General features: G+C 47.5%; 1 protein-coding gene and 1 long non-coding RNA gene across 5 annotated transcripts; one reads left to right on the top strand and one right to left on the bottom strand.

The window, feature by feature from the left end:
* Nucleotides 1–14,806: 14,806 nt before the first annotated feature.
* On the bottom strand, nt 14,807–64,787 carry LOC142578704 (uncharacterized). Of its 4 annotated transcripts, none has more exons than XR_012827289.1 (5): nt 64,756–64,787; nt 41,204–41,282; nt 36,175–36,797; nt 35,929–36,059; nt 14,807–15,349 (listed from the first exon to the last, which is right to left on the bottom strand). It is a non-coding gene; the product is annotated as an uncharacterized LOC142578704 (long non-coding RNA). The 4 variants fall into 4 exon arrangements; XR_012827288.1 differs by having other exon boundaries at nt 36,533–36,797; XR_012827290.1 differs by having other exon boundaries at nt 35,929–36,797; nt 41,188–41,282.
* On the top strand, nt 35,642–38,337 carry LOC142578703 (receptor expression-enhancing protein 4-like). The gene is made up of 2 exons (XM_075688200.1): nt 35,642–36,021; nt 37,543–38,337. The coding sequence occupies exons 1-2, from the start codon at nt 35,785–35,787 to the stop codon at nt 37,654–37,656; spliced, it is 351 nt and encodes a 116-aa protein (XP_075544315.1). The 5' UTR covers nt 35,642–35,784; the 3' UTR covers nt 37,657–38,337.
* Nucleotides 64,788–72,089: the final 7,302 nt, after the last annotated feature.

Genomic DNA, 72,089 nt, shown 5'->3' with positions numbered 1-72,089 from the left:
GCGTACGTGTAGTAAGTAGTTGGGCCTTAAGAGTACTTACAAAGGCTCTGCAGAGACGACAAAGGTGTGTGATGCGTACTGAAGCGGCGAGGCAAAAAGGCTAAACGAGAGGCCAACGAGATCGCATGTGGTGGTCCTCGAGCGAGCATTTCCCCGGAAGGACGTGGGTTCGTTCGGGCTTTGCGTCACGTGCAGGGGAGATATGCTTCGCATTGATTTAGATAACAATCGAGAATGGTTTCCACCGTATCTTCCGTTTCTTTCTTACCATGCGGGGAATTGTTAACGCCACAAGCGCTGCAGTGACGTAGCGTCTGCTCTAACCATGGGCGATGGTAGGCAGGCCGTCTGCCGATGCCGTGACGTTGCGCCTGGTCAAACAGACGGGACGGTCAGATAGCAGACGGCCTGAGGATATGCTGCGTCATTGGTGCGTGCACGTGGATCACACGAGCATTCGCGAAAACCACGACTCATGTTCTTCACTGCACAGACTAGCGCAACCCGACAATTTTCCTCTGGTTCTCGCGTCGCATGCTGGCCGATCGCTCCGATGCTTGCCAGCAGCAGGCGACGCAGACGGCACCCGGCGACAGGTTTGCGTCGAGCTGTTTATTGATCTCGACGCCCTGTAGAGCGGGATGGGAACGTGAACCAACTCGATTGTCGCAGTTTATTTCATTTGTAGTCTTCATATATAAGGTAAATAATTTGTTTGAAGTGTCTCAATAAGCACTAGTGCACATGCGAAAAGCCCTAGGTCGCCGCCGTGGTTGATCTTTTTCATGTGATGGCCGGCCCTTGTAGGGGATGGCCCGATCGAATAGTCATTGATGAGTCCGGCGAGGTTAGGATACAAAAGATAGATGTCTTCCTGTTTGCTGTGTAGAGCGCCGATTTACTCGTTTACATGTCTTTCTATACATTATAATCTGTAACTGCATAATTGAAGCCGCGACGCATGCTCTGGGGTTGAATAGTTAGCTCAAGGCTTTCCTCGAGGCTGAGCAGGCTACGTTATTGTGTGGAGGGACATGCAACCAGGGCAACATCCATTCGCATAATCCATTTGCGCCAGGTAATTTACTCGCTTGGAATTATCTGGCAGGCACTATATCTGGCAGAATATAGTGCCAGATAGGGGGTGCCTCCTCCCGGAGGATAAAAGCTTTTAAATAATTCCGGTACTTTACGAGCCAAAACCACAATCTCATTGTGAGGTACGCCGAGAAGTGAAGAACATCAGCATTTATTTTGACCACCTGATGTTCTCTAACGCACACCCAATTGACGGTGCACGGGCGTTTGTGCGTTCCGCGCCCCACATAAACGCAGTCGTCGTGGCCGGGATCGAACCCAAGACCTGGTGCTCTGCAGCGCAACGCCATAATCACTGAGTTATACCGCAGTGGGTAGCTGTGCTGCGTCAAGCTTTGCACGGTTTGGTGCGACAATAAAAAGGCCCAGACTTTTCCGTGTGACGAAAAATAAACCTGAAATAGTCGTACGTGAATGAGCACTCTCTTTACATCGTAATATCACATCACGATCGATTTGCGAGCTCTCTCTCTCTTTTTTTTCTCCAATACTGTTAGCGCTGCCGGGCTGTCACATGGTGGGAATACAGAGCACAAAGTTTATGCAAAGAACGCTTTCAAGTTTTCTTCAAAAGAGTCAACCATGTTATTGCTCGGAAATATACACGAATTCAAGTTGTTCCACTCAACAATTGTCTTGACAATGAAAGAGTGCTTAAAGACACCAACTCTTGGCACATAAGGCATTATAGCGTGATTGGGATTAGTTCGCGGTGAAACCCTTCCAGGAGGCTTCAAATACAAATTGTAATTCAGGTTCAGCTTATTGTGATAGAGTTGATATAAAAACTCAAGGCGTGCGATTTTTCTGCGCACAGCCAACGTAGTGAGACCAGCCCTGACGAGCATGGAGGTTACCGAGTGCGTTTTATAGTAATCAGAAAAATCAACCTAACCGCCATTCGCTGAATGCGCTCTAATTTATCTACTATGTATTGTTGATGAGGGTCCCAAATTATACAAGCATACTCTAAATGTGGTCTAAGAATAGTAGTGTATGCCTTAAGCTTAATGTATGGAGCAGCATCTCTTAATTTACGCCGTAACAAGCCAAGCTTGCGCTGCAGGCTGATCCACATATGTTTTCGACGTGTTCATTCCAGTTGAGGTTACTAGTGATTGTTACGCCAAGATATTTCAGCTTTGTAGAACGCTTAATCACGTTAATATTTACAGCGTACGAAAACATCAATGAAGTTTTCTTATTCGCAACTGTCATATACACAGATTTATGAAAATTGATTTGCATGTGCCATTTATCACACCAGTTATGAATTCGGCATAAAGCATCATTTAGTTGTTCTTCATCAGAAGCACTCCTAACTCGGCAAAACAAGAGGCAGTCATCGGAAAACAACCGCACTTCAACCGTTAGATGTACATCAGTTGCAAAATTTCTAATATACAGCAGGAACAAAATTGGACCCAAAATCGACCCCTGAGGTACACCTGATGATACAGGAAGGAAGGAAGAACACTCGCCATCTATTTCAACAAACTGTTCTCTGTTGTGTAAGTAAGCCTGAATCCATTTAATAATATTTTAATCTACTTTATGCCCATAAAGCTTTTCAATTAGCTTGGTATGGCTAACCCTTTCAAATGTCTTTGATAGATCCATAGCGATGACATCAACTTGTTCGCGAGAATTAAGGGCCTCTACAAAACTGCGTATGGTTTCAAACAATTGCGTGACTTCCCCTCTTAAGCTTTAATATCTCTTTCTCGGAGTTGCCGATATCATTTCGCAGGTACTTGCGTCACGTTGAATATGCAAATTTCACTATGACTTGAGAACACTGGTTTCAGTTGGTTGGTGGGTTGAGAAACTTTATTGAGGTCCTACAAGGCGCGTGTGAGCGCACAGCGGGCTTCAGCTGGTTTCAGTGCCTCGAGGAAATCCAGGCACGTGGTCTATACAGCAGTTGGAGAAACTCTTCCGTGATTTCCTCATTTCCGACTTTCCTTCGTCTCACCGACTGTAAGGGAAAAGCGTTTTCGCGTTGCCACGGTTACCTATGTCGCAATAGCGCATTAATGCCCCTCGGCGTGCACGGGGCATAACGTAATCGCTTGGCTCCGATCGTGTATGTGTTGTTGGTAAGGAGGGGGAGTGATAATAGAGGGGATGGGCGATCGCTAATTATTTGATGCCGCGAAGGTCGTCTGGGAAAGGAACGTGTCTCTGAACTCAGCTGCAACCGACTCCATAGGGAAGGGTGAAGTTGAACTCAGCGCTGTCTCTGGTATATGCAACAAAGCTTCGCAAAATGAGAGTTGCGAACTTGATGCTTGAATGCGTTCCTTTGTAGGGCAATATATTGATTGCCTAAACGATTTATGAAGTCTAACGACTCAAAGCAAAACGTGTCTTGTGACAGACGACCTATAGTGGAGGGCTTCGGTTCAGCTTTGACTACCCCTGGCCTTCTAACGTGCGCGTAACTCACAAGGCGCACGCGCTCTTGCATTCCACGTTCATCAAAATGCGGCTGGCGCGGCCAGGAATGGAGCCTGTGTCAAACAGCACTCAAATGTATTTTGTCGCCCCTGGCAAAGACGAAGTTATTGCGCCCCTCTTTACTCTGGTACGAAATTAAGGTGCATCGTATTGGCAAACTTAAGCGTCACCTTACGAGGCATTACGAAATGTAGAAGAAAAAATAAGCACGTGATTTCCAGACGTCGGTTTAATGCTTCGTGGACAATCAGCGAATGAATAAAGGGGAATGAATAAAAAAAGCGAAATGAATGCAATTTGCATCCAACGCACTCTAACGTTGTCTTTGGCCCGCTAGTGAAACGCGCTGGGGAAGCACTGCGAGGGGGCGACGGGGTGCGCCGCGCCCTTCCGCAAGTTCCTCCCTCTCGCGGCCTCAGCCTGTAGAAAGCAGACACTGTGTTGCTCCTTAAAAGTACTCTTTTGTCCCATGGCCAACAGCTTTACCCTTAAAGGTGTAAAATGAATTGCTGCACACGACAGCGAGCTCCAATTACACCGACGATGAGAGAAGCCGTAACCAAAACGGTGTACTATAATGTACTAACTGTGCGCCGAAATTTCTGACACAAAGGTATGGCAGTGAATGCCCATGAAAGGCCATTTCGTGCGGTTATCGTTCGTCTGTTTACTGTTTCATGCAGTATTCGTGTCGTATTGTATACTTGTCACAAGAAGTCGTCAAAAAAGAAGACGTAAATGAAACCTTTATGGCATATGCGCGATTTCCACAGCTGTTCTCGTTCCACAGGTGCGCTCGAGCTAGGCGGCAGCTGCCTGCAGGGCGTCGCTCATTTGTCCCATGCGTCGCCGTGAGGACCGAGTCCGATGGGGTCGTCTCGCGAAGCGCTCTCGCTGTTCTCGTTGATATTCGGGGGCCCGTGGCGTATATAGCAAGCGTGGCCGTGTGTTCTTGGCCAGGCTTGCGCTGTTCACGTTAAGCATCGCCCTTGGAGATTCATGTTTTAGACTACTCCTGCTGGACCGGCGTGACTGGAGCGAGGCCTGGGGCTCTGGTTCTGCGCGTGAATACGCTGGCGACGCGATCGCTTCCTCCGCTTGCGAACTGACGCTGGCGCCTCCTTGTGCATCAAACTATGCGTGCTCATCTGTTGCAGAATTGTGGCCTCCATTTTTATCTTGGAACAATATTTGGAGTTAGCCTCATAGGTGCCATCTAAATTCGAGCATATTGTTGCCTCGACTGTACATAAAGATTGGTGATGGCTTTCGGCACCGCGGAGGCATGTCGTCTGGCCAGTGCAGACAGCGCTGAGATGACTAAAACTTTAAATACTTGCGGCACAGAGGTGGTCGGGGCACAAAAGGGCGCGCGGGATGTCTGACATAGTCCGATCGGCGTGGGCGGGTAGGATGCCTCCCTCGAAAAGCAGCTTAATGCTTGTCGAGCGTCCAAGCCAATGGAGACGAATGATCTTGACTGTTTAAAACTACGTCTCTCACAACTCTCTGTCACTGATGTCACTCACGACGTCAAAGATAGCTCCGGCCCTAGTGACTAACAATAAAAAAAAGTGCTGTTTCAAATATGACAATAATCTATGTAGAGTGTTAATCTACACATCACCATCTGTGGCTGTGCCCAGGTACTCAGCATATACATCGCAAGATGCTCAGGGAGGCCAAACTCAAGCCTAGTGTTCCATGGGGATATACAAATTGAATGACGGATAACAAATGCGCCAATTCATTTCTGTAGTGCCTGCATCGAACAGGACTGAATGCGTTTACTTTATGTCCGTATTGTTCTCTTTTTCTTTTTTTTTTTGCTTCCTTGCGGTGAATCATCCCAATTGAAAAATACTTACTCGGATAAAATCGGTTCGCAAGGTGCGCGCTATTAACGGTCATCGAGAGAACCTTTGTCCTCACGGTTCAATAGCAGATGTTTATTTTGATAACATCCACTATGGAAACTCTCCTATATATTGGTTCGGAGGTATTACGCTCTACTCATGCAAGTGGACCAAAAAATAAGTAAACTCGGATGAGTCAGTTGCATCTGCACATAATTACATGACTCGGAGAGGACGGTTGACACATATATGACTTCAAAGTAAAGGAACGAGCGTTTTCCGTGAGCTCGTATGGTTTTTCTTTCTCTCTTTTTCGTCACGGTATGAGACGGCAATAACATTTTCGCGTAGTCTACAAAGAATAGGCTATCCCGAAACATCGCAAGCGCAGGTGCTATTGCTTTCATCCTCCTCCCCTTCGCTTTGTCTGCGCGTTCCCCTTCCCCCTGGCGCGTAGCAGCAGGACAGAGTCAACGAGCGCCTGCCGTCTTTGTTGTTCCGGAAATTGAAAAAAAAAAAATGTCTAGTTTTGTATACAAAAATCTAGCTCGGCGAAACGGGTCATATATAGCAAGATAGAATAGAAAACCTTGCGAAATTTCTTGACAGCTTTGAGGGTCAGAATCTCCTAGATTGGAAAATTGATGATGACGATGATGATGATTACTATTACGATGACGACGACGACGATGATGATGACAATAATAATAATAATAATAATAATAATAATAATAATAATAATAATAATAATAATAATAATAATCACCTCTAAGGTAGAAGAAGGAGAAGCTTGTGATTGATGCCGTCACCGAGCTCCAAGGCTCTACATCTACCAAACCATGCTAACGCGGGTACACTCGGGCACAGGCAAGCCGCTGGCTCACCCAGTGATATCTTTCCTCCCGACCTACCGCTGAGGACAGATGACGTGACGCTCGGCTCGGAGGCCAGCGAGCAGGCCGCCGTCTCCGACTACGCCGTCGGACTGGCCCACAAGAGGGCGCCGAGATGCGCCTCGGCGCCGCCATGGTTCTCTACGAGAACCGCGTGGTCCATGCTATCTACACGTTCCGTGAGATCCATACGCACGGTGACGCACTTGTCCAGCATGTGCTCGTCGTTACTGGAGCTGATACCTCGGCCGGCTCGCAATGTCGCCGACAGCCCGTGTCACTCGTACGATCGAGAGGACAGCTGGTCAGCCCAGTGCGGGGCCTCCAAGGCCTCGCGCGCGAGCAGCTCCAGGTGTGTTGGAGGCGCTAGAACCGCCGCGGCCTCTGCACGTCTTCGCTGACAGCTTTCACTCACACCTTTCTCATTTTTCGTCCGCACGGTTCGTGCTGTTAAAGCGCACGAAGTATTTGTCCTGCTTCGTCTCTTCCAGTACCACTTCGAGCGATACGAAAGGGAATGCCTCAATGGCTTTTGAGAGGTCGCATTTGTGAAGCATGCACGCCCTGAACGATAGCGTTTGATAAGGCAAAATGTTCAAATAATCGCTACTCGAATACGAATTCGGCGTTCTCTGTGATGCTACTCACGACTGTTTTCTGACGCTGCGCTGCCATCACGTCCCTCTGCGTAGTCGAGTCATGGATGACCTATTTACTAGAAGGTACACACACCGAGAAACACCGGCGTAAATTGGGAGCAGATCGTCGACGACAAGCGCACCAGGCCCCGTTCTTGGTATACCATAGGGATGTGGCAATTGCCACGTAATGCCATGCAACATATATATAGTGGTTCGCTCGAATTTTGAACGCTAGAGAATTGCATTAACGGGACTAATGTGTGCTCACGTAATTCGTCTGTTAAGCAGAGGCAGGTGAAGTGTACTGCGTAAGTGTACTGCTAGCAGATGAAATTAACGATTACTTCATTAATGCAGCCGTACCCCAGCCGTCTATTCAACAAAGTGGGCTCTACTGGCCTTCTCGTCTAGTAAATTCATTTGTTTTGGATGCCGTTACCGAAAGAGAAATCAATGGTCTTATAATATGCTTAAAAAATAATGTCGCAAGTGGGTACGATGAAATTAAAGTTGAACCTGTAAAGCGAGTATCATTAATTATCAGCCCTGTCCTAGCCTATCTCATTAGTCTCGCATTTTCTACTGGAGTCTTCCCAGATAAATTAAAGCTGGCCAAAGTAATTCCAATACACAAAGGAGGTAGAATTGACGATATTAGTAATTACCGGCCAATCTCAGTGCTACCGGTGTTTTCAAAGATTTACGAATTGTCAATCAATAACAGACTGTCAAAATATATAACCAAGTATCATATAATATCACCCTCACAGTATGGTTTTCAGAAAAACAAGACAACTCAGGACGCTCTTCTTGCCGTCAAGCAGCAAATAATCAGAAATATTGAAGATCAGCTCTTCACCCTAGGCATATTTCTCGATCTGCGCAAAGCTTTTGATTCCGTTGACCACGAAATCTTAGCTATAAAATTAGATTGCTATGGAATTCGAGGTATCACATTGGACCTTATCAAGAGCTACTTATCGTTTCGGCGTCAGTTTGTTAAAATAGACTGCAGTTCTTCAAAACAGCTTGACATTAAACTAGGTGTCCCGCAAGGTTCGATATTAGGCCCGTTACTTTTCCTCTTATATGTTAATGACATTACGGAACTACAAAGAACACCCACAATAACCATGTTTGCAGATGACACTAGTTTATTCTTTACAGGTAGAATACTGCATGACATTGAGCATTCGGCCAATCTGTATTTAAATGATTTATCCGCATGGTTGCAACAAAACAAACTTCAGTTAAATGCAGTAAAAACAAAGTACATGATATTTAAGCCAATCAATAAGCATACAAAAATGATTAACTTACACTACAGAGGACATAACTTAGAACAAGTAAGTGTACAAAAGTTCCTTGGGGTATGGTTTAGTGAAGAGTTGTCTTGGACCCCCCATGTCAATTATCTGCTCTCCGAACTCGCGAAGTCTGTTGGATGTATTAGAAAAATAGCTCCTCTTCTACCCCTTTGGCTAAAGCAATCACTATATTACTCCCTGTTCTATTCTAAACTTTTGTATGGCATTCTGGTCTGGGGGACAACGACAAAAGGGAACTACGATAGGCTACAGCTGCTGCAAAAACGTGTCCTCCGGATTTTTGTGAACCACACCGGCCCTATTAGTTTGTTGCCGACACAACCACTTTTTCCTAGATTTGGTGTTTTACCTGCAAATAAAGTATATTTGTGGACACTGGCACAGCGAATATATAAACAGAAACTCCACAGTATTTACACACCTGTCTTGGCGCAATATGACATCCGTAACCCCAACCGCAGAAATAAGAAAGTCAGAACAAATTATGGAAAACAGGATCTGGAATATCAGGTAATAGACATGTTAAATAACTGTGCTTCTATTCTGGATTTCTGCCTACCCAGAAAAACGTTCAAACGTGAACTGCGGCTCATTTTGTTTTCTGTCGACTCTGTTTTTGGTTGAAATTGTTAAGTTACAATGGCAAATGTAAATTTCCGTTTCAATTGTTTACTTCCTTTTAAGTATTTTTGTGATATGAGCGAATCTTCAATGTAATTTTTAAAAAATAAACTGTCCGTAGTGTTTAAGTACACCCATATTGTATAGAATGTATGATGTAGGTTGTGTGCGTGTACTATTTGTAACGCCGCCTCTCTTTTGTCACCAGCTCTCTGCTGTACTGCTGTAGACTGCTCCTTTTGTTACGGGGGCAGAGACCTCGTCAGGCAATCATGCCTTTAGTCTCTGCCACCCGCAGGATGATGTGATATTTTCCTGCAAATAAAAACTGACTGACTGACTGACTGACTGACTAAATAATTTCGACAACCTGAGGTTCTTTAACGTACGTCGCATGTATGTTGAAATTTTACGTTGCAAGGCTGCACTGTGGACCACGGTGTCCTGACCATCGCACAACTCGTGGCCACGAATTAGGCAGGAAAAGCACACATTTCGGTCGGCCGTGCTGATCTCCGCTCTGCTCTTGCCTGCGCTCATCGCGCGGCTGGTGCACTGGTGGACCGGCACCATCCGCGCAGTCTTCACGCTGCCGCCGTCTTCCAGCCTGGACCGCCTCGAGGCCCGTGTACAGGCAACGAGTACAGTCCATGATGCGCTACCGTGGCACCCCGTATGCGTTGCCGCAGATCGGCCAACTCCGCTTCAGGCCGTCAGTGCCCGCCAATGGGCTCGGTGAGCAATAAACAAATTTTGAGGTTTGGCGTCCCCAGTAGCAACGCTCGATCTCCTGATCTCCTGGGACACTGGCTGGAGTTAAACGAGTACCTCATCCGAGAATCGAACCGGCGACTTCGTTTTCAGTCGCAGAACGCCACGGTCGCTCACTCATTGCCGCGGGTGAGCAGTCGTCCTTCAGACACCAATGAAGGAATGTCGCGACCTTCGATCGGCTGTCACGCAAGGTTGACATACAATGATGAAGCCAAGGAAAGCATAGTTCGTGGTTTCGGCTTCCAGCGGCACAAAGTTGTTATTTCTTCCGATTTCGCTTTCTTCTTCGTCTAGAATACGAATTTTGTCGCCCAATGTGCTCCTCATTCTCCATAATTTCTACAATTCAAGAAAGAAAAATTCCGGCAGAACTCATCTCGTGACTAATATCGACGTTAATGTGATTAGCATTGAAGGAATGTAGCGGCCCGCGGTACTGTCGCCGCAGAGACGTACGTATACGAGTCGTGTACGCAGCTGGATTAATCTCCCGCACTTTCCACTGAACACGCTGCGTCATTCCGCGACACCGCCGCGAAGACCGCGCGTGGCGCTCGTGGGTTCCATTGCACCCAAGCAGCGGATAAATTATTATTATTATTTTTTGTCATTCAAGTGCGGCCCATACTAAGTGTCAATATACGAGTAGTTACCCAGGTTGGCGTCAAAGAGTTTCACTAAAGAATGGCGCACATGTCAAGTGGTGCATTCCCATTCACCCAAGTTGGCCTCAACGAATGTCATTGGAGAGCGGCACACACCGAGCGGTGCGTATCCAGTGACCCAAACATGGACGTCAAATGGGTTCACTGAAGAGCTGCACACGTGACCCAAGTTGGCATCGAAGAGGGGAAACGAAAAACGGCGCATATGCAACGGAATGTACCGAGTGCTCCAAGTTGGTGTCAACGAAATTCATTGAAGAGCGGTACCGTCAGCCGCAAAAGTTTACGGGACGCAGGGTCTGCCAAGAAGCTGAATTCAGGCGAAGCACAGTCACACAGCCTCGAATTAAATTTTCGAACATGTAGTAGCCTTCGCCACATAAACAGTGATTCACAAACAGCACTTTGCTTTTCGTTTGAGAGCTTTGACTGTCGACAGCTTTCGCTGCAATTCCATCTTCACAAAGTGGAATGGTTGTCATTTCTTTTTACTTGCGTGTAGTTCAAACAAATGAATGTCCCCCAAGTGAATAGCAGTCGCACAGAAAAGGAAAAAAAGTAAAATTTTTACTGCGCACATATTGCGTTCTTTCCCACAGTGCTATGCGACATCATTTCTCTTTTGTTACTTTAGATAAAACATAATTCAAACTGAAACATAACGGGGCTTACTTCGAGTGAAACTACAGTAAACAACTGCGATGAACATGTTAAACGGTATCGAACCTTCTGGAGCAGCCAGGGTTACGGCATGGTTACGGCATCGTGCAGCGTTCTTAATGTCATATTTTATAAGCAAAAAAATTAGTGCTTTCAACATTCAGGTACTGGGCGCAAACTAATCATTATTTCTGGGGACGTCTGGACGGTCCCCTTCAGTGTAAGGCCTAAGGACCTTACTTCGTCGCAGCCTGTGTCTCCCTCGAGCGGCCAAGTGAGCGGACACTCAGCTGTACGCGCTAAAATCGAATTCGAGCCATGCGCGCCAAAATCGGATTCAGAGACACTGCTGTTGAGTCCTAGTATCCACCCTCGTGGACGTTGACTTTGTAGTAAACAATGGCTTAGTTGTGCCATCTATCAAACAAAATGTTCGCGCTTGCCTCTGTTCCTTTACCGTTCCATTGCAATGTGTTCAGTTGATTTACGACTGATGTGAAGAATTAGGTAATGAAACTCACGTGGTCACTTGCCGTAAAAACCATCCACGCTCCAATCTAGCGTTTCGTAATGACGCGTGGCCGTTCAGTAACGGCCTATTTGGTCCAAACTCAGCCCCATGAGAGCAAATTCTTCCGAACATCAATGGAAGACCGTTGGGGACGCTTGGCAGCCACCATTTGCTTTATACAAATCTTTAACAAGTGTCTCCACAGGGAGACGTCAGGTAACACGAGGTTATGCGTCCCTTGACTATGAATGCAGTGTTCTCGGTCATGTTGTTCACGGCCGCCTGTTTCGTGACGAGGTACTGCCATCATATTTCTTGCTACACGGCTTCACGTGGTAGTTACCAAGAATCGAACCCTTCGGTTTCCCTGACTCGTCTCGCTCATTCGATGTACCGTGTCGAGGAACGCCGTCCATTAACTTTCATCGAACACTGCGTCTAACTGCTCTTTTCTTTTTTTTAACGAATAGAAGTTCGTTCTCATAAAAAAGAAACTTGGTCTGAGTTCGCATACCTTCTCTTTCGAAAGTGCTGCTCGGCATTGACTGGCCGCCTTCGCTAATAATATGCCTGCCCATAACAATATGTCAAACATCAGGAGCGGCTGGAATTTGCTCTTACGAACAACTGCTGCGTGAGACGTTTGTTTTAATATCGGCTTGAATATTTATTGAAAATGAAATGAGAGAAACTAACAATGTCGAAAGAAAACAAGGGAAAGAATAAGATTATTTGAACTAACGAGCATTGAGTTCTACACATGTAGCCACTTCACTGGAATGAGAGAGAGGGATAACAAAGCTCAAATCATTCCCTGAATACCAAGTGGAACAGTGATAAACAGGGCCTGTATTCACAAAAATGATCGTACGCTTAGAATGTTCGCAAGACCAGATACCAGCCATTTCTGACGTTGGGCATAGGATTAGTGAAAACAACTGGCCAATAACGAGGAGCAGTGACGAACGAAAAGCTTTGCAAGTTGTGCCCTAGTTTCTTCGTTTCTTTTCTTCTTCTTTATTTATGGTTTTCTTGAGACATCAACAATATGACTTCGGCACACTCAGAGTGCTCTTGGTAATCATTATTTTATTTCGTCATCATGTCCAACTTTTTGACATTGAGGTTCTTCTAAGTCTGTTGTCTAGCTTTGGCAATACAACGCTCTTACCATAGGCGTCCGGAAAAAGCTGCATAGTTGCTATCGTTTTTAAGTAGGAACATTCAGCCACGGCACAGATAACTGCGGGGCAAAGAGAAACAGCTATGAAATGGTAGTTATCTTTGATAACAGCTATGCTTCAGGGTTAAAAATGGTCGGACAATGAATACTTAAAGGAACATTAAAGGTTACCAGAAACTCAAGTTAAAGTGGTAGAGCAATGTTCTAGAACGTCTAAGGCGTCAATATAATCGCGAACAGAACTTTAGTAACCGAGAAATTGAGGTAAATGCTTGACACGATTTGAGACCCCCCAGCGACATTCCGGTACTAGCCCGATGACGAAAGGACTCCTCATAATTTGTGTTACTAATACTCAACTACTCGTATTAAAAATATCATTTCATTCGATTATAAGACGGAAGAAAATGCTACTTGTCTACGTCTATTCGATTCTAAGAAAAAAATAACATTTTGACGTTACCCTTCAGTAATATGAGTGTTCGAAAGGTTTCGTTTTCGCTCGACTCTGCGCCGCGCACGCTTTGGAGTTTCAGTAGTTTCGTTATCGCGTCGTGCTGTGAGGGTTCTGCTGGCTCGCGAAACTTTCATTTGGAACAAGCAGCGAAAATGCCACGTCCATGTGATGTCGCGGGAAGCCCTCGTTGCTTTCCCGCTCCGGAGGGCCGGTGTCGAGGCCGCCGTCGTAGTACGCAACGACGCCGGCAGTGCGAGCCCTCAGCAGCAGGTCGCGCTCGTCGGTGCTCAAATCGCTGAAGTTGAGCCCACCATCGCGAGCCAATCTGTAGGTGTCAGGGTCCATTGCGACGAGCATAGAGTTTCTCACTATAACACCTAGAGGGTAATCTGGCGCCACCGTCTATGGGAGTTTCTTAAGGGGGCACCGTGCCGTCATGGGAATGACGGTATATGTGTCTGCGAGGCTCGTGTTGGCTGGTGTTGTAAGAGGCTTCGTCTAAAACGTGAATATGGCTACGCAAATAACGCGTTCTCAAAGTAAAATCTTCATAAGATGTTTCCATTCACGCATATTACATCTTTACTCACCCACGATGCATGACCAAGCGATGAAAAGCAAGAACAGACGACCAACTGTTTCAAAGCGAGCGCGAACCTTGTCGTCTGTCCTCCAACTTTAGCGGCCCGCTGATACTTTTTACGTAACATGTAGTCGTACACACAACAAAAAGTTCTCATAGTTACACAAAAGATGTTTTCGCGTAATAATAAAGCTAAAACAGCTTTTCACGTGCTGTTCTAGTAGAAAATGAATCATTGTGACAGACGGAACGGTACTTGCCAAGCGCGTCTTCAAGGTGTCCTGTCTCTACGAGAACGATGCCAATCCGAATCCACAATATACCGGCATTCCCATGCATACCACAGCGCAGCAGCGCCAGATTTCCCTCTAGGTAATGTAGTGAGAAACTCTATGGCGACGAGCGTCGAAGTTAGCGTCATGGAATGAAGTGCCAGCTTATGGGCGTCTTGCGCTGGAGTTTGAGGTATAGTAGCGGCGCCTGGTGGCGGTGCGGGAAACGACGTCTGGGTCGTGCCAGCTTGGGTCGTATTGAGCCCTGGCTGTGGCGAAGCACGTTTCTAGGCCGAGTTTTGCGTCGATTCGCACATTTTTATGCCCTGTTGCGAGTGCGAAAAGGCTCGTCGCTTCTCACAGACCACGCCGACCACACTGCGAGCTCGCCGCAGCCTATAGTTTGACGAAAACGGACTCTCCGTGTGCCGTGGGACGTAATGTGGGACGTAATTCGTTTCTCCTTCCGCTAGCCACCATACTCCCGCTTTCGCTCTGCTGTCGGCTCTGTCTTGGCTCTGTTTCTGGCCGTGCGTTCGCGTTTTGCGCAGAAAAGCCGTAGCGCCGTCTGCGGACGCCGTTCTACTCACCGATGGCGCAACGTCACTATGAGACCATGATGTCAGTACTCCTCGATCGGAGGGCGGGCGATTTGAACTGCGCTAGAGGTACGCGGACGCTTCAGAACGCATTTTCTCTTAAAATAAGTGTCTCCTTGGCACGAAGCAAGCGTTTCGAGGTTTCTGTGATGGTATTTCAACAGTTTACGTTGACTTAATAGTAACCTTTAGTGTCCCTTTAAGGACAACTTATCGTAAAAAAATGAAAATCGTATAATCGAAAGTACATACTTAGACCCAAGTACGTGTGAAAAAGCTTAATCAGTATTTCTTATAGGCTCGATTGCGGATGATGTGCGTCAGTAATTCATATGCAGTAATTTACTATTACTATAAGATCCTCTAATCGATAGTAACGTTCTAAGTTACACGAACGCGCTAGTACTTCAATATAACGCCTGAAGAACGATTTTTTGGAAGTTGTCTTCTGCCCAAATGTTCTCTATCTGCGGAGAAGCCAGCTTTTAAGGTGCTTTTGTACGCACGAGCAGACACCCCCCGAAACAATCACGTTCGTAAATACGGGCCACGAGAAGCTGCTTCAGTGCAAGAATCAAATAGTAGCACTTTCGTTCTGGACGATGCTTCATAGCTAGGTTATTGGGGCCAAAGGCTGTAGGACCCCCTTTCTCCGACTCAAAATATCAATCAGCTGTGGTGTTTCAGCCTTGTGGTTTTAAGGCAACATATTCGAGGTCCGTTCAAGAAATGTCCAGAGATTGCAGGCCTGCAAAAAAAAAAAGAAAAAAAAAAGAAAATCACGCAACCAACGAATAAACGAACAAATGAACGAACGAACGAGTATAGTAGAGGTAAAGGGAGCTCAGAAGAGCCTCGTAAAATGATTCGTCTTATTACAGTTGCCCGCGTGAGTTTCTGTTTACTGCCCACTGAACTAAAACTTCGAGCAAAACCCATCTGTAGACGTCACTATTACGATTAAGGATGCATAAAAGAGTCTCAACAACAGCAAGGAAGCACACAGTATAGGTGTGCCCTTTCAAGCGTGGAAGTTAAGGTATCTAGATATTGCATTGCATGGGACAGAGAAGGAAGAACGGGATATGATTGACAGGTCGAACCAACGATCTCTGAATCGCCCCAGTTCTAAAAACCAGGTGCGCACTCTGCACAACTATTATCGTCTGCTTACTGCTATTCTTCGCTAGTTATGTGATGACGTTACAGAGCCGACATTTTAAAAAGAAGCCAGCGCATCAGGTTTTTTTGTTCTTTCGTGTTGTTCGTTTTTATGGGCATTTAACAGAAAACCTACTTCCAACGACTTGTTTATTCCTTGCTCTTCAGTAGATAAGGCTCAATGAGGGGAACAGCGGTTATTTTTTTAGCAACAAAATAATAACAAGAAAGAACGTCATCTTGACGTCGGACGAAACATGATGACGTTCACATGTACAGACAAGTCTTTTTTCTTTTTTTTCAATAGGCGTTAAAGTAGAGAGCCTTAGTAGCTGTTGTGAATTACAACACTCCTTCGCATTGCTTCTTCGAAATTAAATGGGCCTCTACAAAAAAAAAGGAAAAGAAAAACACAGCTAACCAGGCGGGTAGATGAAAAACCTGCTTGCACCGATGCTGCGCCTCGAATCAGACCGATGAGACTAAAGAAATTACACATGACCCAACGTATTGTTTGGATTGGATGGCCAACGTACGCCTGCAATACTATGCAGGCTCCACAAATCAGGCGGACGGGTGTCGCCACCTCTCGGTAAATAATAGAAAGGGCTGCAGCGCCGCACGGCTTTCGAGATGAAAAAACAGCGACCGCTACTCAATCTCTGAGGCCACGCCAGTCGTCGCCAGGTCCAGAGCAGCCTTTCACCTTTTTTCCTCCGCTGCATTTACTAAAACGAAGCTTTATTTACCTACTTTCCCGCGCTTCACATGGCTGCCTGGCTGCTGGGTTATGTTGGGTCACTAGCTTGTATTTGTGGAAATATATGCGCGAATGTCATGTGAAACTACCAGCGAAGTGGTTTATACAAAGTTTGTATGCGGACAAAGTATGCGTAGAATAATTATATCAATTATTATATCACATTTCCTGCGCAGAATTTGAACACATAATGTTGGCTCCCACGCACACCGATGTGCTAATGGAATTGGGAATTATATTTAACGTATTCTTGCATTCCCGTTATTTTCTTCGATTTAGCCACTGTGTATATATGTCGGCTCACAGATAACTCTAAAGCACACCAATTTTTAATAGAAAGTGGCGAATGGGCGTTTGACCCACGACCTACTGTATAAAGGGTCGTGGTTAAACCACGACCCCTTATACAGTAGGTCGTGGTTTGACCATTGGTTCAATACGTTGCTTGCAGTCTGGGCGGCTGTGATCGTGGCTTCTTTGTAGACATTCGGGTGACTTGATTGTGGCCGTTGGAGTGACTGTGACACTGTCTCCTTCCGGCCGATGTCTCACTAGGCACGCCACATTTCTAGCACGTCTAGCGAAGGCTAATCCTTACTCAAGCTGAAAAGGAGAACTTGTCCAGCGCGGTATCCTTAATGGATGGGGATTCGTATGCAGTCAGCTGAAATAGGACCATGAAAAATCGCTATATACAAACTATTATACAATGTGAACTGGTGCATCCTACTTTGGTTTCCATTGACTTTCTGTCGCATTCAGTAAAATGTATGTTGACATGCAACTGAATATCGTGTACTATTTCTGTGAGGAGAATTCGCTCAGCGTTATGCAGCGCCATTTTGTGTCACCTTAGTCTCGCGCCCCGTCTCCTAGCGCTGACATAGCATAGTATACAAAACAAGTCCAACGCAGTGCGACAGCGCGCTCCACATATTATCGGGGATTTCATTAAGTCCAAAGCGCCGCCATCAACGTACGTGGGGCGACTAAAGACGCAATAGACAACGCACGATTGTGAAGCCAGCCCATTCCTCATCTCATTAGCCTGCGGTTAACGCCTATTGCACCACTTTCCAGAGCTGCTCTCTGATAATAAGACATAGTTATTTTAATTTCATCTACGTCATTTCGTTCACGTCAGTGTATAGGTGCGCGAGCATATCCGTGCGCGACTGAACCAGCTTCTCGGCAGGTAATCGCCTCCCTCTGATATTGCACCACACCAAGACTGCGGAAACCAAGTGTCGCCCTCTCAAGAGCGCATAACTATTCACCCATTGAAGACTTATTAAGGTTCCGGACATCTGAGACAACTAGTTATAACAACCAGATTTCCCAGTTTCGTGAACATCGTTATGATTAGACATGTGCCTTGTCAGAGTTCAACGCAACCGAATCTAGTGGCCCGGTTTAGTGCACAAATGACATGACGTGTACTCGCGTGTCTTAAGATAGCGTTAGCTAGGCATTGAACGTAAATAAAATAAGGCAACCAGGTTTGCACAAGGTTGCACTGGCATCACGAGGTCCGCGTAGATTAGTGAAAAAAGTCATCATAGATTTACTACATGATGCCTGAGGCTATGGCATAATAGTCTCATACAATGGTCTCATACTGAGAACTCGCACATGGCAGCGGCCCTTTTCTTTTCTGCACACTTGTGATGCGGGCCCTGCGTCCAACGATTTGGCGGTGTATATCGGGTGTTGCGATTCGCCTGCGACACGTGGTTTTGCCGGCGCGACTGCGGCGGGGCGGCAGACATTTTTGGCCCGATCGTCGTCGCCGCAACGCTCATCGCCAGGTGTTTCCAAGCGCGACTGCGGCGATGCGACCGCATAGGGACCATCCTCTCATTCCAGTCATTGTGCCCGAAACAGGCGATGCCAAAGCAGGGACCATCCTCTCATTCCAGTCATTGTGCCCGAAACAGGCGATGCCAAAGCAGGGACCATCCTCTCATTACAGTCATTGTGCCCGACCGGCAGCGCTACAACAGGGTGCTACGAGATCGTGCTCGACAGGGTGCTACGAGATCGTGCTCGTCATGGTGCTACGGCATCGCTACGACAGTGTGCGTCACCATTAGCCCATTGTACATTCACGTGCTCGTCTTTTGAGGGGTTCCTTCTTGCCCTCAACTGCGAGAGTATAAAAACAGCTGCCCCCGGACGCAAAAGGGAGGGCTCCGATTTCTTCTGTTGAGTGAAGTGCTCTCCCGTCTCTCTACTTCGGTCAAACCTGACCGCCAACTCTTTGCGATGTTAAAATAAACAAGTTGTTTTGTTGTTACCAGTCGACTCATGCTTTGCCGGGACCTTCGGATGCTTCCAGTTGTACCCCAGGCCGCCAGGCCAACGCTACCCTTGGGGCTTGCGACCCAGGTACAACCACGGGCGTCAGCGCCGAGTTCCCAACAGATCGTACCAGCGGTCCGATTCCAAACAACTGGTTGCCAGCGGTGAGATCGCCTCCGACTTCAAACAACTGTCTGCCAGCGGTGGGATCGCGACAACGGAGGCCAGCAGCGAAGATATGCAGTTGACTGTATGCTGAGCAGCTCAACGACGATCCGGGAGCAGTGCAACGAGCCCTGTGTGATGACTGGTTGCCTGCAGCGGAACGACTGCGCTGGACTCTTGGCTGCGAGGTTTGGTGAGTGCGGGACTTTCTTCTTCTGAGCTTTGCCAGGCTTTTGTTAGTGTCAGAAACAGAGCTGGTAATTGTGGTTGTCGTTGCTGCCGGGTTAGTTTGCGGCAAGACAATAGTAAGCAGTAGAGAAAGCAGCATTCAGAGCAGCCATGGATTTGAAGTCGTTGCGCAAACCGAAATTGTTGGAGCTTGCAAGAGAGTTGGGTCTGGATGTCTCAGACAAACTAAGAAAACCTGAACTGCTAAAGGCTATTCTTGAGTTAGAGGCTGAGGATGACGAGCTGTCGGAATGCCTTGAGACTATTGAGGAGAGGTCAAAAAGACAGGAGCGCGAACTTAAAGAGCAAAAAGAGAAACAGGAGCGCGAACTTAAAGAGCAAAAAGAGAAACAGGAGCGCGAACTTAAAGAGCAGAAAGAAAAAGAAGAGCGTGACCGTCAACACGCTTTGGAAATAAAGCGTCTTGAGGTAGAGATGGAACGCGCTCGTAATGGAAGTCAGGCACACGGTGCAGGAGAACGCGTATTGTTCAAAATGACTGACCTGATGCGGCCGTTTAAGCTTGGAGAGGACATTGGTTTGTTCCTGGTTAACTTTGAGCGAACGTGCGAGAAGCAGGGGTTCTCTCGGGAAACGTGGCCACAGCGCTTGCTCACTTTGTTACCCGGCGAGGCGGCCGACGTAGTCGCTCGCTTGGATAGAGAGGAGGCAGAGGATTTCGACACAGTGAAATCGAGTCTTCTAAAAAAGTACCGGCTGTCTGCGGAGGCGTTCCGTCGGAAGTTTCGGGAAAATGAGAAAGGCAGAAGTGAGTCATATACAGAGTTTGCGTATAGGCTTATGTCGAACATGCAGGAGTGGCTCAAAGAAGAGAAAGCGTTTGGTGACCACGATAAAGTTCTGCAGTGTTTCGGGCTAGAACAGTTTTATAGTCGGTTACCGGAGAACGTGCGGTACTGGGTCTTGGATAGGCCAGACGTTTGTACGGTGGCTAGAGCCGCTGAGCTAGCCGAGGAGTTTGTGACGCGTCGAGCTCGCGGAGCTAAGGACGGTCAAAAGGGTGAATTTGGCTCGAAGTTTGAGAGGCCGAAGTTCACACCCATGAGAGCAAAGGGGAACACGCGTAGTGAGGATGCAAGTGAAAGCAGTCCGACCAAACGTAAAGAGACGGCGGCAGCCGAAGCCGAACGCAGAAAGCGGTTCGAGATGAGGCGAGCGGGCGTTTGTTATACGTGCCAGAAGCCGGGTCACTTTTCGGCGCAGTGTCCGGAAACAACACCAAAAGTTGTGTTTTTTTTCAATAGGCAGCACTGACGAGAACATGAAGCTTCTCGAGCCTTACATGCGAGACCTCCTCGTGAACGGGAAAGAGTGCCGAGTGCTTCGCGATTCCGCAGCTACGATGGATGTAGTTCACCCGTCTTACGTAGAACCCCATATGTTCACGGGCGAGTGCGCATGGATCAAGCAAGCCGTGGAAGCTCATAGCGTGTGTCTGCCGGTAGCAAAAGTGCTTATTGAAGGACCTTTCGGAGCGCTTGAGACAGAGGCGGCAGTGTCATCTATGCTGCCACCCCAGTACCCGTACCTATTTTCAAACAGGTCCGATCACCTCCTGCGCGAGAAGGGGCTTTTGTTTGGTGAAGCTAGTGTTCAGGCCTTAACCAGATCGAAGGTTCGGGAGCTCGCTGCAAAGGCGGTAGTTGCGGGGCCGACGTTATCAAACAACGAAAAAGGGTCAGAGGCGCAGCAAGCTGATATTCAGAGCACGCCCGAACTGAATAAAACTGAGTCTGTAGCGTTGAAGGCGCCAGATACTGGAGAGGAAAATCCCGATTCGGGAAAGTTAGAAGAGCTATCTACTGATTTGCTCATCGCGCCTACGTCAGACGGACTTGATAGGTTGCTAAAAGTCAGCCGGTCGGCTTTGATAGCCGAGCAAAAAAAGGATGGCAGCCTAGAAAACGTGCGCTGCAATGTCAAAGAAGGTATCGCCAGGAAAACTGCGCGTTTTGTGGAAAGAGGTGGAGTCCTGTACCGGAAGTATCTAGACCGAAGAGGAGTGGAGTTCGATCAGCTGATCGTGCCTCAATGCTATCGTCAGGATCTGTTGCGCTTGTCGCATGGGGGTTCGTGGTCCGGACACCTAGGAGTTAAGAAAACTAAGGACCGTCTCTTGCAAGAGTACTATTGGCCAGGGTGTTTTCGGGACGCAGACCATTTCGTGAGGACATGTGACACTTGTCAGCGGGTGGGCAAACCAGGGGACAAATCGAGGGCGCCGTTGAAATTGGTACCTATCATTACGGAGCCTTTTAGACGGCTCGTTATTGATACTGTGGGACCTCTGCCGGTAACAGCCACGGGGTACAGACACATTTTGACTGTGATCTGCCCAGCGACAAAGTTCCCTGAAGCAGTGCCGCTTAAAGAACTCAGCTCAGTTGAGATAGTTAATGCACTACTGTCCATATTTGCGCGAGTTGGTTTCCCTGCGGAAATCCAATCAGATCAGGGCACAGTGTTTACTAGCGCTTTGACGACAACTTTTCTCGAAAGGTGTGGGGTAAAGCTGTTACACAGCTCAGTGTACCACCCACAGTCGAATTCCGTTGAGAAGCTCCACTCCGTCATGAAGCGCGTGTTGAGAGCGTTGTGTTTTGAACATCGAACTGACTGGGAGCTGTGTCTGCCTGGGGTGATGTTTGCTTTAAGGACCGCGCCGCATGCGGCTACGGGGTTTTCGCCAGCTGAACTGGTGTACGGTCGCTCGCTTCGATCTCCGCTTCGCATGCTTCGAGAATCATGGGAAGGTAGGGGCGACGACCCAGTCGTGGTGGAGTACGTGCTTAAGCTCCTCGAACGCTTAAGAAGGGCACAGGAGTTGTCAGGTGAAGCAATGACAAAGGCCCAGCAGAGGGCCAAGGTTTATTATGATCGGACAGCCAGGGCCCGTCGTTTTGAGGTTGGCGATGAGGTCATGATATTGCGCACATCGCTAAACAACAAACTAGACGTGCAGTGGGAGGGCCCAGCACGAATTGTTCAGAAACTGTCGGACGTTAACTACGTGGTAAGTCTGCCAGGAAAGCGGAAAGCACAGCAAGTTTACCACTGTAATCTGCTCAAACCTTATAGACAAAGGGAAGCAGTGGTGTGCATGATGGTAAACGTTCCTGAAGAGCTTCCGGTCGAGCTTCCGGGACTAGGCTCAGTGACGAACAGGGAAGACACCGGTCAAGTCATTAGTGACCTTATCAGTAAAGCACCGCTGTCGCCCGAGCAGAAAACCGAACTACACCAGCTATTACAAGAGTTTCAAGGTCTGTTCTCTGAGAGGCCTGGTAGGACTTCTGTACTTACTCATGATATAGAACTTACCTCCACAGAGCCAGTACGATCCAAGGCGTATCGGGTGTCACCCCGCCAGAGCGATATTATGAAGGCTGAGGTAAAGAAAATGCTACAGCTCGGTGTTATTGAGGCAGGTGAGAGTGATTATACCTCCCCTTTGATTTTAGTTGAGGTACCGGGCAAGGAACCTCGTCCTTGCGTCGACTACCGCAGGCTTAATTCCATCACTAAGGATCAAATTTATCCGATCCCTAACATCGAGGAGCGCCTTGAGAAAGTTAGTAGCGCTCAGTTTATTTCCACCCTAGATCTTGTCAGGGGTTATTGGCAGGTTCCACTTACAGAAGAGGCTAGTAGGTATGCGGCGTTCATTTCACCAATGGGAACATTCCGTCCTAAAGTGTTGAGTTTTGGTTTGAAGAACGCGCCATACTGTTTTTCAAGCCTCATGGATAAAGTGTTGCGGGGACAGCAAGAATTCGCTTTACCGTATCTAGACGACGTAGCGATATTCTCCGCATCCTGGTCTGAGCATATGACACACTTGCGGGCAGTGCTAACCCGCCTGCGCGAAGCAGGCTTGACAGTAAAGGCTCCTAAGTGCCAGTTAGCACAGGCCGAGGTTGTCTACCTCGGTCACGTGATTGGTCAGGGTCGTCGCCGCCCCTCTGAAATAAAAGTGGCCGCTGTGCGGGACTTTCCGCAACCGCGCACCAAGACCGATATTCGGTCGTTCTTGGGTGTCGCCGGCTACTATCAGAGGTACATCCCTAGGTACTCTGATATCGCGGCTCCCCTGACGGATGCTCTAAGAAAAACAGAGCCTCAAACAGTCGTCTGGGACGAGACAAAGGAAAGAGCTTTTAGCGCCCTAAAGAGTGCCCTAACAAGCCAGCCTGTGCTACGATCGCCAGACTATACAAAAGGGTTCATTGTTCAGTGCGATGCTAGTGAGCGAGGCATGGGCGTTGTACTGTGCCAACGGGAAAATGGAGAAGTAGAACACCCCGTCCTGTATGCTAGTCGTAAGCTGACCAGTCGTGAGCAGGCGTATAGCGCCACCGAGAAAGAGTGTGCATGTCTCGTGTGGGCCGTTCAGAAATTGTCATGCTATCTAGCCGGCTCGAGGTTTATCATTGAGACGGATCACTGCCCTCTCCAATGGCTGCAGACCATCTCTCCCAAAAATGGCCGCCTCCTGCGCTGGAGCCTCGCTTTACAACAATATTCCTTTGAGGTGCGTTACAAAAAGGGGAGTCTCAACGGTAACGCCGATGGCTTAAGTCGAAGCCCCTAACGTAGGAATCAGCCTCAAAATTGTTTGTTACTGATGTTTTTCTTCCTGAGGCAGGATTTTTTTTTTACATATTGCTTTTGTTTAGTGTTTCAAAGTGATGATATGCTTTCTAGTGCAATTTTTCAATTTGTGGACGCGTTCTGAGTGATGCTAGACTACTGTAAGGAACTAGGCAGTGGTATAAAAAGGGGAAAGAGCCTGGCAGGGCTTAGTGAGGGTTGTGCCGTGCTTGCTGACTGAGCGGTTGAGTTTCAGCGTAGTTCTAACGCTTGCCGGGAACGAGAACAAAAATGTGAACTCTCCCGAAGTCACTTTGCAGTGTCCCGTGCGAACCTGAACGAGAGAACGAGGCCTTCTCTGTGCGCTGCGCTCAAGAAACGTCGAGGGACGCCCGACTTCGGTTATGTGCATCATCGAGCGACATCCCTCCGGACAGCGGATGCAGTCCCCTGTCCATCGGGATCTCCTTCCCCCGGCGGGGCGGTCTGTTGCGATTCGCCTGCGACACGTGGTTTTGCCGGCGCGACTGCGGCGGGGCGGCAGACATTTTTGGCCCGATCGTCGTCGCCGCAACGCTCATCGCCAGGTGTTTCCAAGCGCGACTGCGGCGATGCGACCGCATAGGGACCATCCTCTCATTCCAGTCATTGTGCCCGAAACAGGCGATGCCAAAGCAGGGACCATCCTCTCATTCCAGTCATTGTGCCCGAAACAGGCGATGCCAAAGCAGGGACCATCCTCTCATTACAGTCATTGTGCCCGACCGGCAGCGCTACAACAGGGTGCTACGAGATCGTGCTCGACAGGGTGCTACGAGATCGTGCTCGTCATGGTGCTACGGCATCGCTACGACAGTGTGCGTCACCATTAGCCCATTGTACATTCACGTGCTCGTCTTTTGAGGGGTTCCTTCTTGCCCTCAACTGCGAGAGTATAAAAACAGCTGCCCCCGGACGCAAAAGGGAGGGCTCCGATTTCTTCTGTTGAGTGAAGTGCTCTCCCGTCTCTCTACTTCGGTCAAACCTGACCGCCAACTCTTTGCGATGTTAAAATAAACAAGTTGTTTTGTTGTTACCAGTCGACTCATGCTTTGCCGGGACCTTCGGATGCTTCCAGTTGTACCCCAGGCCGCCAGGCCAACGCTACCCTTGGGGCTTGCGACCCAGGTACAACCACGGGCGTCAGCGCCGAGTTCCCAACAGATCGTACCAGCGGTCCGGATCCAAACACGGGATGCCACGGTAGTTACGAGAGTTTCGTAGTGGAAACTCCAGAGTTGGAATGATTCCGGAATCATTCCACATTTCAAACAACCGGAATGGAATGGGAATGAAATGATGGCACCAGTCGGTGGGTAGATGGAATGTGAATGGAATGTTAGCCTGAGATTCCGTAATGTAGTTGGAATGGAATGAGCACATAGTCCTGAAGAGCTAAATGTTGATTTTAAGTGAAACTACAAATCCGGCAAGTTTGCGAATTAGACTTAACTAAACTTGGCCAATTTATTCAATTTCTAAATGTTCCTCAATACTGGCTCTTTGCAAGATATGTCACAAGCTCGGCCATTGGGCTGATTACTGTCCTACGCCACACGTGGTCATTTGCGCGACGTGCGGGACTGACAACCCCACCCCGTCACATCCGTGCACCCCACACTGCAGATCCGGTGACGGGACCCACCCTACAGCGGATCCAAACTGCCCGCGGCGTGCTAGGCATACACTGAACAAAGCTTGGGTTCGGAAAGCTCTCGAGAAAGAGCAGCGTGAACTCCAACCCTCCAGCGACCCGACCACTACCACAGATACGGCGGAGACCCGAACGTCGCGCGCCCCAACGAAGGAGACCAGAAAAGTCCGGTCGGAGACCCGTTCGAGATCCCGTCGCAAGTTCCGGACCCGCTCCAAGTCTCGGTCCCGATCCCGCGAGGCATCGGTGCGCCTCCCAGAGAAGCGCCCTCATTCCCCATCTTCCCAACAACCCTACAAGAAGGCCCTGCAGACCAACGCCCCAGCCAAGGTGACCCTAGTCCCTTCAGGGGTGCAGCGGACCCCGGAGAAGAAAACAGCAATGGAGGCGCCTCGGGAGGTCGGTCGGGCGGAGGGTCCCCCACAGCTCGCTCCGCCCCGTAAATCTCTCCCTACCCCTTCCCCTATTACCAATTCGTTACCAAAGCCCGATCCTCTAATAGAAATAGCCCGCCTACGTCGTGACATGGAAGCGCGCTGTGAACGCCTGCAAAAACAAATGGACGCGCTGGTGACAGACATGAGCACTAGTATGCAGGCAGCTTTGGACAGGATAGAACCCCAAATGGAGGCCCTTCAAATAGGTATTACGGAACAAGTGAAATCATGTATAGAGTGCACTTTCGCACGCATGCAAGTTCCTCAGCTTAGCGGTAACAACGAAATCGCGCTTTCCGACCAAGACTCTCGGCCGCAACCTTCAAATGTGGGCACCCGGCGCCCGCATCCCTATGCACGACCGCCTGCTTCCTCTCGCGATGATGAAGGCGCCGCGTAACGGGGAGCAACTAGTGGCGTGGCAGTGGAATTGTAGGGGATTCCACCGAAAACGAGGTTCCCTACAGCAGTATATCGCCACATCCACGAACCCTCCCGATGTCATCCTCTTACAGGAAGTCAATTGCACCCCTTCTTTATCCGGCTACAGCACGCTCTCGGGTGTCTCTCCTCTTGTTGGAGCCTTAGTTTCGAAACATGTTACATGTCGCATGCATACCACTAACATTGACATTCCTCACCAAATATTGGAAATAATTACGCAAGGTAAACGCAGCGAGAGTCTGTTTATACTCAATGCATACAGTTCCCCCCGTTCGCGAACGCACTGTTTTCAGCACCTACTAACAGAATTTGGTAGGTTTGAACGGGTTTGTGTGGTGGCCGGCGACTTTTACGCTCCGCATACTGCATGGGGTTACGTTAAATCGCAGGCTAAAGGGACCCGCTTATGGAATGCCATCTGTAACATGAGATACACAGTGCTTACCGACCCAGAGCACCCCACTCGGATGGGCAACAGCGTATCTCGTGACACCTGCCCTGACCTTACCTTCGTGCGCAATACTGGCCCAGTCGTTGCGCACGGGACTTTAGAGGAGCACCTTGGTAGTGACCACTACATTGTAGCGACCACCTTGTCATTACGGGGTGCGCGCAGGCCCGAGCGAAATGTGCATATAACGGATTGGGCGAAATTCAGGGAACGTCGCCAGGACCCACGTGAGCGCCAAAGGTATGAACGCTGGCTTGACTCTCTCGCACAAGATCTAGAGGCCACCACGAGCACACTGCGCACCAGAACCGAGACACCAGACATAGACCCGCATTTACTTCATCTTTGGAACGGCCGCAGAGGGTTGACACGACGATGGAAACGACAACGCCTCAACCGCAAACTTAGGAAACGTATAGATCAAATTACACGGGAATCTCAGGAGTATGCAGAGATCCTTACGAGGAATAACTGGCGAGGATTTTGCGATCGCCTCTCAGGCACATTGAGCACAGCAAAAACGTGGTCGATTCTTCGCTCACTCACAGATCCCACCACAACAAAGGGAAAAACATTTCAACAGCTGCACATCCTAATGCACGAGTACAGGGACGATGTCTCGACACTCCTCAGAGAGCTAGAGAAGCATTTCATACCCACAGGCCCGCCGCCGCAGTACCCTGACTATCCTTATGTAGGCGAGGCGAACGAATTGCTCGATGCAGACATCACATCTGACGAGGTGCGGGTGGTCCTACAAGACCTACGCCGCAACACGGCACCGGGAGCCGACCACATCCGATTCGCCACCCGTCGTAACCTCAGTGACGCGGATATTAACGACCTCACCCATATCTTCAATGATTGCCACCGCAAGGGCATGCTTCCCCAAGCATGGCGACACGCCGACATCACACTGATCCCCAAACCGGGCAAGCCTGTTAAGGTTGAAAACTTACGACCCATCTCCCTAGCATCCTGCATTGGTAAGCTCATGGAGCATGTACTCTTGCGGCGTCTGCAGCCCTTCCTCGAAGAAAAATCATTCTTTTCTAACTCTCAATTCGGATATCGGGCTCATCTGTCTGCCAAAGATGCGCTTTTACAATTGCGGGAGGAAGTCATAGGACCTCCGTCGTCCGCCCAAACGAGAGCACTCATCGCCTTAGACCTAAAAGGGTCATTCGATAATGTTGAACGTGACCTCATCCTTCACAATGTTGCACATTCACACTGTGAAATTCGTATGTACAACTATATCCGCGCATTTCTTCGAGATCGCACAGCCACCGTAGGAATGGGACCGCATCGATCCGGTACGATATATTCGCCTTGTAGGACGTGGAACACCCCAGGGCTCAGTTCTTTCCCCTACTCTATTCAATATCGCGCTCGCAGGGCTCCCCCGGCTACTCGACCAGATCCCAGATATCGCCCACGCTATTTATGCGGACGACATTACTATCTGGTCGACACGGGGTTCCGACGGAGCCATCCAGGACCGACTGCAGCAAGCAGTCGATACAGTTTCCGAGTACGCGAGAAAATGCGGCTTAAGATGTGCTCCGGAAAAATCGGAGCTCATAATCATTCGCCCCCGCAGCCGTTCCTCTACTCCCCCTATCACTGTGCACGTGGACGACACACCGATACCACAGGTTAATCGTAATCGTATCCTCGGCCTACACGTCCAAGCGGATGGCAGGTCAAACTACACTGTTTCCCTTCTATCCAGACAGATTGAGCAAATTCTGGCCATGATCCGGAGGGTCTCCAACAGGCGCTCGGGTCTTCGAAAAGAGGACCTGCTGCGCTTGGTGGAGGCATGCGTGATCAGCCGCCTTACATACCATCTCCCATTTCAGCGGTTGACCCAAGCGCAACAACTTCGCATAGACGCAATGATTCGCAAAGCGACGAAGCTGGCCCATGGCCTCCCGAACTACACTTCCACACACCGCCTCCTTAACTTAGGGACACATAACACACTAGGCGAGCTGCTAGAGGCACATTGGGTCAGCCATCGCCAGCGCCTCCTACTCACTCCTACTGGCCGCCATCTTCTCACACGGCTAGGATACTCCGTCCCACCCCTTGAGTCTGAAACCCGTCCAACGATCTTGTCGTCAGCGATACGCCAAGCACTAAGTATTCATCCATTGCCACGTCATATGCACCCCGAGCATGACAAAGGGCGGCGCAAAGCCCGTGTACGATACATTGGCCGCATGCTTGCAAACATCCCGGAAACACATACTTTATACACGGACACATCACGCACTCAAGAGGGCTATACCTCGGTAGTTTTGGATGGCACCGAATCCCTGAGAGACTCTGCTGCAATGCTCGGAACAAATGCCGCTTACGGAGAAATTCTCGGTGTGGCTCTTGCAATTCGATACGCCATCCGTGTTCCCGAGGAAGTGTATATATTGACGGACTCGCAACAGGCATGCCGGGCGTTCCTATCAGGACATGGCATCCCGAGAGCGGCGCACCAAATTCTCAAACAGATCCCGCAAAATACACCAACCACAACTCCCCGCATCCACTTACTCTGGACCTCTGGTCATACCTCGCTGCCGGGTAACGAACGTGCACATGCGATTGCCCGAGAAATTTCCCTCCGGGCGACTCGGCGTGGTGAGGCGACTAGTTCAGAGTGGGGGGATCCCTTGCTCCATTACAATGACATACTCCGTCATTATACACGCATTCGTCGCACCCACGCCGCACCACCGCCGTCCTTCTCGCGGGAGGAAGCAGTGGCATTACGCCAGTTACAAACCGCAACTTTTCCAAATCTTGTCTCTCTCAATAAATTCTACCCACACTGTTATGCAGATCGTTGCCCTGGCTGTAGCAGCTCGCCCACAATCTTCCACGTCACGATTGAGTGCACTGCAAACCTCTTTCCTCCCTTGCCAACTCTCCTTTACCCCCTACGCAACAAAGAGCTGTGGGACGATGCCCTCCGCGACGGACCTCCCGAGGTCCTCCGAGCTGTGATACAACGGGCGCGAAACATCGCCGGAATCATCTTAGGGACCCTGGACTGAAGGTTCATCCCACACTGCTCTCGGCATTCAAATATTATTAATAAAGATGTTTTACTCTCTCTCTTTCAGTATCAACCGATGTACGTGACTGCTTTTGTCACGGTGATTACAAAGAAAGCTGTATTCCGCACATTTTACGCTTCTGAAGACCCGGGAATCTTTCTCCATTACAACGTTGAAAAGAATTCAGAGACATCAATGTTTAGTTACTATTTTAGCAGTGGTGAGGCAATGCCGTTAAGCTTCTGGGAGTCAACCGCGTCTTGTTCACCGCTGCTCGCGCGGGTCAGATATTTTTTTTTTTTTTCTGTCGGCGTAACATCGGCTGATATATAGCGCGTTTTTTTCTACGACCTTTCTTATTGCGAGGGCACAAGCAGATTGCCTGTGCGACGCCTCTCTTGAGCATAATGTCCATAATTTTATTAAAACAGCTATGCAACCGTCCTTTTTAATTTTAAAATAAAGTGCTCCAAGACCATGCGCCTCTTTTGCTCGGTGGCTGTATCAACAGCACTGTAACATCATTTACCATTTCTAATTAGTGCACGGATGATGCAACAGGTCCTTAACTAAATTATGTAATATCTTCTAAATGATCTATATACAAAGGTTTAAAATGATACATAGTTCTGTACTGTGTTTATGTGTTTTAATTCGAGCTAAATTTTATTTATTTCTCTGTCTAGTCCTATTACCCGTGTGCTAATCTTGTGCACTCATTTTGTACATGTGTTCAGTGAAATTGTGAAACAAAGTTTATAAAGTAGGGGCCCTGTATTCGCCAGACATGGGCTCTACTATCCGAGTGTTCGCGCAGTGCTTTCGTTAGGGCTAATTTTAAGGTTTTCACTGCGCATAGGCAGATAGATTTTGGCCGAAACCAAGACTGACACAATTTTTCTTTCTGTGTGTCTTTTCTTCTTTTCTTTCTTTCTTTAGTTATTTGTGAGAGAGAGAGAGAACAATAGATATTAGAGGGATTGCAGGCGATAACGTTATGCGGAGAGACAACAGGCCACGCAGCGTGTTTCTCCCCGTGCGAAAAGATATTACGTAATGTTATTCACAACGTTGCGAAGACTTCAAAAATATGTTTTTAGTAACTACGCACGCAAGGGAGGCCCGAGTAATAAACAACTGTACAGAATAAAGCGTTTCAGTTACTGGAATCGAAGGAATGGAACGGTTCAGTTCAGCCCCTTCAGGAGTGGGAATGGTCCAGCTCTCACCATTCTGATGAGATAAAAGGTGCGGTATTGCGGGGATCGTCACTCCGGAGTGAAGTGCAAATGGAATGGAGGGGCCTTCTTTGCAGCACTGGTAGATATTAGGTCAAGCAGCTCACACAGACAGGTGACTGCTCGCCCGTGCGACGCCTTTTTTGAGCAGGTAAGGGCCATAACTTTATGAAAACAGCTATGGAACCGTTGTTTCTAATGTTAAAATAAAGTGCGCCACGCTATAAGCGCTTTACAAAGCCCCCTAAGCCAGAGCTCTCTCATACTGCCTTCGTGTCGGCGCATTCTCTCATCCAGGTACTCGGAAGATTCCGCAGGAACACTGCGAAAACTGCTTATCCTGGCCCGTCGGCTCCACTGCAAACCTCCAAAGCGGCGGCGCCCTTCTTACGAAGGATGCCGACGGCAGCGCTTCATCGTCGACTGGTGGGGCTAAACGGCGACCGGCCCGAGAATTCTAAGAGTCTGGAAAACTCGTCCGACGACGATGCGACGCGCTTTAAAATATATGGAGTTTTACGTGCCAAAACCACTTTCTGATTATGAGGCACGCCGTAGTGGAGGACTCCGGAAATTTCGGCCACCTGGGGTTCTTTAAGGTGCACCTAAATCTAAGTACACAGGTGTTCTCGCATTTCTCACCCCCATCGAAATGCGGCCGCCGTGGCCGGGATTCGATCCCGCGACCTCGTGCTCAGCAGCCCGACACCATATATAGCCACTGAGCAACCACGGCGGGTGATGTGACGCATTCATCTCTATACGCGGTGTAGACGAGACAAGGACGATGCTCCGTGGAATCGCTGCCGACGAAGGCTTCTTCTTCGTGGACCACGTTATCAGCAGATTTTCGGAGTCCGGCTACTTACTGACCCGATGGCTCAAGTCGCAGGGAGTGGCTGACGTTGCCACCTTCGTGGAAGAACACGAGGTGAAGAAGAGTACTCAGCTCCGTTAAGGACATAGAGACATTTGGTTTTGACAGGCTTAATCGTCCCTCTTTATAGTGGGCTTCACACGTGCCGTGGCTGCAGTTGAACACTTGCGGGCTCTATAAACGCAAGGCCAAGACTCTTGTCGGTTAGGCCGAGAAAGAAGAGAGCGTGTATTTAGCGCGTCCAATGTGCAGAACGCGCATCTTTAGGTTTTTGAAAAAGACTGGCATCATGCTCAGCTCAAGCACATGTACGTATAATTTATCGTCCGTATTTTACGGCAATATCGATTTATCAACTTGTGATCAATTGGAAACGAAAAATTTTATAAATATTCGGACTCCTCTATTGCGCACAATTTGCCATTATCATTCTAGGTCGCTAAGCTTAAATGGACTATTTCAGCGTACAAAACTGGAAGCCTTCCACGGGCTTTGTTTGCAGAAAGGAGGAAGTTTAACCATAATAGACACGTAGCAGCGCAGTGCGACAGGTACCAAGAATAAGAAGACACACAGCGCTAGCTTTCAAAGTTAGCGCTGTGTCTTCCTATTCTTGGTCCCTGTCGTATTGCGCTGCTCCGTGTCTATTACGAATACAAACTACCTAGCCCGACAACGTGCCCCATCAAGTTTAACCAGTTGCACCTGGTTTGCTACCCTAGACTGGGGGAGGGAAAACGGGAACACAATGAAAAAGGTAAGGGGAAAGGAAGTGATGCGTGTGTACACAAAACAGCCTTCATAGCTGCGCATTCGAAGGCGGTTACAGAGCGGCCTATGACCGTTCTTAAAAAAGCTCTGCAATGGCTTTCTGCATGGATGACGGTCTATTCCAGGGTCCCAGTTTGTTAATTTGGAAAGCGTCAGAGGCCAGATCACGAAAAAAAAAAAAAGCTTAAGTTGGTCTCAGCTACAGTGTTTTCTGAGCCAGCTACTTAGGTTTAGGTAAGAGAACAGCGGAAAAAAAAGGATGGGAACGAAATAAAAGAACAACCTATAGACTCCAAAGGAACTGCAGACGCCTTTTACAAAGCTTGACAATTGCCTCGGTCTCTGCTTGGTGCTGTGTTTTACCTTATTGGATGTGCAAGCAGATCGAACTGTTAGCAGTTTTCATGCCGAAGACGATTGATCATGTGCTCTGAGTTCGTTCGCGTAAGAGAGTAAATTAATGACGGTATCTTAGGCGCCTATCGACAATTGGATATTTTCTGACAGAGAAATCTTGGTCAAAACAACGGGTGATGAAAACCGCCGTGTATTTACTGAGAACGAACTTGATGTTCAACTGCAAGGTATGCTTCCAGGTTTCTTTCTTTTTTTAAAAAATCTTTCTTTCATGAGCGTAAGCATTTCTCCAGGAAACATAGCGTTGAGGTAAAGCACATATTTTTGTCGTGCACACTCAATTCCGCTGGCGTTCTAGTGCGCGCTACTGTATTGTGCTGAACGAACGTGCGGCAGAGGACGCCGTCCGCTAAAGCTGCACTAACATAAACAAGGCTTTATAATACGCGCACTCCATCCAAAATTGTATTGCTATTCGCCTTTAAAGCAAAGGAGGGCACTTACAAGGCAATAATAGCTGATGATGATTATGAGCTAGCTCAGTATACCCTCGCGTATGCAACAAGCAATTGAGGGAAACTTGGTGGGAATCGGGCACTCGCTGCCTGCTACCATAACATTTTCTTTTCCAGTTATCTGTTTATAGTCACGGTACAGTAATATTTTACAATATATGACTGTCAAAGGCTCCAAATACAGCATCAGCACGAGGGGAAGCTGTGCCTAGTAATGACCTTGTTCTTACCGCGCATATTGGAGTCACGCCCATTTCAATGCTTACCACGCGATAACCTCACAAAAGGTTAACGTTCATGAAAAGGACCACGCAACCGGGCAGGGTTTCATTCGAACACAATGCCGTCACTTGAGAAACGAGCTTTATGAGTGCTTCGATACCGACCCGTGACCACAACTGAGCCCTCAACTGAGAACGACAAATGCTATCAATCTTCACGGCGGCGTTGGTGTATCGGAAAACATGCTGCGTGATTGATTTAGTCATAACGTTTACAACAAAATAATGCGCGCAGAACTCATTTACGATGACTGCCGAAGCATGCGAAAAGCCGAAACGCGTTATATGCATGAGGCGCACTGCATCCGGGCTCCGCTCACGCGCTTCCCACGTGACACACGCTGCTCCAGCTGCGAAGTCCGCGCATAGCGAGTGACACACTGTGACCCAAGTTGGCGTCGAAGAGTTTCACTGCGGAGGGGCACGTAGCCAGTGGCACCTTCGCAGAGGCACACACACCCAGACCCGCACAAACGGTCCATATTTTTAGACTCCGCCACCGTTGTGATCAGCCCACGTTTTCAGATGGGACAATCTTCCGGATCGGCCCATATTTTGGTGGGATAGGTGGACAGCTAAGTAGCTGGAAATAAAACTGGTGCGACAATGCCAAGAATGCTTTCGACGCATTGTGGATCGATGCATTAGAGATAGTCCAGAGAAATGCTGTTCGTTTCATTTTATTTCTGTGCGGCCGTGATTACCGCCTCAGAAATAGTCCAGCCTGACGGTAGCACGACCATACAGACCAGAAGAAAATTGTTACGTCTGAAATTTTCATACTTACTATTCAATGGCAAACTCATCCTGGATCCTACCTCCTATATAATAACTCCTGTAACAATCTGTCATATTCATGCTTTGGCCTTAAGTCCGTACTTTAGCAGAACTAATCATCAAGTTTTTCGGTCTCTCCGAACAATTGCAGAATGGAACGAGCTTCCACACGCAAGTATTCACTCTCTAGAAACATTAGAATCAGCTGTATAGTTAGTCTAGACATTTCCTTCACCCTTATTTTTTTCACTCTTTGGCTGTTATAGAATGATGTCACATGAGTGTCGGAAACGCTGTATTACGCATTACTTCCACTTCTAGCACTGCTGTTGTAATATTGACCTGCTATTGTGCACGCATTATTGCGATATGTTCTCTATTCCTTGCCTCTCCTGCTTGAGCATTTCATGCCTTCATGCTGCAGTATTCAACGAATGCATGAATAAATGAGCATTAATATAGTAGAACAACTATTACCCATAGTCGACGGGACCTGCCGGTATATGGGCGTTTCAGCAAGCGTGAAAAGGATGGGTAGTAGTACATGGACTTGCTTAAAATGCGTCCTTCAGGCTTCAAACTACTTTGTGACTTTCGTAAATTGATCACATTCAAGAAAAATATTGTGTTATAAACTTAACAATTCACCATGATTATGCGTTCGCGTAGAGCATTACCTTCGTGCGTTTAGAAAAGATGCGATTTCTCGGACATTTAGACATATAAAGCGTAACAAATAATGCTACTTTCGTTCATGTGAATGAGGATTACATATATAATTCGGTTAGCATAGACGTTTATCATAAAATTTCTGTTACAGCGTTGTTATCTCTATTAGTGCTGTTGTAATCTTTATTTATTTATTTATTTTTGCAGAACATAGAGAAATGAAGCGGCCAAGGTATCTTATACGTCAACCTCTCCCCGACAACCCATGTATAACAGAGGACGAAAGACGTGCCACTGGCATTGAGGCTCTACATCCACGCCCACCAATCAAAGCAGTCTGGCAACTGGGCAGCCCTGATAAGAAGAAGAAGTGACGAGGCGCGAAATGAGCTTGTGTTCGTGCTGTCGAATCATGCTGGCGCTCGGCCTTCTCTGGCCGGTGTACGCCTCGTTCAAGACCATCGACGAGAGGAATAACGGCCACAAGGCGGCCTTCCTGCTCAAGTACTGGGTCAGCATTGGCACCTACCTGCTGCTGGACTGCACGATCGAGGTCTTGTTCGGCGCTCACTTCGCGGACTTCATCAGCGGACTAAGGCTGGCCGCCTTCGTCTGGGTACTGGTACGCGCTGCCGTTCGAACAGACCGCCCCGATGTTCTCTGCATATACACACGAAAGGGTACCGGTGGATACCTACGCTTGGGTTGGAATCGGTGACGAGCGAAGCTTTCTTTGATGTAGATGTATTATAGCCTCGTAGTCACTGGCACATACCCGCCCTGGGGATCGGCCAAGAGCCGGGTAGTTCAAAATAAAATAAAGAAATCTGTAAATGAATCAAACAAAATTTGGAATAGGTAAATTATAATGGAAGGATAGATTTTCGATACTGCTTTGGTCGAAATGAAGGAATAACTGATAGCGTAAATGCAACTACTTAAACTCAGCTTGGTGGAAAGAAAATGAAATATTAAGGCCTGAATTTATAGTATAAATCTCATTGACCTCCACAAGAAAACCCTGGATGGCAGCGCAAACTTTCCCGTCACTGTGCCCATGGGTTGAGGCCCCCAGAGGATAATCGAATAGCCAAATCTAATCCGTGATGCTTGCCAAAATGTGTTCGCCTCACTTCTCGCTCTCCCGCAGCATACTTAGCTCAGCGCACGCTGTGGTCCCATTTCGTTCTCTTCTTGCTAAGCAGTCGGCTGCTGCGGTTGCCCACGTCTTCACTTGTCTGTAGTCGATTTCTGCAATTTCCTGTCGCTGACGCCTTCACTTCTTGGCACTCGTTCTGCTCGCCTGTTCGGGCACATACACGCAGCGGCACATACCCACTCTAGGGAACGGACCCGGAAAGTTCACTTGCGCAGTGGCCGGTTGCACGTGCCAAGGTCCTATTAACGGGGAGGCCAGGGGCAAAAAGAGGCAAATAAAAGTGCGCTCTAAAATACGCCAGAATTTCAGCTTGGAGTCCTCCACTACGTACGGCGTCCCTCATAAAAGTTTCGGGACAATAAATTCCACGTTCTTTTACGTTTCTTATTGCTATTTGTTTATTTATTTATTTCGCTTATGTCAGTGTCTTGTGTTGCGCTGTTCGAATTCAAAAGTATCAACCAACCAGCCGAAATCCGGACATTGTAAGCATGTATTCACTGCTATCCTACGTGCTTAGTGTCACCAATAGCCACTGCCGCCTGCGGCGCTCGGGCTCTCTCGTTCCGCCTGTACGCACGAAGCAGCTCCCGCGTGACGTCGGCGCTCTGCGCGCCCTCATCCGTCCTTGTTAAGTGCTGCGCTGTTCGAAATAAGATATTGCCTGCCTAAACGGCATCCTGAACCAGAGCATGCATATCAAGGTGTCCATCATCGTCTATGGGGAGCTTTGTGTCGTCAAACCGTATCAGACACCTCTCCCACCCCCAACAAAACGGTTGAGTCGAGGGGTGTACATACTATGTAAGCCCCATACGACAAACCAACTTAAAATTATACTCTCTCGCGTAGGTCCGGAATCTTTTGACAAATACGACATGCTTTACCGCTGCGAAGTGAATTAGTTTGTTATTGCTACTATGACGCTATATGTAGCAACAACGCTCTGAATACTCAGCCCAGTCTGTTCATTTTTTTTTTCAGGTACAAGCGCCGGAAGACTTTTATGAAAGTTTCGTTCGACCTCGAATGAAACTGTTGGAGCCGACTGCCGACAAGTTACTGGGGGAATTGGAGAAATTCACGATTTTCATGTAAAGCAAATATCGAAGCGTTCAACAACAAATACATGTCGTTATTTTTCGCTATTATTGCGGCCTTCGCGTACGTTGTGTTTTGGTTGGCGTGCAGTTTTGCATAAGGAGTTGTGTACGTGACGCCTGCTGCTTACGCATAAATGCTGCTACCAACAACCACACAAACACCTAATTGGCATGGAAATCAAAAGGTAGGAAACTCAGAAACATCAACATTTGTATGAAATATGCCCATTGTATTATGCAACTACCGGACAATTTCGCTGAAAACGTCATCCACATCAGATAGGCATTCAAGAAAGAACTAGGAGCGCATGATTCGCCGCCTATCTTGTATTGTCTCGCTTGATTGTATTTTATTGCAAACCTGTACCACCATATGCATAATAGGAGCCCGGTTCTCATCGCTAAAATTTCTGTATAAACTGATGAGTAAGAAAGTTTCTTCAACATGACTTGTTTCCCATTGTGCTTTATTTTTCTTGTACCCTAAATTTGACAACCAGTAGCACTAACTAGACAATGACGAAGAAATAAGGGTCACAAGAGACGCGCTTGTGTTATGATCTCTCTTCTAGGCTCTACATCTGCGATACATCTGATTAACGCTGCTGCTTGTCAAATATGAACTCCTACCAACTCGCCAAAGGCCCCTATTATTGCACCATAAAATTGTGTGTGTGTATCCCAGTCTACCTGTACTGAACAACACCTGCAAGACAAATATTCGTGTTCTGCAAGCAGCGCAAGCTCAAGCACTCAGAGTTTGTCTTGGTTTGCCGAGATGCACGTCAACTGAGGCAACTATTGCGATTGCTCGGGACCATCCAATGCAGACTCACATCACGGTGGAAACCCTGAGAACGCATATCAGACATTTGGCACGGGCCCCCTATCACCACCTTGCAACACTACCTTCAGACAGGCACCAAGCATCATTCTCAAAAACTATTGTCAAGTACAACGACAAACTTCCCTCGGGCTTCACCGCTGCATCTAAACCATCGATGCCCCCTTGGTGCCTTGTCAGCCCCACAGTCCATCTCAACGTGCCAGGAATCGGGAAAAAGTCTGAGCTGTCGTCGCCTGTGCTGAAACAACTGTCTCTGCTTCTTCTGCACGAGCGGTACGCAGACCGTGCACATATTTATACTGACGGTTCCACAAACATCCAGTGTTCGTCCGGTGCTGTAGTCGTCCCAGAAAGAGGTATTACCATCAGCTTTAGGACTGACCACCCAATGACATCTACATCTGCGGAACTAGCCGCTCTTCGAGCTGCACTTTGTTTTGTCAATCGGGAACCACCTCGACAATGGTCAATTTTCAGCGACTCAAAGGCAGCCCTACAATCTGTACTATCAGCTCTGCGTCGCGGGCCATTCGAACAGCTCGTCTTCGATATTAGATGCCTACTCCATACATCACATGAGAAAGGACATCACGTGACGTTTCAGTGGTTGCCAAGTCACTGCGGCGTCATCGGAAATGAAGACGCCGATAAAGCCGCTCGGACAGCTCTTGAAGACACACAGGAAGAGGCCATACCACTTTCACGGTCCGACGCAGCCAGCAGACTTCAAGTGCTTGCACGGGAGATCACGCTCTCTCTATGGTGCACACCAAGCAGCCAGACCAACCGCAGCAATCATCAACACGACCTGCCCTCCTTGATGCATCTATGTATGCCAACCGGACTCCGCCGAAGTGAGGCCACCCTGCTTTATCGCTTATGGCTAGGGGTGGCCTTCACGAAATCTTACTCGTTTCGCATTGGAATGGCCGACAACGCTCTCTGCAATGTCTGTCTTTGCGAGGAGACGCTGGAACACATTCTGTGCGACTGTCCTGAATATAATGTTCAGAGACAGTCCATGGCGTCCATTCTAGCGCACCTTGACAATAGACCATTGTCAATTGCACCCATTTTCACATATCGCCGACTGAAGTCATCGCAGCTGAAGGCGACGAAGGGACTTCTTCGGTTTATGAAGGATACGGGCTTGGACAAGCGGCTGTGACAGTGATGTCACGTACCGCACAAGAGTGACAGACTGTAACCAACGATGTGTGTGCCGTGTTATGTGCCCTCTATCTCTTCTCCCCATCTTTCATCCCCCCATCCCGCTCCCATGTGTAGGGTAGCAAACCGGTTAGTCAAAACTGGTTAACCTCCCTGCCTTCCTTCTCCACTTTTTCCTTCCTTCCTTCCTGTGTGTGTGTATCCAACTAAGTCATTCACCTCGTCATTGTCTGTTTCTCGCAAATATTTGATTCTTTGCCAATCCCCCATTGAGCGTATGAAGCTGGGTATGCAACATCGTGGAGCTGGGTGCGCAAGCATACGTACACACAGACTTCACGGGAACTCTTCAACCCGCATATCACGGCTGTGCTACTCTAGGTTAAAGGGACACGAAATAGCCAAATTGCACTTATTAAATAACCTCCCCCCCCCCCAAAAAAAAGCCCAGTATTTCCGTGAACCCACAAGATAGTCGAAAACGAGAGACACGCGGCGCCACGCTAAGGTTCCCGCACTGGCTCCGAGTGACGTAATTAATTTTGGCGCCCTCCTCTCGGCACTAGCAGGGTCGCTTGATCACTTGCACCAGCTAGTTATCGACCGATGAACACGAATTCTATGGCAATTTAAGTAGTGGTTGGCGTATCTCAACTTTTTCGAATACGAATCGAACACGAATAGTAAGTATCGAATATCGAATAGTCAAACGCAGAAGCATACATTTACAGCAGCAACATTTCTTTTGGTATAGTTAGGTACCACGCCTGTACCAACGAGTGGAAAAAACAGCTAAGTATAAGGAACAAAGGGTTGCTTTTAAGCAAAAGATCATTAATTGTCACTGACTCCTTAACATATATGGGACACATGTGTCCCCGAATTTATACATTCTGTCCCTACGAGCCTACTCGCAGTAATTTACAGAACTAGTGAGGTTCCGTTAGGGAAATATCTTATTTTGGTTGACAACTCTATGACAAAACGCTGACGAAACGTTGGTGGAGTCGCGAAGCAAGGGGTGCATCGCCATCGATGAATTGAGTACTTGTATTGCAGTTTTTTTCTCGTGAGTGAAGGAAGATAATGTGTCGAATAAAAACTGCAGTGATCAAGGGTATCTCACAAACAAAAATTCTCGAATTTAAGAACGAGTATAAACTACCTTTTTTATCGAGAAAGAGACATCGGTACATATGTGTCCCAGTGCACAGTAACAGAATGTTTTGTAGTCAAGTGTTCGACGAAAACTCGTCTGGCGAGGAAACATAATAGTGCCAAAAAAGGTGCACAGAATGCTTGATACAACTTGGTGGCGTTAGCTTGGTGGTAGAACTTGTATGTTCTAATAGCCTCTTGAAATTAATACATTTGTATACTCTGCGCCTTTGGATGTGGCGTAGTTAATATTATATAAAAGCTTTAATTTACCAAAATTATGGCAGAAGAGCAACGAAATTCCTAGTATCGTAAGGCAAGATTCTATAAGATTTCTTTTATGACAACGACCATGAGTCTACTTTACAACTTGTCAAAGAAGATTTGTCAACGTTGCTGCAGGAATTGACGCAGAATACCCAGAGAAGCCGGAACATTCAAGGCCCCTGAAAAAGTGAAAGAGGGAAGGTGTGTCAGTCGAAAATCTTTCAATTACTGCTCCTAAAAACTACGTGCGCAGTCAAATGGTCATCGAATGAAAGAAGACATACTAAACAGCAAGTCACAGCTGATTCCGGCGTGCCCCAGCACAAGGAAATAAAGTTTATTTCACATGGCGTACAACCGGCTGATCTCATAACACTAAAGATATTTTACGGTGTTATGAAGTTGTAGAGCTTCGTAAAAATCTTTGTAAAAGGAAGCACTCGATATGCTGAGCGAAATGGGAACGTCTTCATAACATCGCCAGAAGAAACGAAGGTCTTCCTAGTTGTCAACCTTTCCATGAGCTATCACGTCCTGCCAGCTCAAAGAAGGTAACGTCCGAAGTGGACTGATAGTAAATAATAAATTTCTACCCTCGGATGTTCTTTGAATTCTTGAACATCGGAGTAAACATTGCCTACATCATGTGCGTCAAACTGCAAGCTGGCGAGGCCACTATGGCTACACCTGACCTCGCTGCAGTTCTGCCAAGCAGTCGAGCCGATAGTGGAGCACAGGTCTTGAACAGATATGCACGCGCATGGGGATGTGCGTAAGACAAGCTATTTCCCGCCAAATTACAAGAACTCCCGCTCGAAAGGAGTGCACGGAGTGCTCCAACTCAAAACTTCAAAACCCCATATTTACATACTGCAATATTTGCAATGTTCACTTTCGCTTCCTTACTGCCAGAAATTCCTCCATGGAGTTTTGCGGTAGAAGCAGCTAAGAAATCCACGTAAATGTTCGGTGCACGTGTCCCAGACAATAACATTTTAGCTATCAGAAATGTGTTTTTGAAAAGTGTTCAATTATTGTTTGGAAAGCCCAAATAAAGAAAAAATACAATACATTGATAATTTATGCACTAGTTGGCTTATGTACTTGAGGGTGTTAAAAAGAATGCGCGAACATCTTCTCAACAACTTTACAGCCTGGCTGTTAACAAGCTTTCCAAGAATGGATGGCTGCTGTATAACTACCTTTCTAAAAACGTTAAAAAAGTGGTTGCCGAAAAAAAAGCTGAAAAGTTGTGCAAAAATAAAAAGGAAAGGGGCTGAAGGGTTTCTGTGGCTTAGACACGTGTAAAAGGCCCGTTTCAAGGAAAACGTCACTGGCTGTAGCATAAAAGCTAAAACTGCTTTGTGACTAAACTGTCGAAAGCACAAAATGACAGGCAAGCAAAACTCACAGGTTGTCATGCGGGCTTCCGCCACGAAACCGAAAAGTAATTACCCATTTTGTTTCGGTGTTACTTCAAAAAAATTTGTAATTGTTTAACTTGTGATAAGTTGTGATACCTTGTTTAAAAGACGGAGAACACTACCCAGACTTTACCAGTAGGTTGTTACGAAATGTTTGATTAGTTTCGATTATTCAAAAATACCGAGCAGTTCCGTTTGGACTACGAATAGTTAGTGCGTAATATTCGATTAGTATTCGAAACATTGAATATACGCCCTCCCCTAAATTTAAGTGAACCAAAAACGCCGAAAGTTTTAAAAATCTTTTTTCTGTACGACTGCCCTGCCCAAGTATGCAAGAAGACGCTGAAGTCCGTGACGCTGCACTGGCGTTCAAGCTCCGCAGTCTTGGCGCGAAGGGCACGAAAGAAAACTGCAGCCGTCTTTTTCTCGGAACAGCCTTTTCAACCGGCCCAGTAAACGCGGACACATGCCTACAAACAATATGGGATCAGTCTAGGGTATTTCATTAAAACTTCTTCTTGGGCGAGTTGATGCATACTTGGCTTGAAAATTATAACAGCGCTAACACATGCAACCACAAAGTGGAACAAGGGCGAGACACAAGAGCACTTGCTGTGGGGCTAGCTGATGCACCGTAAATAATTGAGCTCGTCCTGTCTTTATGTCCTCCCCTCTCTGTGATCATGCTCTTGGCGCTAAATTAATCATTTGACAGTATCTACAAATTTAACGTTATTGTTTAGTGCCAACGTAGTGATGTGCCTATGCAGTCGGGCGCTCCCCATGGGGCGTTTCTAGCGGCGCGGAAGGACCAGGTGTGCCTCGAAGTGGGCGGCCACCAACGCGAACGCTGGCCGCAGCTTATCCGCTAGTGAAGCGTTTCTGAGAGGGATTCACCTCGGTGCGCGTCCGGGATGCAGTGAAGCGAACGTGGGTGGGAAATAATTGCCACGTAAACAAAAGCTCCTAGGGCATACAGCTACCAACAGTGCGCAGATGGGCCGCAGAAGTTTTCTGTTGCAAGAGTCGCAAGTAAGCTTCCCCAATTCAAGCAATCGGCAGACTTTGTGGGAGAGGAAGGGCGCTTGCTTCTATAGAAAGGGAAAATTTATTCTAATTGTCGAGCAATCAATCAAGCAATCAATCCAACAATAAATCAATTTTTATTATCGACACAAACACATAGCATATTGTGCAATTGCTACAGTGCACTTATATTTCACCAGGATTGACTCCTGGCCTTGTTGGTGCGACAAGGCCAGAAGTTTCACACCGGTGTGAAACATTGCACATCGCCTTTCTGTTGCGTTTAACAAAAGTTTATTAGACAGAGACAATGAGTGTCACCAAGTGCACCCCGTGCCTTAATTCCATTAACAATTCCAGCCTACTCTGTACTGTGTACAGGATCTTCTAAGTGGTACGTCGATGGGCGCTACAAGTTTGCAGGACTAATTTCTATAACAAAAAATTGCTCACTGTAGAGTGTCTACAAAGGTTAGAATAAAGCGAAAGGCCACAAACTATACGAATAACAGCGACACTGACGAGAACAAGAGTAATGAGACGGTTTCAGAAACATTTACAAGTGATGATGTGCACATGCGAGTTTTGCGCAAGCGAAATGTGTAGGCGACAAATGAGCGTTTATGTGTACACATTATGTGGAAAACTTTAGCAGTACAAAGGAACTGTAGGCACAAATACGTACACTATTTGACAAAAATATGCAGGTTACGTTGCCTGCGACCGCCATGCTGACTACAGGCTGTTTAATGAAGTTCATATAGTATGTCATAGATTCCAATGCCATAGGGCTTCCACTTAGGTTGCGGAGTGGCCAGGAAACACTCATCCATCGATTACGGCTGGGTGTGGCGTGCACTAACCGATACCTTCACAAGATTGGACAAGCATTGGACCCTGACTGTAGCGTCTGTCACACTCCCGAGACAATCGCTCACGTACTTTGCGTGTGCCCTCAATATGCGGCCGAGCGAAGAACACTTAAGTCTACTGTTGACTGCTTGGACTCCCGCCCGTTTTCGGAAGATTTTAGGCGCGTAGAGAAGAGTTGACTGTGCCCAACATAACGTCACTCTTGCGTTTTCGACCTGAGACTGGTTTAGACGATCGCCTCTAGAACATGTGAGACGTGCAGACAGTGCGAAATGTCCTTACGCGATAACTTTTTGTGTGAACAAGATTCCTCTATCGTGTATTGTGTCTGCAGTGCGCATCCGCGTATTGGACAACGTGTCTGTACTACGTCATTTTACCATAACATAATCACCTGCCACTTACCTTTCACTATATTCCCACTTCCCCTTTCCCCAGTGAGGAGTAACAGGCTAGAGACACGCTCTCCAGGCCGACCTCTCATCCTTTCTCTTCATTAAAATCTACTCCTCCTCCTCCTCCAACGCCATAGGAAATAAAAAAAAACTTTCCCATTCATCATTCAGAGGTCTGAGTGTCAGGATCTATCCCCACGGAAACCACGCCACACAGCCGAAAGACATGACGACATACATATTGTGTATGATGGGATGCTTTTGACAATTAAAAGCAGTACATCTATATACATGGCATTATTGCTAAGAAGCACTTGAGCAGACCGCCCACCAAAACTAGGCTGGCTGAAAAACAAGTTCCGCACGGCCAGCTGAGGACGGCACACAGGTACAGGACCCATGCCGAAGGAATTTCTCTTCGCCAAGGAAGAAGAGCTCTTCCGACAGGGCAGTCGAGAACTCAGAAAGCAACCTCACCAATACATATATGATGAAAGAGCAACTGATTAAGCGTCAGCAATCGCAAGTCACGCTAAGCGGCCTTGTGAACAGTGACCAAGCAAATAAAGCTGTTTGCCATAAGGCCACGGAATCTGGGATGCAGGACCCTTAAGAAAACCCGAGCAGTGACGCGTTGCCTCAGAATGGGCTGCTTCGACTCCCTGAGGAGGCGAGTCGGACATACTAGTGAATCAAGCACTCCTCACCGCTCGAGGCTGTCGAGAACGCACCCCAGCTGAGGCTAGGTGCGGTTAGTGCGCCCCACATCAGTATGCCCCATGTCTGAATTTCTTGTATTGCAGCCTGAAACGGCGGCCGCGGGAAATATGAACTGAATAGTTGTCCATTCCAAGAAAGGCCAGAACACAATGCTCTGAGCAGGCTGACAATCAAATACTGAGCGGCGGAAAACCGCAGTTGAAACTGTATATACGCAACATTCAATCTATGGAATTCATGACAATAGGCATGCACTGCCCAACTCGGGAAACAATGTCCAAGTGAAATTTTCAACACCGAATAAACTCGCCTATTACGTACATCAGCACAGAAGGCGTTACAAAACAAGGATTAATCCTGAGATGAAGCACGCCTTGTCTTTCGATAAGTTCCTCTCTGCGGCTTGATACGTCACGAACATTTCTTCTGTGGAAAATGATAATATTGGCCAGACCGACAGATGCGTCAACACAATACCCACGTTCGAACACGATAAGAGCATTCTAAAAATACGGAAGAATAAACAGAACAATGAAAGGTAGGTGTAACAGAAATTTGATGCAATATTAAAGAAGATCCAATTATATCCTTCAATACGCGTAGCGATATTTACGAGCCTGTTGGGCTGCGAAGTTTGCCAAATGAGCAAGAGGTCAAAACTCACTTCATTTCCGGGTCAGGTTAAAACGAGCACTTGAAACAGCCGCCGCACCATGGGCGTTTCCTTGTAGTAGGCAGGCTCCAATAATCGCAGCAGCATATTTGGCAAAAATAGACTTTTCTAAGGAATCAAAAAGCAAAATATCGAATCGAACACTCGAATTCAAAACAAAAGCACTCGTTATAAATGCGCGAACACACAACGACAAAGTAACCGCGTTGCGCTTGTTCTTTATAAAAGTTTCAGGCGAAGATCCCTAAAGTTCACTAAAGTTCACTAAAGATCATTAAGGCGAACATTGCATAAAGTTTATTCAAGGCTGTGGAAAGAAAACAGGGTAACTTGAGAGTGTCAACAAGTATTTTCGTAAGGAATACTTCTGCCAATATTGCATTGGGGGAAAATGAAGAGCCCAAGCGTATAAAATGCATGCAAGTGTACCACACCACGCAGTCAACACAGGTGCGCAGGGGAGCCAAAAATGGGTAAAAAAAAGATATAACGAAATAAACATGGCAGTACCATGCACGCAAAGGACATCTAACAAGTGTTATAGAAACAATGATAAAAGTGACCTCAGCCATCAACTACGCGGACTAGCGATCGATATTCCGTTGTGCCGCATTGTTTTGTCACTGGCCGTTCCGTCCCTTTCTCGTCATCTGCTTGCGTTTTCGTTACAACAGTGAAGGACCAACAAGGCCCAATTCTCCACTTTTATAGAAATTATTCAATACGTTTTCGAAATTTCTCATATTCGCATGCTACTGCAACAACTATACACTTAAAACTCGAAGCCAAAATCGCCTTAATTTCCGACATCAGACACACACACCAATGATGTCGAGGTGCGCAGGCAGAAAGTCGCAAAGGGTTTGCCTGAGGCATGCATACCGTTTACAAACAAAAGGCAGCTTGATGTGGAAAATGACAGCTATTCGCACAAGCCTATAATAACACCCATACTAACAAAATGAGATAAGGCCCCATCAGCGAGGATATGTGCACATTTATGCATAGATGTCAACATAGAGGAGAAAAAAAGAAGGGCTTATTCGCCTATACCAGAATGAAACACTGAAAGTTCGTGAATTAATATTAGAGAGCTATACCGGAAAGAGTTGTATATTTAGGCAAGGACAATAACTAAAAACCACAGAAGAGCACGAAATTAGCAAAAGAAAACAAATCGTCAAGTTACATACATCAAACACGGAAACAAATGTCGTATAGCAGTAGAAATTTTGCAGAACACCTGAAAGAAAAAGAAAAGTTGGAAACCAAGACCATTTCGAACACCATCTTCGCATAGTCAGGCAACTGTCGTCTTGGAACTTGACATCCTCGTACTCGCTCGAATAAATGTCCTGCGCCGCGAAGTAAAGCTCTTTCTGTGAAAGAACGAGTGACGCACATCATTACCGTCTATTAATAAAGGCGCATTACTTAGCGCTGCAGTTGCGTTTCTTCGCGTCGAAGAGCCAGAGGATTAGTCTTCCGAGGCTACGCAAAGACTTGACAACCGCTGTAACCACCATGGCAAGCCTCGACCAAAGTTATAGACCTCGGTTCGTGCCGTTTCCGTTCGCACCTGTGGCTCTCCTTGCGCAGACGAGATGTTTTGCAAATGAGCGCCACGGCGTTTTATGTATGCTCGACAGAACTGGCTCACCCAGTCGGCATTGAGAAAGCTGCTCGTTCGATCTCTTGAGACTCGTGACCTTGGCCGAACGGCTGTCATCCGCTATACACAGGTCACCGATAAGTGGACGGAAACATGGCTGACGCATTCACTCTTCTTTTTTTTCGTATTCCAGACATGTCGACTTATTTCGCTCATTAAATTCCCGCCCCCTTTCAAAAATAGCACTGATGAACCTCTTGAAAAAGCAGAGGAAAAAATATAATTTGTAAAATATACGCAAAAAATAGCATGAGAGACACTCTCTCAGCAGATAATTTATTGAACACGTGAACTGTAGAGAGTTAAAGAACACTAAGTTATGTTTGCTGTGGCGGTGTCCCGGGACAAAAGTCACAAGAGAGTGCTTAGACGTGCCAGGATACGAACAGGCCAGCCGATGGGCTATCAACAGTTAATTATGGACAATAAATAAGTTGTACTCCATTCCCTCATTCATTAATTTCAGATGTGTTCATTCGCTCTCTCTCTCGCTTTCTTCGGCGTTCACTTGTCGACGTGTTTTTCTCACTCATGCGTAACGCGCCACCGACACGGGGTGCGTCATCGCGTCTCCGTCTTTGCCTTCTGCTTATCGTTTCTTCCTTCTTCTGCTCGCGCGGTGCAGCGATGCGATCGTCTACCAACACATGCTCGGGAGCTGTCAAGGGTTGCTTCCTATCTGCCGTCACTTCGGCGTCAAATTTGCATAATTAAGTTAGGTTAGCGTGCGCGCTGTTGCGGCGCATGCTATATGGGACAACTCAGTGATGCCGCAGTGAACGTGTATCGTGGAAAATTTTGGCAACAGAAACCTTGAAACTGGTGCGGTATGTTTTAGTTTTATTTATTTATTCATCTATTTATTCGATCATTTAGTTATTTAAGATAACTAAACTAAGTATGAATACTTTACATGGCCTCGTTGCCGCTGATCTTCAATTCTACAGTCATTACATAAGCCCTAAAGCAAAATTGGTTAAACGTGTAATAATTCTATACTGACCTGGACAGTACCCAGAGGAGTCAGGATACCTCAATTAGAAACAGTAATGAACAGGATGCAGAAACTCCTCCTATAACTATAGCGGTCAGAAGGGCCTATAACTATCGGTCAGAATGGCCTTGCAAGACATGAAACGAGGAAGAGCGGCAGGAGAAGATGGAATAACAGTCAATTTAATCAAAGATGGAGGAGACATAATGCTTGGAAAACTGGTGGTTCTTTATACGAAATGTCTACCGACTGCAAGGGTCCCAGAAAACTGTAAGAATGCAAACATTATACTAATACACAAAAAGTGCGACGTTAAAGAACTAGAAAAGTATAGGCCCATTAGCTTACTGCCAGTATTATATAAAATATTTACCAAAATAATCTCCAATAGAATTAGGGCAATACTGGACTTTAGTCAACCAAGGGAACAGGCTGGCTTCAGGAAGGGATACTCTATAATGGATCACATCCATGTCATTAATCAGGTTATCGAGAAATCCGCAGAGTACAATGAGACTCTCTATATGGCTTTCATGGATTACGAAAAGGCATTTGATTCATTAGAGATACCAGCAGTCATAGAGGCATTACGTATTCGAAGAGCACAGAGCGCTTGCATAAATACCTTGGAAAATATCTAGACAGGTTCCACATCTACATTAATTGTACAGAAGAAAAGCATGAAGATACCTATAAAGAAAGGGGTCAGACAGGGAGACACAATGTCTCCAATGCTATTCACTGCGTGCTTGGAAGAAGTATTCAAGCTATTAAGAGGAAGCTTTAGCTCGAGTGCTCCTATCTAAATACATGTAAAAGGAGAATTCGTTTTTCTCGGCAACCACTGCACCAAATTTGACGAGGTTTGTTGCATTTAAAAGAAAAACTTAAAATCTAGTGACTGTTGGTTTCGAATTTTTGAGTTAGGTCGTCAATCTTTTATTAAAAATTGGCGAAAATCAAAAATTTTCTAAAAACGAAACTATCAAGTTTACAACTCTGTAACTCAACCACTAAGAATGATAATACAATTCTGTGAATTGCATCTAAAAGTACATTCATAGCGGACAAAATTGATATGTTACACATGAATATAAAAAAATTTAATCATAGGGAAATACAACTTTTGTAAAACCGTTGTAACCAACGTAACAAATTCATGTAAGATGTAAGATGACATATTGAATTTGTCCGCCTTGAATGATCTAATGGATGCCGTTTACAGAACCGCGATATCAGTTCTTGATGCATAGCTATCAACTTGTGAACTTCGTGCTTCTATTTTTTTCAAACGGTCAAATATTTGAAAATCGTTTTATGAAAATTCAAGCCCTAAATAGAAATTCCGCTTCCAACAGTCACTAGAATTTAACTTTCTCTTTCAAATGCAACAAATTTCATCCAAATCGGTCCAGGGGTTATCTCATAAAAACGTTTTTGCGTTTTACATGTATTTGAATAGGCCGCGTCGGAGTTGGGCCCGAGCTAAAGCTTCCTCTTAAACTGGGAAGGCTTTGGAGTAAGGATCGACGGCGAAAATCTCAGCAACCTTCGGTTTGCCGATGACATTGATCTATTCAGCAACAATGCAGACGAATTACAACAAATGATTGAGGACCTTAACAGAGAGAGCGTGAGAGTGCGGTTGAAGATTAATATGGACAAGACCAATATACTGATGAATAGCCGGGCATGAAAACAAGAGTTCAAGATCGCCAGTCACCCTCTAGAGTCTGGGAAGGAGTACGTTTACCCAGATCAATTAATCACAGGGAACCCTGATCATGAGAAAGAAATTCATAGAAGAATGAGGATGGGTTGTATCGCATGCGGCAGACATTGTCAGCTCCTGACTGGAAGCTTACCATCATCATTGAAAAGGAAGGTGTACAATCAGTGAATTTTACCAGTGCTGACATATGAGGCAGAGAATTGGAGACTGACAAAGAAGCTTGAGACCAAGTTAAGGATCGTGTAAAGAGCGATGAAACGAAGAATGCTAGGCATAACTATAAGAGACAGAAAGCGAGCGCTTTGGATCGGAAAGCAAACGGGTATATCCGACATTCTAATTGACATCGAGAAAAGAATGAAGCAGGGCATGTCATGTAATGCACTGGTTATATAACCGTTGGACCATTAGGCTGACAGAATGGGTACCAAGAGAAGGGAAGGGCAGTAGAGGACGGCAGAAGACTAGGTGCTGCGACGAAATTAGGAAATTCGCAGGCGCTAGTTGCACCGGTTGGCGCAGGACTGAGGGGTAATTGGAGATCTCAGGGAGACGTCTTCGTCCTGCAGTGGACATAACAGGATGATGATGATGATGATGATGATGATGATGATGATGATGATGATGATGATGATGATTGAAACTTGATTCGCGATATATATTCGTCGTGCAAGTATTATCGGCCTGTTCAGGAAATTCAGGAAAAGCACCGCCGCCGGGCTTAAGAAACAAGGAACTTGCCCGGAACAATCGTATGACCGACAAGCGTACAAGCAACGTGAACATTACGACATATTTCCGCACGTTCCGAACGTAAAATTTTAATCCAGAGTTCATTATCTCCCATTGTCTCAATTACCTACCTGTCACTATCGTAACCCGATTAGGGAATATTTGTTCTCTTTTCTTGTTGACCGGAAATCTGGTCAATAAAAGGTGGCTTATCTTTGTAACTATCTTTTTATAGAATGGTTAAAGCGCCTTCCATTCTTCCATCAGATATTTTTAAGTGGGCACGGAATATAAGCCCATCCTTGATTTTGCATCGATTTGCTATAATTTTGGCTGATATGACTATCGGCGTTTACGGCGCATAATACATCAATTAACTACAGAACCGCACATTAAATATAGTCTGGTAGACCTTAGACGAATGAGACAATCAGTGTTTTGCTCGTAGTCGTCTTAAACTACTCATATTATTTTGTGAAGTGCTATTAGACATATAATGAATTAAGCTAAATTATGTAAAATGTAAAATATTTTATTTAGGACATGCGGGCCTCGTTTTTTGAAAACCCGATTGAGAGCGCTGACATCCACACACGCAAGAACGCAGTTGCGTCAGTTTCTTTTTTTTTTACTTCGCGGGATTTTTTCAGAGGCCCGGAATGAAAACGCGTTAAAGATGACGTAATGAAAATCATTTCGTTTATCGTTTCGGAGCAGGCTCTGCAACTTAACAAATACAACGTATGTCCTAAAACAAACTTTTGAAAATTTGCATAATTAAACTTAGCTAATCAATCTTCAAAAATTGTCTGATTAACTCAATACGACTACGGACAGCATACATTTGATCTCATTTGTCTAAGGCGTACCAGTCTATGTTTAAAGTTTGATAATATATATATATATATATATATATATATATATATATATATATATATATATAGGGGTTTTCTTCAAAGTTCAGCACGCAGGACCCGACGTAAAATACGCAGGAAAGAGACGACGAACTTTTTGGGAGACTTCTTTTTCTTACTTAACGTTTTCGGCTGGTGGACCAGCCTGTACTCTGACGAAGGCTGGTCCACCAGCCGAAAACGTTAAGTAAGAAAAAGAAGTCTCCCAAAAAGTTCGTCGTCTCTTTCCTGCGTATATATATATATATATATATATATTGTCACAGTCGGTAATGTGGAAAGAAGACGACGCTGATGGTGGTCTTGGAGACGACGAAGAAGTGTTTTAGCAAGATCGATGCTCTACGCTTGTTGGCTCAGCCATTAAAAGCTACCTGTAAATAGACGAACGCTTCTTCCTTCCCGTAACATCATTGGTGGACGTGCGGGGTAATCGAGCAAGACGGAGCTCCGCAGCGGACGTAACCTGGCCGCCATGTCTTCCGAAGGAGACAGTTCAACCGCGGCCCCGTCGTCGCCCCCGACAGTCATCCTGGCCCAGCCTCGCGACCCTGGCATGTTTTCCGGGATTGACAACGTTGACGTCGATGACTGGTTACAGAATTATGAACGGGTCAGCGCATACAACAGGTGGGATAACACGCTTATGCTGGCTAATGTAATATTCTACCTCAAGAAAACAGCACGGGTCTGGTTCGAAACACATGAAGAAGAGATTACGAGTTGGGACCAGTGCAAACAGAAGCTTAGGGATTTGTTCGGCAAACCCGTCGGCCGCCAACGTGCTGCAAAGAAGGACCTTGGGACCCGTGTACAGACGTCCACTGAATCGTACGTGGCCTATATCCAGGACGTCCTCGCTCTTTGCCGCAAAGTAGATAACAATATGGCAGAGGCAGACAAGGTCAGCCACGTCTTAAAGGGCATCGCGGACGACGCGTTTAACCTGCTTGTTTATAAGAACATCACAACGGTCAATGAGATCATTAACGAATGTCGCCGCTTTGAAGACGCGAAGAGTCGCCGCATAGTTCAACAGTTTACGCGCCTACCTAATACCGCAGCTTCGTCGACGTGCGAAGACATTTGTCCACCGCGTGAGCCCACCTCCTCCGAGAACGTCGTCCGTATCGTTCGGCGAGAAATCGAAGCAGCGTCTCCTGCCACGCCTGTGACGCAGTGCTTTGACGATTCCCGGCCGCTTGTGTCACTCATTCAGTCGGTCATTCGCCAAGAACTTGCGAATGTAGGTCTTCCATCCATCTGCTCCGCCAGCCGTCCTGACTTTGCTTCGTCTGCTGCCTCTGCCCCTGTTCACCGGAGCCAATACGGTCCGTATCCGAGCTATCGCAACCCGGCCGAATGGCGCACCCATGACGATAGACCCATCTGTTTTTACTGTGGACGTGTGGGCCACATCTCTCGCCACTGTCGAAGTTCCTGGCCAGCCCACTCACGACCAAGCTTTCCCGCCTACCGCCGCTCCCCACTGAATCCTCGCCCGCCATCACTCTCCACCGAGGTTGAAGACGCACCTGACAACGCTCGAGCCACCGCGACCAGCCGATCGCCATCACCACATAGTCGCCGCTCCCGTTCGCCCCAGCTGCGTCGCTCTCCATCCCCAGCTTACCGTCGCCGCTCTCCGACGGGAAACTAACTGGGGCAGCTCCTGGAGGTGACGCTGCTCTAGAACACCGGCCTGAAATTCCTCTGCTGACCCTGCCTACTAATCGGAACCTTCTGGACGTGGACGTGGATGGTTTGCCCGTTACAGCACTCATCGACACTGGAGCCCAAATTTCCATCATGAGTGCGGAGCTTCGAACGCGCTTGAAAAAGGTACTTACCCCTACTCCGACTCGACTGCTCCAGGTCGCCGATGGTGGAACTCCGGCTGTGCTTGGAATGTGTACTGCTCGTGTCAGTGTCGCCGGTCGCCACACGTCCGTTCTGTTTAGTGTGCTTGAACGTTGCCCTCACAATGTGATCCTCGGACTCGACTTTTTGTCCGCCCATTCTGCTCTGATTGACTGTTCCGCCGGTGTCGTACAACTTGACTTCCCCCTACCTGTTCCCATTGACCTTCCTGCTCAAGCTCCAGCTCAGCTTTGTTCCGCGGATTTTATACGCCTGCCATCTCTTGCAGCAACCTTCATCCCTGTTTTAGCCAGCCCACCTGTACCTGATGGAGACTATGTCCTCACTCCCGCGACGTCAGTCCTGCTTTCTCACAATGTCTCCTTCCCACACACCATCGTTTCTGTTGCGGACAATCAGGCATGTCTTCCGATCCTAAATTTCGGACTGTGCCCGCAAGTAGTTCCTCGAGGCATGTCTCTTGCCACGTTGTCACCAACGCACGAGTGCCACATTTCTGCTCTATCTGTTGCGCCGTCTTCGACCACTGCTCATTCTGCGCCTTCTGCATCAGCCCCGACCGATGACTTTACAAAGATGATTGCACCGGACCTCTCTACCCAACAAGCCGCACAGCTCCGTGGCCTCCTCGAGTCCTACTCCGACATTTTCGATCTGAACGATTGCCCTTTGCGTCAAACTACGGTCGTGACGCATCGGATAAATACCGGCGATGCAGCACCTGTTCGCAGACGCCCATACCGGGTGTCGCCCTCTGAACGACAAGTTATCCAGAGCGAGGTTGACAAGATGCTTGCCAAAGGGATTATTGAACACTCTTCCAGTCCGTGGGCGTCCCCTGTTGTTCTCGTCAAAAAGAAGGATAACAGCTGGCGATTTTGCGTTGACTATCGTCATCTAAACACGATCACCAAGAAAGATGTGTATCCACTTCCCCGCATTGCCGATGCTCTGGATTGTCTCCACGGTGCCACTTATTTTTCATCTATAGACCTTCGCTCTGGATATTGGCAAATTGCCGTGGATGACATGGACCGTGAAAAGACCGCATTCGTCACACCAGACGGCCTATATCAGTTCCGAGTAATGCCATTTGGCTTGTGCAATGCCCCGGCGACCTTTGAACGGATGATGGACATGCTCTTGCGTGGTTTGAAATGGTCCATCTGTTTGTGCTACTTGGATGACGTCATCGTCTTCTCTTCAACTTTTGCGACACATCTTGAAAGACTTTCATCTGTTCTTTCTGTTTTTCGCACCGCTGGCTTACAGCTCAACTCGTCCAAGTGCCACTTCGGTCACCGCCAAATAACTATGCTCGGACACCTTGTCGATTCGTCAGGCATTCGCCCCGACCCCGCTAAAGTTCATGCTGTGCAGAATTTCCCTGTACCAACTTGTGCCAAAGATGTTCGCAGCTTTATGGGCCTTTGCTCTTACTTCCGCAGGTTTGTGGAAAATTTCGCCCATGTTGCCCGTCCCCTGACTGACCTCCTGAGGAAAGACGTTCCTTTCTATTGGGGCTCTGAACAAGCGTCTGCTTTCTCGCAGCTCATCACGCTGCTTACTACACCTCCTGTTCTCGCCCATTTTGACCCCTCCGCTCCGACAGAAATCCGCACTGACGCCAGTGGCTACGGAATCGGTGCAGTTTTAGCTCAACGCCAATGTGGGCACGACCGCGTTATCGCCTACGCCAGTCGCCTCCTCTCTCCCGCCGAGCGCAACTACTCGATTACTGAGCGCGAGTGCCTCGCCCTCATTTGGGCGGTGGGCAAGTTCCGACCCTACATATATGGACGACCATTTACAGTTACAACCGACCACCACGCCCTTTGTTGGCTTTCCTCCCTCCAGGATCCCACCGGCCGCCTCGGTCGCTGGGCCCTACGGCTGCAAGAATACACCTACACTGTGGTCTACAAGTCGGGTCGTCTACATCAGGACGCCGACTGCCTGTCTCGTCATCCCGTCGATGTACCGGACGGTTTAGTGGATGTCGCACCGATCTGCGTTCTTTCCCTCTCAGCCTTTCAAGACATTGGCGCTGAACAACGACGCGACGAGTCGTTACGCCCCATTATCGAACGCCTGCTCTCTGCTCCGTCTGACCCATCCCTTCACATGTTTGTCCTACAAAATGGCATCCTGTATCGCCGCAACATGCACCCCGATGGGCCCGAGCTCCTAACCGTCATTCCGTCTCATCTGCAAACGATTGTACTGCAGCAACTGCACGACGTTCCCACCGCTGGACACCTTGGCGTCACGCGGACCTATGACCGAATTCGGCGACGGTTTTTCTGGCCGCGTCTCAACCGCTCCGTCCGGCGCTATGTTGCCGCGTGTGAGTCGTGTCAACGCCGAAAAAGACCAGCTGTGCCTCCTGCCGGACTGCTGCAGCCTTTGGATATACCGGCCGACCCTTTTTTTCGCGTTGGCCTTGATCTCCTTGGACCATTCCCTATATCCGAGGACGGAAATAGGTGGATTGCCGTCGCTACGGACTATACAACTCGCTATGCCATTACTAGAGCCCTACCGACCAGCTGCGCTACAGACGTCGCTGATTTCTTGCTTCACGACGTTATCTTGCACCACGGTGCACCTCGTCAACTTCTCACCGATCGTGGAAGATACTTTCTTGCCAAAGTCATAGACGACCTACTTCGATCATGTGCTACTAAACATAAACTTACTACCGCTTACCATCCTCAAACTAACGGTCTTACCGAACGCCTGAACCGCACATTAACGGACATGCTCGCAATGTATGTTTCCTCCGATCACCGCGACTGGGACATTGCTCTACCATTTGTCACGTTCGCCTACAATTCCTCGCGCCACGACACAGCTGGCTATTCACCCTTCTATCTCCTCTTCGGCCGTGAGCCGACTTTGCCTTTCGAGACACTCCTCTCGACCACGCTCGACTCGCCGACAGAGTCCACTCGGGATGTAATAGCCACAGCGACCCAAGCACGCCAGATCGCCCGCATTCGTCTGTCTGCTTCCCAGACACGCCAGAAGTACCGTTACGACAAGCGCCATCACGACGTGAACTACGAACCAGGCGCTCTTGTGCTAGTATGGTATCCCGCTCGGCATGTTGGTCTTTCCGAGAAATTACTCTCGCGATACTATGGCCCTTACCGCATCCTTCGCCAGGTGACCCCTGTCACATATGAAGTGTCTCCGCTGAATGCCACGGTGCCTTCACCCCTCTCTGACATCATCCACGTCAGCCGTCTCAAACCTTACCTTTCTTCGACCGATGAGCCGCACCAATCAGGTGCTTTTTCCGACGGGGGTGATGTCACAGTCGGTAATGTGGAAAGAAGACGACGCTGATGGTGGTCTTGGAGACGACGAAGAAGTGTTTTAGCAAGATCGATGCTCTACGCTTGTTGGCTCAGCCATTAAAAGCTACCTGTAAATAGACGAACGCTTCTTCCTTCCCGTAACAATATATATGTATATATATATATATATATATATATATATATATATATATATATATATATATATATATATATATATATATATATATATATATATATATATATACGTGTGTGTGTGTGTGTGTGTGTGTGTGTGTGTGTGTGTGTGTGTGTGTTATATAACACACACACACAGATAAGATAAGAGACTGTTCTGAGTGATTCTGCTGCATAAGAGCGGTGGTTGTTGTGCAGAGGCGCCGGTCTTAAGCAAACACACGGAGCAGACGACTCGTTTTCCGTACCGTTTCAGTCATGCAACAGCCTCACCTTTAAATAATGCCTGCAGATTTGTTGTCTTGATTGAGCCAACGCAATTTATTATGTATTTAATCCCACCTTGCTTCGGTCTGTTCAGAAGGTGTGCTGTTCTGTATCACTTAGCTCAATATATTTCACTCCTTCAACGAAGAAAAAAACTTTACCCGCATTTGGTGACGTGCTGTTCCTTTGTTTCATTACTTTCAATTCTCATGGTGCCCCAGATATCATCCCTTTTCAGCGGTATTTTTAAATTCGCAAGCCCGTCGATTGACAGGACTTGCAGTTGTAAACGGCGCTGCGTGTATCAAATATTGTAAACAATAATTATTTTTCTACCAAATAGACTCGACGCAAATATTACAATAGATCAATTTGTTTAGAAACGGGAGAGTATTCGATATTGGATTCAATATTCAAACCTTTTCTTTTTCTCGAATATTCTGTATTCGATTTTATCCGGAAATTTCGCTAGTCGAACATTCAAACAGAAGCTGGCACTATAGCTCCAGGGCCCGTATAACGAATACACATGCACCTCGAGCAGCGTCTGGTTTCCATTACACAATCGGAGCATGTGTGCCCTAATGGACACAGAAGTTACGACCTTCTCTATGTGCTCACAACGCAGTGAACTCGAAACTATTGATATTTTTCTTCTTCGTATTGTTGCTATTATGCCAATGATTATCATTTTAAGGGGAAGGACTAAGTCTTAAAGCAGTTTGCATGAATAAGACTTTTATTCTGGTGCCTCGATCCGCGTTCGCTCAGAATAACAGGAATGTTTACGCCTGTGCTGAAAATCTAATTCTTGAATATCGCCATGTGCCCACTTAACCCTACGTTTCTTTTTTTTCTTTTTTGACTGCTACTTCGCTCTGTCTCTTTCTATATATTGCTTATCATATTTTTTCCAGTCCTCTTGCCTAGACAGTTCTCAATTTCGCGGTCTTTCTTTCTTCCTTCCTTTCTTTATTTCTTTTTTTTTTTCTTTTAAGACGCATTACTTAAGTGGCTCGTTGCAAGGTTCATACCCGAAAAGAGCGGCGTCTAGTCGAGTGGTTCAAAAAATGTCATCATCAAGTAGAATGGTTTAAAAATGTCGACGAGTGGTACAAAAATATTATTATCAGCAATGGCTCACACCCGAAAAAAAAATATAACATACTCTGGAATGGCTACGCAGACGCATCGCGCAACTGGAACGGGATATCGAGAAATACTCACGAAAGCTCAGTCAGGAACACTGGCACCAGCTATGCGACCGCCTTAATGGCCAGCTAGGGTGCAAAAACACCTGGTTCCTGCTTAAACACCTACTTGACCCCAGTCAGACTAAAACAGCATCACAAAAGAACCTTCAGAGGATCATACACTCTTTCCCGGGAGATAATGATGCCCTTTTTGAAGCTCTAAAAAACCGCTACTTTAATACAAGCACCGATATTCCTCTACCCGTAGCTTATACCGGAAAGGAAAACAGGGAACTAGACAGCGACATTATGGAATCTGAAGTACGTGCTGTCCTAAACAACATCAAGACAACAGCGGCGGCTGGCGAGGACCGCATCACCAATAAAATGCTACGGAACCTAGACGATCAGTCGGTTACCGAAATCACAAATCTTTTCAACATCCACTGGAAAGAGGGAACTATACCCACCAGCTGGAAACATGCAAACGTAATTTTCATACCCAAACCAGGCAAGAAGCTGGAGCTAGAGAATCTCCGCCCTATCTCCTTAACCTCTTGCCTGGGGAAGGTTATGGAACACGTCATTCTTAACAGGCTAAACGAGTACACTGAAAGCAATGGGCTGCTGCCCCATACGTTGATAGGCTTCAGATCAAATCTGTCCACTCAAGACATTATGTGGCAAATACAGCACGATATCCTACATCCGGGCCCTATAAGAGCCACCCGTACAATTCTAGGGCTGGACGTGAGTAAAGCGTTCGACAATGTGTCACATGCTTCAATACTCACAAATCTAGCCCAAATGAATGTCGGGAAGCGCACTTATAGCTATATTACAAGCTTTCTCAAGGATCGCACTGCAGAAATACATTTTGGGGACATTAAAAGCGGACAATTTCAATTAGGTACAAGGGGCACCCCTCAGGGTGCGGTCCTCTACCCCTTCCTTTTCAATGTGACCATGCGAAACCTGCCTCCATTACTGGAAAGCATCCCGCATATCAAACACTCCATCTATGCCGATGATATCACCATCTGGACCAATAGCGGTTCCGATGGAGAAATCACGGAAGCATTACAAGCGGCCGCGGATACCGTACAAAATTTTGTGCGACAGAATGGTCTAGCGTGCTCGCCGACAAAATCGGAGCTTCTCGTCATCCGTGATAAATCAACCAAACACGCCACCGAAAGGGACGCCACCTTCCCTATACGAGTCAGTATGGAAGACGGCCCAGTTCCGCCCGTACTGACTATAAGAGTCCTGGGCATGTTAATTCAACATAATACCCATAATTCTGAGGCGATTGTCCGATTACGGACGACAGCCCGCCAAATATGTGGCCTAATCAGACGAGTAGCCACACGACACCGCGGTATGAAGGAGGCTGATATCTGCCATTTGACGCAGGCTTTCCTGATCAGTCGCGTCGTGTATTCCTTCCCTTACTCCCACCTACGCCTTTCTGACAAGGAAAAGGTTAACAGCGTCATTCGCACAGCTCATAAAGCTGCCCTTGGTCTCCCGAGGTATGCGAACACTGAACGATTACTTGAGCTAGGTATATACAATACCCTAGACGAACTCGTGGAGGCCCATAAAACAGCCCAACGTGAACGACTCTCCCGCACCGCAACTGGCAGAGTTATTCTAAGTAAACTCGGGCTGAATCCCGTTATGAATTCAGCAGGAAGAACAACATTACTCGGTGCGGTCAAAAGCCGTTTGGTTATAAAACCATTACCAAAGAACATGCTCTCTGGGAGACACGACAAGAGGCGGTCTGCCAGAGCCAAGGCCCTTCAGGAAAGGTACCAAAACAACCAGCACACCGCTTATGTCGATGCAGCAAAGCAAAATCACCAAACTTACGTAGTGAGCGTCGTGACCGGAGAGGGAAGTATCCTCAACGCCGCGACCATAAAAACAGCGTCCACCGTGGAAGCGGAAGAGACTGCCATTGCTTTGGCCATCATGAATCCCTCCGTGCAAACAATCATAAGCGACTCCAAAAGGGCAATAGTCAACTTTTCGAGAGGCAGCATAGGCGTATGTGCAGCGCGAGTCCTACGGGACTTTAATAATGAAAACACTGTTGAACTCGTATGGGTCCCTGCCCATTCGGGGAATCAAGGGAATGAGGAGGCGCACTGGGTAGCCCGAGGTCTAATCAACCGGGAGATGTGCCCCTCAGACTCGGATCCCATGGATGAGGCACCGACGACATACCAGGAAATAACAAACTATTACAAGCAAAAAAGGCGAATTTACCCGCCTCCAAACGCAAGCCTCACGCGAGCGCAAGCCTCGATCCTGCGTCGAATCCAAACTAAATCGTTCCCCAACCCACATTGGCTATCCATAATTACCAACGGGCAATGGAACCCAATATGTCAAAATTGCACAAATCAAACATTGGCTACCCAAAATCACATTCTTTGGGGGTGCGAGGGCTTACCCCCTCCCAGGTCGCTCCTGCCAGCTCCCTCACAACAGACGTGGGAAGAGCTGCTCAGAACGCCGGAAGAAAAAGTACAAAAAGCCCTCGTTGCCTGGGCCGAAAGGGTCGCTCCTCGTGAGGGGCCATTCTAGGACTCGGGCCTGCCAGGTCATAACTGAGCAGAGTGTCAATAAAGTTGTTACCACCACCACCTGGAATGGCTCATACCCCCGTAAACAAGCAAAGATGCAGTGGCTGATTATGAAAAAAAGAAACGAAGAAAAGAAAGAACGAAAGGAGGAACGAAAGAAAGAAAGAACAAGCGAAAGAAGAAAGAAAAAGAGAACAAAGAACGAAAAAAAAGAACGAAATAACCTTTAGGTGGCGCATTAGGTGCTCGCATGTGTCGTTGAGGAAAGCGACCTGCAGCCCAATATGTTTACTTCACACTGCATTTCAGCTATTGGGGGCGAGGACTTAGGGAGTTGCCATCTGTCGGAAGCGCCTCCCTTGCGTAGTATGAGGGTCCACGCGGCGCGCTCCTCATAGGTTCCGCTTACGGCGCTTAATAAAAACACCACGCGGCAGCCCTCCTGTACATTTCTGAAAGTACTCTCAAAACGAGGGAAGTTTGTTACTGTCGAAATAATAATCTTGGGCAGACTGAAAGCACAGAATCGTTTACAGACGCCATCTCTTCACCGAATACGTATGCAGTGAACGCCCCTGCGCGCGGTCGCCGCGATGGAGTCTCCCGAACCGGCTTCTTGCCTAAAACGTCGGCAATCACTGAGCGCAAACTATGTGAAATATGCTCTTATAGTGGGCGGTCTGTGTAACGAAATGGCGCGGAACAGAACGAAGCCTCAATGCATGCAGCGATCACACGGGTTTACGGTGACCGACTGCGCGTCTGCATGCATGTCCGCGCACAATGTTTCGCTTTCACTGAGAGCGTTTTCGCACCGTTCTGTGACCTTTAGGCAGCAGCGCATGAGCATTTGACACTCCACAAGCAACCATTGTTGCGTGGATGTTATCACAGGTGTTCAAACACAATTTCGTTTTAACAAGGGACTTCGACGCCTACGGCAACTGTGATGTGCCGTCGCGACGGTTCAATTTATTTTTCTTCTAAATTCTTGGACGTTTCAATATTATTTCTAAAGTTGCGCCGCACTGTATGCAGCCAGCGGACGGTTTCGTGCTGCTTCTTTTTCGTAATCCAGTGCGTTAATTTATAACACAAACATGACCATATGCCATACCTTTGTTTAATCTGCTTCTTACCATTCCCTTTCCATTCCAGTGAATTTGCCAGTATCTAGCATCAAGTTCATAGACCAAACCGTCGTGAAATTAGCCGGGCAGGGAGCATGGGCGAACGTCTCAATGCGCGTTTTCTGCTTCTCACCGAACATTGCAGTCCCGGCGCCGTAGCAGAAATATTCCTCGCTACTGTGCTTGCTGCATACCCGAGTTGTAGCCGATGGCTGTTTGCCGGTTCTAAGTTTCGCGAGCCAAGCTTCACGCAGCTTCTTGTCCTGCGGATACGTGTGAATAAGGCTGACACCGGGTACGTTGCGTACGTCCGGCACTGCGGCACCGAGCAGTTATAGCCTACCATGCTGCACGCCTCCAGAGAGAGAGAGAGAGAGAGAGAGAGAGAGAGAGCAAAAAGAGGAAACGCAGGGAGGTCAACCAGACGAGCGTCCGGTTTGCTACTCTACACTGGGGGAAGGGAAAGGGGGAACAGAAAGAGGAAAGCGGAATAGAGGTAACACTATCTGTGCACGCAGCAAAGTGCTTGGAAATCAGTCAAGTCAAAGCAAGCAAGCACGTTAGGCTGCCGTCAATCTTGGTTGTTCATAGCTGGTGATGCACGTTGAAGTTACCAGTGAAGACCAAGGATCCGGTGGGCGTCAGCAGTACGCGGCATGCACGCCTCCAAAGGCAGCCACTACCTATTATAGTGATTTCAATTGCTGTCAAGTAGATACCCCAAGGCGGGAAAACTTCGCCACTTAATCAGAACCGCAGCGCAGGTGGGACTTTAAACTTTCGTTTTCAGCTCGCTTCGGCGCTTCCGAAGCAGCCGACGCGGCCGCTATGCCCACGTTATCCCTCATGCCACGTCACGCCGAGGGTGGCGCCAGCTTTTCCAGTGGTGGAGCTCGCCGCCAATATGAAGCGTTATTCAGTGATCGTCACACAAATTCCCACCAACGCCGTGCGGCGACCGTCCTCTGTCCGTCAGTGCCGGTCTTCGAGGAGCTATATAAATATGGTTCAAGGAATCCGTACAGGCAGGCGAGTGGAGGTAACGGCTTTGGAACTTTGCAGATAGTGAGAGAAGCGTCTGTACATACTGACGAGTGCCTTGAAATGTGTCCGTTAAAGATTTGAAGCCTTGAGACAATATATCATCGACTTCCCCTGAACGCCGCATTCACTAATAGCTAACATGGACTTATGAAGATGATGATGACAATGATTTATTGACATCCCCTTTGAAATGAGGCGGTGGCAAGAAGCCACCACCCCGTTTTTCATATTGTCACGTGGTAGTGACGGTGAAGAAAGCAGCAATACGGTGGAATACAAAACTAGCTCTTACAGTGGGCGAACCTGTGCCCACAAAAACAGGCTACACTTATAGCACAACGATAGCGGCGAACACGGTCAGCGATCGTCGGAAATCTGATCAGCGGGTCAAGCGCGTCGGCTTTTATACAGCAGTCGTCGAATGTTCCAGACTAATCGTCGGTACCCGCGTGCCTTCCACAAAGTTCTACACTATTCGCGTCGCGCATACATGCAATCAGATTACACAAGTTGCGGTGAAAGACAGTGGACGGAACCATCGATAACATTCCAGAAACTTCTTTTACATGCAGGCGCGTCCTGCGCTGCGCGATAACATTTGTTAGGCGGCGAAACGTGGTCGCCTGATAAAGATAAGTACACGTGTCAATATATATATTTATTCTATACATGGATCTAATTTTTGTATACGAATAACGTTTTATTATACCATATCATACGTATCCTTTATCTTCTTTTCTTCAAAACTTCTCTATCTACCTTGTACCGCTACCTATGCATGTGTCGGATCCGGTCGTATCCACCTCTCCCTGTTTTTTTTTTTTTTTTTCACCAATAATCTAAGCGTATATTGCTTATGTCGACTGTTGGCCGGTTGATGCTTACCATTTTAAATCCAAGCGCTTCTGGAAGGAGTAGATTTTAATGGAGAGAAAGGAGGAGAGGTCGGCCTGGAGAGCGTGTCTCTAGCCTGCTACTCCTCACTGGGGAATGGGGAAGTGGGAATACAGGGAAAGGTAGGTGGCGGATGATTATGATATGGTACAATGAGATACTATATACACGTTGTCCAATATGCGGATGCGCACTGGAGACGCAATACACTAAGAGTAATGTTGTCAATACAAAAAGTAATCTTGCCACAAAAAGTTTTTGCGCAAACACATTTCGCACTGACTACACGTCTCACAGCTTCTAGAGGCGATCGTCTAAACCAGTCTCACTTAAAAAGTTCAAAAGTGCTTTTATGGCACGTTGGGCACAGTCAACACTCCTCCATGCGCCCAAAAGCTTTTCTTCTGAAAAGGGGCGGGAGTCCAAGCTGTCAACTGTAGATTTGAGTTTTCTTCGTTCGGCCGCATATTGAGGGCACACGCAAAGTACGTGAGCTATTGTCTCGAGAGTGTGACAGACGCTACATTCAGGGTCCCGTGTTTGTCCAATCTTGTGAAGGTATCGATTGGTGTATGCCACACCCAGCCGTAATCGATGAATGAGCGTTTCCTGGCTTCTCCGCAACCGAAGTGGATGCCGGAATTGTAATCCAACGTCAAGTCTATGGAGGCGCTCTTGTCGATGTTCGGGGTTGTCCCAATGTTGCGCCGTAGAAGTTTTAAGGGAGGTATGGAGCAAGGCGTTAATGTCATACCGGGAAAAATGAATTTGTATAATAGTTCCGTCAGTGTGCGCCTGTTTTGCTTCTGCGTCAGCCTGTTCGTTTCCAGCTATTCCACAATGGCCAGGAATCCACTGCAGCACGATGGTATGTCCGCAATGAGACGCCTCAGCAAGCAGATACATGATGTCATAAACCAGGGGACTATATGCGGTTCTGTCACTCATATAATTGCTGATGAGTTGCAGTGCTGGTTTTGAGTCGCAGAACACTGTCCACTTCTCGAGACTTTGTTGCAGTATGCAACGAACTGCTTCTCGAACTCCGGTCAACTCAGCGGCTGTAGACGACGTCCTGTGTCCTATCTTGAACCGTTGTGCGATCCCCATTCCTGGCACAGTGTAGGCCGCCGCGGAAGAGGTCTGTGTCACAGAACCATCTGTAAAAATATGTTCGTAATATCCATACATGTAAGCAATGTATGATAGCGCGAAATGCTTGAGGCCAGCAAGCGGCATCTTCGACTTCTTCGTTATTCCAGGGATTGAGAGCCTCACCGTTGGCTTTGCCATTGTCCAGAGTGGAACTTCGGGTATGTCATACGGTTCGAAGTCCGACGGCAATAAGTCTTGCTGCGACAACACGGCTTCTGAGTAGGCGGACACAGGCCGTACGCTTGTGACGTTCGTGAGTGGATGGTTCCTGTGTCTAGTCAGTACCCTTAGATGCACACGCAATGGCTCATGTTGCAGATAAACTCGAGCTGGCCACGCACGTGCCTCTGCAATAGTGCCCCAAGTAGACGCACATCGTGGTAGTCCTAGGCAAATTCTCAGTGCGCGAGCCTGAGCACTTTCAAGTGTGCGTACAGCAGTTGTACTAACCCGAGAAAGTACAGGCGCACTGTAGCGGAAGTAGCCAACAAAAAGTGCCTGGTAGAGCTGCAGAAGAGATGACTTGGATGGCTCCCATGATTTTCCAGACATATGTCGAATGATCTGAGTAAAGCTGTCTAGCTTTTTTCTTAATCCTGAGAGGTGCTTCGACCAAGATAAGTCACGGTCGATGATGACTCCGAGAAACTTGTAGTGGGTTACTGAAGGTATAATCTTCCCATCAATCATAACGGGGTAGCAGGCCATTGACTTTCGTGTAAATGCCATGGTTGCACTTTTTTCCGGTGAGAGCTGCAGTCCGCGACTGTTTAGGTATGTCGACGTTATTGACACCGCGCGCTGCAGCTTCGTTTGCACTTGTAAGCGCGTTAAGCTCGTGGTCCATATACAGATGTCGTCTGCATACACAGAGACCGAGACTGCGCCTGCGTGTTCTTTGACCAGTCCGATGAGAACGATATTAAATAAGGTTGGGCTCAATACACCTCCTTGAGGCACTCCACGATAGACGGGGTGGTTCTTTGTTTCCCCGTCTGGAGTTGTCATGAATATCGTTCTCTCTTGAAGATAGCTGGCTATCCATTGATGCATACGTCCCCCGACGCCACATTCTTCTAGGGCATTTAAAATTGCATCATGGAGAACGTTGTCAAAAGCACCCTTGATATCTAGAAAGACAGCAGCCGTTAATCGACGGCGACGTTTCTGATGTTCAACAGTTGTTACTAGGTCAATGACGCTGTCGATTGACGACCTACCCTTTCGGAAACCTGTCATTGCGTCTTGATATATATTACGCTTCTCCAAAAACCACTCCAGGCGCGTCAAAACCATGCGTTCCATGGTTTTACCTATGCAACTGGCCAGCGCCACAGGTCTGTAGGAAAGCATAGCATAGGGTGTCTTCCCTGGTTTCAATAATGCCACAATTTTGCTTGTCTTCCAATGCGCAGGCACAGTTCCCGAGGACCACGAGAGATCGTATAAAGCCAGGAGCTCTTCAGTCGCTCGAGGGCCTAGATGGCGCAAGGTAGAATAGGTAATGCCATCAGGACCAGGCGCACTTGAGCGTCTTGAGGAGGAAATCGCTGCACGTAGCTCTTGCAGCGTGAATGGGAGGTCGAGGCGATCGTCCATTGTTGGAGGAGCACACCTGAGCACTGAAGCTACCGATGTTGTAGATCCAGAGAGGTGCATACAGAAATCTTCCGCGATTTCCTTCTCACTGCGCGTCTGGATGATAGCCAAAGCTCGGAAGGGACGTAGCTGTTGTGGAGGAGATGGTAGTGCTCGTACAACATGCCATATTGTGGACAACGGTTTTCTTGGGTCCAGGCTGGTGCAAAATGACCTCCAACGTTGTCTGTCGAGCTTGTCTAAGTATCTTTGAATTTTCTTTTGCACACGGCGTGACGTCCTCAAGTCTGATATCAATTTAGTTCGCCTGTATTTCCTCTCGGCGCGACGTCGGACTGCCCGCAGCTCTTCATATATAACGTCAACGGATGTTCTTGAATTTGAAGTTTCGATGATGCGTGTTGTTGCGTGCATTGCTGCTCTAATGCGCTCTTCAATCTCTTTCGGTGAAATTACACAGTTGCAAGATTCTTCTAGCTTGTTCTGAAACGCATCCCAGTCAGTGCGTCGCGTATGAGAACTTGGAAGTCTTGTAAACCACCTCAGTTGTGCATAAGTAGGTAGGTGATCACTGCCATACGTTTCAGCATCTGTGCACCAGGCAGCAGAAGACGAAAGGCATCGTGAAGCGATAGCTAAATCGAGACAGCTGCTGTACGTTGTGCCACGAAGAAATGTTGGTGAGCCATCGTTCAGGATCTCAAGATCATTGCTGCTTGTGAAGTTAAGAAGTTGTCTTCCTCGAAGGTTTGTGATGCTACTACCCCAAAGATGGTGGTGCGCGTTGAAATCGCCTACAATAATATGAGGTCCTTGGCAAGAGTCAAGAACAAGTTTCAGGTGACCAGAGTCAAATCTTCCCCTGGGAGAAATATAGCCACCGATGATCGAGATTATCCGGCGCTTTAGCTTCAGTGTTATAGAGATGTACTCGTTGCTGTTATGCACCGGAACTTGGTTTAGCGAATACGTGAGGTCACATCGCACACATAGTAAAACTTTGCTAGTATTTCCACTTGTCCCAGACGCGAATTGTTCATAGCCAGAGAGTCTAAATGGCGATGTCATATTCGGCTCGCATATGACGATAACTGGAAACCGATGCTTGAGCACTCTCTGTTTAAAATCTCCCAGGCGACCCCGTAGACCTCGTGCGTTCCACTGGAATATTACGGAACCGCTTATCCTTTCCTGTAGTGACAACCTTGAAGTTGATGATGCCATGGCGTTTACTAGTCTTTATACAGCAGCAAGCACTGGTTCTAGTGCGTCGAATTTGCACCGCAGCCTTGGCAACGGGCGTCTTAACTCCGATGAGCAGCATTCGCAAGGAACGAATCAACTGTGCAAGCATTGCCTTGATTTGCCTATCCGACGATGAAGGTTCATGGTCACGCTGGCGTTCCGGCTGCACTTCTGTACTCCGAGATGGCAGGGAAGGCCATATTGTAGTGTCCTTGGTGTTTAGAAGAGTATCGTTATAGGTGCCTGTGACGTTTGAGGACTAGCATGAGCGCGCGACGACTTTTCCTGGAGTACAGGTTGTCCTGTTGTCGATGCTGATCTCCTTCTGCGATTACGTGAGCGCCTCTGGCGGCGGTGGACCTTGGTAGCAGCTTCTCTGTGTGTAGATCGATCCCGTACCATTTTCCTTAGCACGGACATTTCAGTCTTTAATTTTGGACAGTCCTTCGACGTTGCCTCGTGTGGCCCATCGCAGTTAGGGCACTTCAAGTCAGAGCCAGCACACGTCAACTGATCGTGATCACCACCACAGCGCGGACATGTCATCTTGTTCACGCACACAGCACTTACATGCCCGATTTTCTGGCATTTACGGCACTGCAAGGGCCTAGGGATGTATGGACGGACAGGATGGCGCACATAACCCACTTTTACATGTGTTGGTAAGGTCTCTCCCTCAAAAATGAGTTTTATGCACCTCGACCGTCCAAGACGGTGTATGTCTGTGATATGGACGGTTGATGAGATTAGCGTCGGGAGATCGTCATTATCAATATCTGTATCGACATCGTAGATAACACCGGCGGTGGTGCTGCCTCCATGTACGATGAATGAGCGGACAAGTATATTTCCTAGCTCAGTTACAGCTTTCAAGATGTCGAGGCTGGTTCGTGTAGTCACATCAACAGTAAGTATGTTTCTTCTAGGATTAATTCGGACCTCTCTGATTTGCCCTGGAGCCAGCCTCTCGAGATAGGCAGTGAGAGTTTGCCTATTGAGGGAATTGAGGTTGCCTGTAGCAGCGACGGGGATGTAGGCGATTGTGTACGCTTGCTGTGTGGGCGGCTTATTGTAGTTAAGCTCACTCACGCTTGATGTCCTACGAAGTTTCCTCTTCAACCGACGATTTGTGACCTCGGTATATCCGCCGTCAGAATCCATGTCGTCGACGTCTGAGCAGCTCGAAGACCTTGGCAGAGTCGCGTTGAGGTGGTCGAGCGCAGCAGACCGACTTGCAGTTTGGAGGTCAGCCCCCAACCTTGGCGGCAAAGGCGGAACGTCCGTCATTGCTTTTGATATCGTACCCGCCACGGGGGCGACGGTACGCACAAATTTAACCGAAAAAACCAGAGCGAAGCAGGACTAGCAGCTGATCAAGAACTCGTCTACGGGTCTCACTGGGTAAATACCTCCGCATTCCATTTGGTTGTGCTGAGTGGTCTCCGCACTGCACGCCTGTTCCTGGGTTGAGCGTCCGCGACGGCGAACTGCTCGCGCGTTGGTCGTCGTGTTCTTCCACGACTGGCTCCGATGCGCTCATCATGCTAGCGTTGCCATACTGCCCCTCCCTCTTCGAAGGCGCTGACGGCACTGACCCACTGCCAGACAGTGCGGTGATTTTGGTCTCAAATTCTTTGCCTCAATATATCGCGAAATGAAAACAGGCATAAAGCTGCGCTGAAATGTTGCATTTAGGGAGTATCGTAATCGTCGGACATATTTTTTTCTTGTTTTTATGCAAAAGCAAATACCTCATCTTGTTGCGAATGTTTACTCCGGTATGTCTTTCTTTGTTTCCATTCCTTTTGCATCCAATTCACTGTCTCTCTTTCTATCACTTTCTTTCTGATGACTCCTGGTTGTCTACTTACAATTTGAATTACCCTGTACTTGGTGGCCAACTTTCTTGACTTCTTCCGCCATTCGGTGTCCACGCTTTTCAGGTGCAGATACTTATGCACTTTAGCCGCTCATTTATTTACATCCATGATCCTGAGCCTTTCTCCAAAGTTAATTTTGAACTGACCATCTGAGTATTGTGATGAATGTTGTGCGTTAGAAACTTTGGGATGCACATTACTTCATATGCATGCTACTTCAAAGCAACGGCAAGCTTTAAATTGTATTTTTGTGCATCGGCTTGATTGACAAGCTCTAGCCTGTTTACATCAACACCATAACCTTTGTCTCACTTGTACACACCACGATTATATGTTTTCTTGTTCTTTCTTTTCTTTCCCTCCCTCCCTCCTCCTCTTAGGGTCTGTCTCACCCCAACCCACTTCCTTACATATGCTCAAAGTAACGTCTAGGCGCCTACATGTACACCGGTGGAATTCTCTGTATTTCAATAAAGATATTTCTCTCTCTCTTTCTATTTCTCTGAAACCTGTAATAAACTAAATAATTTGTCGAGGAAGCATGGATTGCATTTGGACAACCTTGCAGGCATTCAGAGGTTTTCTCTGAGCTCATTTGAAGCTGTTCTGGATGTGTGCCTACGAAGAATCAGCATACATCCGCTGAACTTTCTCGAAAAATGAGCTAACGTTCTTCACTGAAACGCCTCGCTATACGTACTATATCTGTCGGGTGCTGGATGAGTTCTGGATGGCGACCGAGGCAGACGGATGTGCGCGATGCTCCCATTCGATGGCAGGCAGTAATTTTTGACGTGCGCATCTTGCCGGCAGTGTTTTCGTTGCAAATGCCTCAGCATACAGGCCGATGAATACAATATCCTCATGGAATCCGGAACCAGCAAGTACAAATGTGTTCAGTGCGTGAAGCGGCCCGATCCTTCGTCTACAGAGATTATCTGCAATACCAGCTGCACAATCACGGCCCCCGAGGAACCTATGTCTTCCCTCGATCTTCAAGACGCGGCTTCCATCAGCGCTTCGTTTAGTGTTGTTCAGACGATGCAAACAATGGCTGATCGAATGAATGCCTTGGCCGCCGAGGTGCGACAGCTTCGAGCGGAAAATGCGCTCCTGCGTGTAGCTCTGAGTGGCCTGAGTGCATCTGTTCAGCTGCGAACCGCCCACCGGGATGAGCGCTCGCTCTCCGACTCTTCAGAATGTCGCAACTGCGCGTTGGCGACAAACCTCGCTGCCAGGAATTCTGGCGCCCCACCGAAGCCTCCTGCTCAGCACCAGCGTACTCTTTTCCAACGTTCTTCTAAAGCGGTGAGCCAGCCATCACGGCCTCGAGCGACGTTTGCCACAGGTAAGCAGTCCATTCCAACTACCGGTGGAGAAAGGTTTATTTGTTTCTCGCCTCAACCCCACTACAACAGCGTCGGACATACAGAAACTTTCAGCGGA

The sequence above is a fragment of the Dermacentor variabilis genome, chromosome 4, assembly GCF_050947875.1.
Source record: "Dermacentor variabilis isolate Ectoservices chromosome 4, ASM5094787v1, whole genome shotgun sequence".
NCBI classification, from domain to species: domain Eukaryota; kingdom Metazoa; phylum Arthropoda; class Arachnida; order Ixodida; family Ixodidae; genus Dermacentor; species Dermacentor variabilis.
The sequence above is the reverse complement of the archived record's forward strand: the minus strand, read 5'-3'. Positions and strand labels throughout refer to the sequence as shown.

Coding starts and splice junctions, on each gene's coding strand:
- LOC142578703 (XM_075688200.1), top strand. CDS start 35,785: ATGAGCTTGTGTTCGTGCTGTCGAATCATGCTGGCGCTCGGCCTTCTC. Junction 36,022..37,542: donor CCGCCTTCGTCTGGGTACTG/GTACGCGCTGCC, acceptor TTTTTTTTTCAG/GTACAAGCGCCGGAAGACTT.